The sequence below is a fragment of the Lolium perenne genome, chromosome 7 (genome assembly GCF_019359855.2).
Source record: "Lolium perenne isolate Kyuss_39 chromosome 7, Kyuss_2.0, whole genome shotgun sequence".
In the NCBI taxonomy this organism is placed as follows: Eukaryota; Viridiplantae; Streptophyta; class Magnoliopsida; order Poales; family Poaceae; genus Lolium; species Lolium perenne.
This window is the reverse complement of record NC_067250.2, coordinates 231,733,129-231,805,217: the sequence shown is the minus strand read 5'-3', so window position 1 is coordinate 231,805,217 and position 72,089 is coordinate 231,733,129. Positions and strand designations below refer to the sequence as shown.

At 43.4% G+C, this 72,089-nt stretch overlaps 2 protein-coding genes, 1 non-coding gene and 2 pseudogenes across 3 annotated transcripts; 3 read left to right on the top strand and 2 right to left on the bottom strand.

The window, feature by feature from the left end:
* Nucleotides 1–16,354: 16,354 nt before the first annotated feature.
* LOC139833867 (NAD(P)H-quinone oxidoreductase subunit 5, chloroplastic-like) lies at nt 16,355–48,530 on the top strand (annotated as a pseudogene).
* A 6,631-nt stretch (nt 48,531–55,161) lies between these two features.
* Nucleotides 55,162–65,846, bottom strand: LOC127313926 (uncharacterized). Its single transcript, XM_051344410.1, has 12 exons — nt 65,440–65,846; nt 64,556–64,836; nt 64,250–64,444; nt 63,512–63,858; nt 61,207–61,498; nt 60,300–60,458; nt 59,052–59,417; nt 58,641–58,706; nt 58,215–58,263; nt 58,006–58,129; nt 57,777–57,859; nt 55,162–55,507 (listed from the first exon to the last, which is right to left on the bottom strand). Exons 1-11 carry the CDS (start codon nt 65,780–65,782, stop codon nt 57,778–57,780), a joined length of 2,304 nt encoding a protein of 767 aa, XP_051200370.1. The 5' UTR covers nt 65,783–65,846; the 3' UTR covers nt 55,162–55,507; nt 57,777.
* LOC127315486 (uncharacterized) lies at nt 56,385–57,320 on the top strand (annotated as a pseudogene).
* A 1,710-nt stretch (nt 65,847–67,556) lies between the features above and the next one.
* On the top strand, nt 67,557–67,628 carry TRNAK-UUU (transfer RNA lysine (anticodon UUU)). The gene has a single exon. It is a non-coding gene; the product is annotated as a tRNA-Lys (tRNA).
* A 1,163-nt stretch (nt 67,629–68,791) lies between these two features.
* Nucleotides 68,792–70,972, bottom strand: LOC127313925 (arabinogalactan protein 20). Its single transcript, XM_051344409.2, has 2 exons — nt 70,650–70,972; nt 68,792–69,079 (listed from the first exon to the last, which is right to left on the bottom strand). The coding sequence occupies exons 1-2, from the start codon at nt 70,768–70,770 to the stop codon at nt 68,973–68,975; spliced, it is 228 nt and encodes a 75-aa protein (XP_051200369.1). The 5' UTR covers nt 70,771–70,972; the 3' UTR covers nt 68,792–68,972.
* Between the last annotated feature and the right edge of the window lie 1,117 nt (nt 70,973–72,089).

The window sequence follows — 72,089 nt, the reverse complement described above, 5'->3', positions numbered from 1 at the left end:
CAGGACGATGTGAGAGAAAGTTCTAAGGTTGTGTTGTGCTGTTGCCACTAGGGATAAAACATTGATGCTATGTCTAAGGATGTAGTTGTTGATTACATTACGCACCATACTTAATGCAATTGTCTGCATTGCTTTGCAACTTAATGCGGAGGGGTTCGGATGATAACTTTGAAGGTGGACTTTTTAGGCATAGATGCAGTTGGATGGCGGTCTATGTACTTTGTCGTAATGCCCAATTAAATCTCACTATACTCATCATGATATGTATGTGCATGGTCATGCTCTCTTTATTTGTCAATTGCCCAACTGTAATTTGTTCACCCAACATGCTGTTTGTTTTATGGGAGAGACACCTCTAGTGAACTGTGGACCCCGGTCCAATTCTCTTTACTGAAATACAATCTACTGCAATACTGTTCTACTGTTTTATGCAAACAATCATCTTCCACACAATACGGTTAATCCTTTGTTACAGCAAGCCGGTGAGATTGACAACCTCACTGTTTCGTTGGGGCAAAGTACTTTGGTTGTGTTGTGCAGGTTCCACGTTGGCGCCGGAATCCCTGGTGTTGTGCCGCACTACATCCCGCCGCCATCAACCTTCAACGTGCTTCTTGGCTCCTCCTGGTTCGATAAACCTTGGTTTCTTTCTGAGGGAAAACTTGCTGCTGTGCGCATCATACCTTCCTCTTGGGGTTCCCAACGAACGTGTGAGTTACACGCCATCAAGCTAAATTTACGGCGCCGTTGCCGGGTGAGATCAAGACACGCTGCAAGGGAGTCTCCACTTCTCAATCTCTTTACTTTGTTTTTGTCTTGCTTAGTTTTATTTACTACTTTGTTTGCTGCACTAAATCAAAATACAAAAAAAATTAGTTGCTAGTTTTACTTTATTTGCTATCTTGTTTGCTATATCAAAAACACAAAAAAATTAGTTACTTGCATTTACTTTATCTAATTTGCTTTATTTATTGTCTTGCACTCTATATTAAAAATACAAAAAAAAATTTAGTTACTTTTGTTACCATGTCTAGCTCTGAACCTGTTACTTCTTCGCCTGAAGAATTAGTCTTCACTTTTAAACAAGGGGATGAGGAGAGTTTTAAGGATGCTTGGTCTAGAATTTTTACTTCTTATCGTAAAACTGAACCTCAAATGACTCTAAGTTTGCTCCTTAGTAATTTTTATTTTGGTCTTATGGTTCGCTATAGATATGCTTTGGATACTTTAGTGGGAGGAGATTTCCTTCATTGCAATGGGGATCAAGCTTTTAATGCCATAAAGAAGTTGGTTGCATCACATGATTCAGCTAATAACTTTGATTCAGCCCTCATTAGCATATATAGTAGATTAAACAATCTCGAGATAAGTACATCTCGCTTGGATGATAACTATTGCCACGTTCGTAATCGTCTTGAACAAGTTTTAGTGAACTCTAAACTTTCATTGTGGGATCCTACTGTTAAAATTGTTATCGGTGATCGAACTCTCCATGCCTACTGTGATATTATGTATGAATTTTGCCTTATGCCTGAAAGTATTTATAAATCTTTGAAACTTTGGGGAGTCGATGAAGGAGGAGAAGAAATAACTCTCATTGATAACTCTACTATAATTCCTAAAGGAATAGCCGCAGGTGTGCATACAACCATTCTTGGAAGAACAATATCCATTGATTATCTTGTTGTTGAAACAGGAAAACTCATACTCGGAAGATCCCTGCTGAAACTATTGGGAGCAGTCATTGATGTTGGAGAAGGCACTCTGAAATTCACCTCTATACCAGGGGGAAATTATATATTTCCTAAACCAAAGGGAAAGAGAAACAATAAGAAAGGTAAGGGCAAAACCCAAGGTAAGGTTGACACACCATCTCTTGATAATACTTGATACACACTTTCTGCGCCTAGCTGAAAGGCGTTAAAGAAAAGCGCTTATGGGAGACAACCCATGTTTTTACCTACAGTACTTTGTTTTTATTTTGTGTCTTGGAAGTTGTTTACTACTGTAGCAACCTCTCCTTATCTTAGTTTTGTGTTTTGTTGTGCCAAGTTAAGCCGTTGATAGAAAAGTAAGTACTAGATTTGGATTACTGCGCAGTTCCAGATTTCTTTGCTGTCACGAATCTGGGTCCACCTCCCTGTAGGTAGCTCAGAAAATTAAGCCAATTTACGTGCATGATCCTCAGATATGTACGCAACTTTCATTCAATTTGAGCATTTTCATTTGAGCAAGTCTGATGCCATTTTAAAATTCGTCAATACGAACTGTTCTGTTTTGACAGATTCTGCCTTTTATTTCGCATTGCCTCTTTTGCTATGTTGGATGAATTTCTTTGATCCATTAATGTCCAGTAGCATTATGCAATGTCCAGAAGTGTTAAGAATGATTGTGTCACCTCTGAATATGTTAATTTTTATTATGCACTAACCCTCTAATGAGTTGTTTCGAGTTTGGTGTGGAGGAAGTTTTCAAGGATCAAGAGAGGAGTATGATGCAACATGATCAAGGAGAGTGAAAGCTCTAAGCTTGGGGATGCCCCGGTGGTTCACCCCTGCATATTCTAAGAAGACTCAAGCGTCTAAGCTTGGGGATGCCCAAGGCATCCCCTTCTTCATCGACAACATTATCAGGTTCCTCCCCTGAAACTATATTTTTATTCCATCACATCTTATGTGCTTTGCTTGGAGCGTCGGTTTGTTTTTGTTTTTGTTTTGTTTGAATAAAATGGATCCTAGCATTCACTTTATGGGAGAGAGACACGCTCCGCTGTAGCATATGGACAAGTATGTCCTTGGTTTCTACTCATAGTATTCATGGCGAAGTTTCTCCTTCGTTAAATTGTTATATGGTTGGAATTGGAAAATGATACATGTAGTAATTGCTATAAATGTCTTGGGTAATGTGATACTTGGCAATTTTTGTGTTCATGATTAAGCTCTTGCATCATATGCTTTGCACCTATTAATGAAGAAATACATAGAGCATGCTAAAATTTGGTTTGCATATTTGGTTTCTCTAAGGTCTAGATAATTTCTAGTATTGAGTTTGAACAACAAGGAAGACGGTGTAGAGTCTTATAATGTTTTCAATATGTCTTTTATGTGAGTTTTGCTGCACCGGTTCATCCTTGTGTTTGTTTCAAATAAGCCTTGCTAGCCTAAACCTTGTATCGAGAGGGAATACTTCTCATGCATCCAAAATACTTGAGCCAACCACTATGCCATTTGTGTCCACCATACCTACCTACTACATGGTATTTTCCGCCATTCCAAAGTAAATTGCTTGAGTGCTACCTTTAAAATTCCATCATTCACCTTTGCAATATATAGCTCATGGGACAAATAGCTTAAAAACTATTGTGGTATTGAATATGTAATTATGCACTTTATCTCTTATTAAGTTGCTTGTTGTGCGATAACCATGTTCACTGGGGACGCCATCAACTATTCATTGTTGAATTTCATGTGAGTTGCTATGCATGTCCGTCTTGTCTGAAGTAAGAGAGATCTACCACCTTATGATTAAGCATGCATATTGTTAGAGAAGAACATTGGGCCGCTAACTAAAGCCATGATCCATGGTGGAAGTTTCAGTTTTGGACATATATCCTCAATCTCAAATGAGAAAATTATTAATTGTTGTTACATGCTTATGCATAAAAGAGGAGTCCATTATCTGTTGTCTATGTTGTCCCGGTATGGATGTCTAAGTTGAAGAATAATCAATAGAGAGAAATCCAATGCGAGCTTTCTCCTTAGACCTTTGTACAGGCGGCATAGAGGTACCCCTTTGTGACACTTGGTAAAAACATGTGCATTGTGATGATCCGGTAGTCCAAGCTAATTAGGACAAGGTGCGGGCACTATTAGTATACTATGCATGAGGCTTGCAACTTGTAAGATATAATTTACATGATACATATGCTTTATTACTACCGTTGACAAAATTGTTTCATGTTTTCAAAATCAAAGCTCTAGCACAAATATAGCAATCGATGCTTTTCCTCTATGGAGGACCATTCTTTTACTTTCAATGTTGAGTCAGTTCACCTATTTCTCTCCACCTCAAGAAGCAAACACTTGTGTGAACTGTGTATTGATTCCTACATACTTGCTTATTGCACTTATTATATTACTCTATGTTGAAAATATCCATGAGATATACATGTTACAAGTTGAAAGCAACCGCTGAAACATAATCTTCTTTTGTGTTGCTTCAATGCTTTTACTTTGAATTATTGCTTTATGAGTTAACTCTTATGCAAGACTTAATTGATGCTTGTCTTGAAGTGCTATTCATGAAAAGTCTTTGCTTTATGATTCACTTGTTTACTCATGTCATATACATTGTTTTGATCGCTGCATTCACTACATATGCTTTACAAATAGTATGATCAAGATTATGATGGCATGTCACTCCGTAAATTATACGTGTTATCGTTTTACCTGCTCGGGACGAGCAGAACTAAGCTTGGGGATGCTGATACGTCTCCAACGTATCGATAATTTCTTATGTTCCATGCCACATTATTGATGTTATCTACATGTTTTATGCACACTTTATGTCATATTCGTGCATTTTCTGGAACTAACCTATTAACAAGATGCCGAAGTGTCGATTCTTTGTTTTCTGCTGTTTTTGGTTTCAGAAATCCTAGTAAGGAAATATTCTCGGAATTGGACGAAATCAACGCCCAGGGGCCTATTTTGCCACGAAGCTTCCAGAAGTCCGAAGACGAGACGAAGAGGGGCCACGAGGCAGCCAGAGCATAGGGCGGCGCGGCCCCTGCCCTGGCCGCGCGACCCTATGGTCTGGGCCCCTCGTGCCGCCTCTTGACCTACCCTTCTGCCTACTTAAAGCCTCCATGACGAAACCCCCAGTACCGAGAGCCACGATACGGAAAACCTTCCAGAGACGCCGCCAACGCCGATCCCATCTCGGGGGATCCAGGAGATCGCCTCCGGCACCCTGCCGGAGAGGGGAATCATCTCCCGGAGGACTCTACGCCGCCATGGTCGCCTCCGGTGTGATGTGTGAGTAGTCTACCCCTGGACTATGGGTCCATAGCAGTAGCTAGATGGTTGTCTTCTCCCCATTGTGCTATCATTGTCGGATCTTGTGAGTTGCCTAACATGATCAAGATCATCTATCTGTAATTCTATATGTTGCGTTTGTTGGGATCCGATGAATAGAGAATACTTGTTATGTTGATTATCAAAGTTATATCTATGTGTTGTTTATGATCTTGCATGCTTTCCGTTACTAGTAGATGCTCTGGCCAAGTAGATGCTTGTAACTCCAAGAGGGAGTATTTATGCTCGATAGTGGGTTCATGCCTGCATTGACACCTGGGACAGTGACAGAAAGTTCTAAGGTTGTGTTGTGCTGTTGCCACTAGGGATAAAACATTGATGCTATGTCTAAGGATGTAGTTGTTGATTACATTACGCACCATACTTAATGCAATTGTCTGTTGCTTTGCAACTTAATACTGGAGGGGGTTCGGATGATAACCTGAAGGTGGACTTTTTAGGCATAGATGCAGTTGGATGGCGGTCTATGTACTTTGTCGTAATGCCCAATTAAATCTCACTATACTCATCATGATATGTATGTGCATGGTCATGCTCTCTTTATTTGTCAATTGCCCAACTATAATTTGTTCACCCAACATGCTGTTTGTTTTATGGGAGAGACACCTCTAGTGAACTGTGGACCCCGGTCCAATTCTCTTTACTGAAATACAATCCCATCGCAATGTTCTCTTGTTTTCTGCAAACAATCATCTTCCACACAATACGATTAATCCTTTGTTACAGCAAGCCGGTGAGATTGACAACCTCACTGTTTCGTTGGGGCAAAGTACTTTGGTTGTGTTGTGCAGGTTCCACGTTGGCGCCGGAATCGCTGGTGTTGCGCCGCACTACATCCCGCCGCCATCAACCTTCAACGTGCTTCTTGGCTCCTCCTGGTTCGATAAACCTTGGTTTCTTTCTGAGGGAAAACTTGCTGCTGTGCGCATCATACCTTCCTCTTGGGGTTCCCAACGAATGTGTGAGTTACACGCCATCATTTATCAACTTGAATGCTTACTATATATATGACATAAGAATGCTATGTCCTTTGTTTTTTCATTCTTTTGATCTTTTTCTGAATTTTTATGCCCATTTGAATCTTTTGGTCAAATCATAGGTTTGACCAAGATTTTAACAAGTTTAAAACATGAAAATGAAAAGGGAAGCTTGTATCCTTCTTAGTCACTCTAAAATGTAGCTTTTGGGAGGTTTTTGAAATTACCATGTTTGAAACCCAAAACCACTTCTCTTCATTCTTGACTTCATAAGACAGAGTTTAGGGTTAGGGGTAGATACATGATTTTGTATGGTTTGAATATGTCTAGACCTTGTTTATCAACTTGAATGCTTACGATATGACATAAGAAGACTATATGCTTTTGTTTTTCATTTTTCTGTTTTTTTTATTTTATGCCCGTTTGAATCTTTTGGTCAAATCTTAGCTAGGTTTGACCAATATTTAAACAAGTTTAAGACATGAAAATGAAAAGGGAAGCCTGCATCATTCTTAGTCACTCTAAAATGAATTTTTTAAGAGGTTTCTGAAATTTCCATGTTTGAAACCCAAAAAATAATGTCATGTAAATGGTTTTTCATTATTTAATTTTATATTAGCAGGCCAAAATCGAACCCCGTAGTTGCATTTTCTGAAATTGATCAGTAGTACTGGGCAGAACCCTCGTAGGTCGATTATATTACGTCAATAATAGTATTACTAGGCAGCACATGTGATTGCCCGTCCATTGAAACTCTTTCATTTCATTTTTCTTTTCCGCAAGGTCGGGAGTCGGAGGAAGAGGGATCACACGGGAGGAGACGAAGGGAGAGCAGTCACGGGGCCCCACTTATTTATGGTGTCTATCCTTTTTCTGGTGATGTTGACTGTTGTGCAGGGTTGTCGGTGCGCAGGGGGTGCGAGCGAGCGAGAAAGGCCGAGAATGAGATAGATGTTTTTTTAGAGGGACAACCGAACGATCCTGAAGTATTCAGATTTCCAATACGCATCAGAGCGCAGTTTACAGCAGGACACAAAATAAACAGGAAATTACATCTAAATCCCTAAGATTTACATGGTAGACCCCAGGCTGAAAGCAAGAAATGCGATCGGGTCCTTAACAGCCACCGTCCGGATTGATCCTCATCGCAGCCGGGGACGAACCACTTGGCGCGACCAAATCGCCATGGCTACAGAGCCTCCACACCATGGCCTCCGAGCTGAGCTAGAAACGCCCTGCCAAAACCGGCAGCCAACGGAGGTGGATAATTGGAGAGATGGAGAGAGAGAGAGAGTGTGTGTTGATGCCTCTCTCTTGACAAAGAAGATGGCTGGGAGTTTGCCTACCTAGCGTACATGACTTGTGCTCACTGAAGTGTGGGACCTCACGCATGGGAACCACACATAAGTGACAGACTTGTTGCTCTAATAACTCGGGTGATTATTATATTGTAATAGTACTACATAGTTTCCTATGGATCCTTCTTAGTCACTCCAAAATGAAGCTTTTGGGAGGTTTTTGAAATTTCCATGTTTGAAACAAAAAACCACTTCTCTTCATGCATGCTTGACTTCATAAGACAGAGTTTAGCTAGGGTTAGGGGGTAGATACATGATTTTCCTGGTTTGAATATGTCTAGACCTTGTTTATCAACTTAATTGAATGCTTACTATATTACATAAGAAGACTATGTGCTTTGGTTAGCATCTAGTGCAGTATGTGTGAACATGTATGCACTATGTGTGTTATAACTTGTATGTCTTTCAAATTTGAACCAAATTTGAATAAGTTTGAAATATTTGAAATGGGGCTTTTGGCTTAAACGTTTGAAACCCAAAAGATTTCTCTTCATGCTAGATTTCATAAGACCGAGTTTAGGGTTAGGGGTAGCTAGATACATGAGTTGTCTGGTTTGAATATGTCTAAACCTTGTTTGTCAACTTGAATGCTTACTATATGACATCAGAAGACTATGTGCTTTTGTTTTTCATTTTTCTAATTTTTTTGAATTTTATGCCCATTTGAATCTTGATCAAATCCTAGGTTTGACCAAGATTTAAACAAGTTTCAAACATGAAAATTTCCATGTTTGAAACCCAAAACCACTTCTCTTCATGATTGACTTCATAAGACATAGTTTAGGGTTAGGGGTAGATATATACATGATTTTTCTGGTTTGAGTATGTCTAGACCTTGTTTATCAACTTGAATGCTTACTATATGACATAAGAAGACTATATGCTTTTGTTTTTCATTTTTTTGTTTTTTTAAATTTTATGCCCGTTTGAATCTTTTCGTCAAATCTTAGCTAGGTTTGACCAATATTTAAACAAGTTTAGGACATGAAAATGAAAAGGGAAGCCTGCATCCTTCTTAGTCACTCGATCTAAAATGAATTTTTTTAGAGGTTTTTGAAATTTCCATGTTTAAAACCAAAAACCACTTCTCTTCATGCTTGACTTCATAAGACAGAGTTCAGGGTTAGGGGTAGATACATGATTTTGTATGGTTTGAATATGTCTAGACCTTGTTTATCAACTTTAATGCTTACGATATGACATAAGAAGACTATGTACTTTGGTTTTTCATTTTTCTGATTTTTTTAATTTTCTGCCCATTTGAATCTTGGTCAAATCCTAGGGTTGAACATGATTTAAACAAGTTTATAACATGAAATGAAAAGTTAAGGATGGATCCTTCTTAGTCACTCTAAAATGAATCTTTTGGGATGTGTTCTTGAAATTTCCATGTTTGAAACCCAAAACGACTTCTCTTCATGCTAGACTTCATAAGATCGACCGAGTTTAGGGTTAGGGGGTACATACATGATTTGTATGGTTTGAATATGTCCAAACCTTGTTAATTTATCAACTTGAATGCTTACTATATATGACATAAGAAGACTATATGCTTTTTTCATTTTTCTGATTTTTTATGAATTTTATGCCCATTTGAATCTTTTGGTCAAATCCTAGGTTTGACAAAGATTTAAACAAGTTTAAAATATTAAAATGAAAAGGTAAGCATGGATCATTCTTAGTCACTCTAAAATAAAGCTTTTGGGAGGTTCTTGAAATTTCCATGTTTGAAACCCAAAACCACTTCTCTTCATGATTGACTTCATAAGACATAGTTTAGGGTTAGGGGTAGATATATACATGAGTTGTCTGGTTTGAATATGTCTCTAGACCTTGTTTATCAACTTTAATGCTTACTATGTATATGACATAAGAATGCTATGTGCATAGGTTTTTCATTCTTTTTTTTCTGAATTTGTATGCCCGTTTGAATCTTGGTCAAATCCTAGGCGGTTTGAACAAGATTTAAACAAGTTTAAAACATGAAAATGAAAAGTGAAGTCTATATACTTCTTAGTCACTCTAAAATGAAGCTTTTGGGATGTTCTTGAAATTTCCATGTTTGCAACCCAAAACGACTTCTCTTCATGCTAGACTTCATAAGATCGACAGGGGGTAGATACATGATTTGTATGGTTTGGATATATCTAGACCTTGTTTATCAACTTGAATGCTTACGATATGACATAAGAAGACTATGTGATTTGGTTTTTCATTTTTCTGTTTTTTTTGAATTTTGAGCCCACCCATTTATATCTTGGTCAAATCCTAGGTTTGATAATGATTTAAACAAGTTTAAAATATGAAATGCAAAGCTAAGCATGGATTCTTCTTAGTCACTCTAAAATGAAGCTTTTGGGAAGTTTTTGAAATTTCCATGTTTGAAACCCAAAACCACTTCTCTTCATGCTTGACTTCATAAGACAGAGTTTAAGGTTAGGGGGTAGATACATGATTTGTATGGTTTGAATATGTCCAAACCTTGTTTATTAACTTGAATATGCTTACTATATGACATAAGAAGACTATGTACTTTGGTTTTTTATTTTTCTGATTTTTAAAATTTTCTGCCCATTTGAATCTTGGTCAAATCCTAGGGTTGACCATGATTTAAACAAGTTTATAACATGAAATGAAAAGGTAAGCATGGATCCTTCTTAGTCACTCTAAAATGAAGCTTTTGGGATGTGTTCTTGAAATTTCCATGTTTGAATGCTTACTATATGACATTAGAAGACTATGTGCTTTTGTTTTTCATTTTTCTAATTTTTTTGAATTTTATGCCCATTTGAATCTTGGTCAAATCCTAGGTTTGACCAAGATTTAAACAAGTTTCAAACATGAAAATTTCCATGTTTGAAACCCAAAACCACTTCTCTTCATGATTGACTTCATAAGACATAGTTTAGGGTTAGGGGTAGATATATACATGATATTTCTGGTTTGAGTATGTATAGACCGTTTTATCAACTTGAATGCTTACTATATGAAATAAGAAGACTATATGCTTTTGTTTTTCTTTTTTTTTTGTTTTTTTAATTTTATGCCCGTTTGAATCTTTTGGTCAATTCTTAGCTAGGTGTGACCAATATTTAAACAAGTTTAAGACATGAAAATGAAAAGGGAAGCCTGCATCCTTCTTAGTCACTCGATCTAAAATGAATGTTTTAAGAGGTTTTTGAAATTTCCATGTTTGAAACCAAAAACCACTTCTCTTCATGCATGCTTGACTTCATAAGACAGAGTTTAGGGTTTTAGGGGTAGATATATACATGATTTTCTGGTTTGAATATGTCTAGACCTTGTTTATCAACTTGAATGCTTACTATATATATGACATAAGAATGCTATGTCCTTTGTTTTTTCATTCTTTTGACTTTTTTCTGAATTTTTATGCCCATTTGAATCTTTTGGTCAAATCATAGGTTTGACCAAGATTTTAACAAGTTTAAAACATGAAAATGAAAAGGGAAGCTTGTATCCTTCTTAGTCACTCTAAAATGAAGTTTTTGGGAGGTTTTTGAAATTACCATGTTTGAAACCCAAAACCACTTCTCTTCATTCTTGACTTCATAAGACAGAGTTTAGGGTTAAGGGTAGATACATGATTTTGTATGGTTTGAATATGTCTAGACCTTGTTTATCAACTTGAATGCTTACGATATGACAAAAGAAGACTATATGCTTTTGTTTTTCATTTTTCTGTTTTTTTTATTTTATGCCCGTTTGAATCTTTTGGTCAAATCTTAGCTAGGTTTGACCAATATTTAAACAAGTTTAAGACATGAAAATGAAAAGGGAAGCCTGCATCATTCTTAGTCACTCTAAAATGAATTTTTTAAGAGGTTTCTGAAATTTCCATGTTTGAAACCCAAAAAATAATGTCATGTAAATGGTTTTTCATTATTTAATTTTATATTAGCAGGCCAAAATCGAACCCTGTAGTTGCATTTTCTGAAATTGATCAGTAGTACTGGGCAAAACCCTCGTAGGTCGATTTTTTACGTTATTATTATTATTACTAGGCAGCACATGTGTTTGCCCGTCCAGTGAAACTCTTTCATTTCATTTTTCTTTTCCGCAAGGTCGGGAGTCGGAGGAAGAGGGATCACACGGGAGGAGACGAAGGGAGAGCTGTCACGGGGCCCCACTTATTTATGATGTCTATCCTTTTTCTGGTGATGTTGACTGTTGTGCAGGGTTGTCGGTGCGCAGGGGGTGCGAGCGAGCGAGAAAGGCCGAGAATGAGATAGATGTTTTTTTAGAGGGACAACCGAACGATCCTGAAGTACCCAGATTTCCAATACGCATCAGAGCGCAGTTTACAGCAGGACACAAAATAAACAGGAAATTACGTCTAAATCCCTAAGATTTACATGGTAGACCCCAGGCTGAAAGCAAGAAATGCGATCGGGTCCTTAACAGCCACCGTCCGGATTGATCCTCGTCGCAGCCGGGGACGAACCACTTGGCGCGACCAAATCGCCATGGCTATAGAGCCTCCACACCATGGCCTCCGAGCTGAGCTAGAAACGCCCTGCCAAAACCGGCAGCCACCGGAGGTGGATAATTGGAGAGATGGAGAGAGAGAGTGTGTTGATGCCTCTCAAAGAAGATGGCTGGGAGTTTGCCTACCTAGCGTACGTGACTTGTGCTCACTGAAGTGTGGGACCTCACGCATGGGAACCACACGTAAGTGACAGACTTGTTGCTCTAATAACTCGGGTGATTATTATATTGTAATAGTACTACATAGTTTCCTATGGATCCTTCTTAGTCACTCCAAAATGAAGCTTTTGGGAGGTTTTTGAAATTTCCATGTTTGAAACCAAAAACGACTTCTCTTCATGCATGCTTGACTTCATAAGACAGAGTTTAGCTAGGGTTAGGGGGTAGATACATGATTTTCCTGGTTTGAATATGTCTAGACCTTGTTTATCAACTTAATTGAATGCTTACTATATTACATAAGAAGACTATGTGCTTTGGTTAGCATCTAGTGCAGTATGTGTGAACATGTATGCACTATGTGTGTTATAACTTGTATGTCTTTCAAATTTGAACCAAATTTGAATAAGTTTGAAATATTTGAAATGGGGCTTTTGGCTTAAACGTTTGAAACCCAAAAGATTTCTCTTCATGCTAGATTTCATAAGACCGAGTTTAGGGTTAGGGGTAGCTAGATACATGAGTTGTCTGGTTTGAATATGTCTAAACCTTGTTTGTCAACTTGAATGCTTACTATATGACATCAGAAGACTATGTGCTTTTGTTTTTCATTTTTCTATTTTTTTGAATTTTATGCCCATTTGAATCTTGGTCAAATCCTAGGTTTGACCAAGATTTAAACAAGTTTCAAACATGAAAATTTCCATGTTTGAAACCCAAAACCACTTCTCTTCATGATTGACTTCATAAGACATAGTTTAGGGTTACGGGTAGATATATACATGATTTTTCTGGTTTGAGTATGTCTAGACCTTGTTTATCAACTTGAATGCTTACTATATGACATAAGAAGACTATATGCTTTTGTTTTTTAATTTTTCTGTTTTTTTAAATTTTATGCCCGTTTGAATCTTTTGGTCAAATCTTAGCTAGGTTTGACCAATATTTAAACAAGTTTAAGACATGAAAATGAAAAGGGAAGCCTGCATCCTTCTTAGTCACTCGATCTAAAATGAATTTTTTAAGAGGTTTTTGAAATTTCCATGTTTAAAACCAAAAACCACTTCTCTTCATGCTTGACTTCATAAGACAGAGTTTAGGGTTAGGGGTAGATACATGATTTTGTATGGTTTGAATATGTCTAGACCTTGTTTATCAACTTAAATGCTTACGATATGACATAAGAAGACTATGTACTTTGGTTTTCATTTTTTCTGATTTTTTTAAATTTTGTGTCCATTTGAATCTTTGTCAAATCCTAGGTTTGACCAAGATTTAAACAAGTTTAAAACCTGAAAATGAAAAGGTAATCATGGATCCTTCTTAGTCACTCTAAAATGAAGCTTTTGGGATGTTCTTGAAATTTCCATGTTTGAAACCCAAAACGACTTCTCTACATGCATGCTTGACTTCATAAGACAGAGTTTAGCTAGGGGTATGGGGTAGATACATGATTTTCCTGGTTTGAATATGTCTAGACCTTGTTTATCAACTTAATTGAATGCTTACTATATGACATAAGAAGACTATATATGTGCCTTGGTTTTTCATTTTTTGATTTTTTCTAAAATTTGTATGCCCATTTGAATCTTGGTCAAATCCTAGGTTTCACCAAGATTTGAATAAGTTTAAAACATGAATATGAAAAAGTAAGCATGTATGCTTCTTAGTCACTTCAAAATGAAGCTCTTGGGAGGGTTTTTGAAATTTCCATGTTTGAAACCAAAAACCACTTCTCTTCATGCATGCTTGACTTCATACTTCATAAGACAGAGTTTAGGGTTCGGGGTAGATATATACATGAGTTGTCTGGTTTGAATATGTCTTGACCTTGTTTATCAACTTGAATGCTTACTATATATATGACATAAGAATGCAATGTCCATTGTTTTTTCATTCTTTTTGATTTTTTTTTGATTTTTATGCCCATTTGAATCTTTTGGTCAATTCCTAGGTTTGACCAAGATTTAAACAAGTCTATAACATGAAATGAAAAGGTAAGGATGGATCCTTCTTAGTCACTCCAAAATGAAGCTTTTGGGATGTGTTCTTGAAATTTCCATGTTTGAAACCCAAAACGACTTCTCTTCATGCTAGACTTCATAAGATCGACCGAGTTTAGGGTTTGGGGTAGATACATGATTTCTATGGTTTGAATATGTCCAAACCTTGTTAATTTATCAACTTGAATGCTTACTATATATGACATAAGAAGACTATATGCTTTTGTTTTTCATTTTTCTGATTTTTATGAATTTTATGCCCATTTGAATCTTTTGGTCAAATCCTAGGTTTGACAAAGATTTAAACAAGTTTAAAATATTAAAATGAAAAGGTAAGCATGGATCCTTCTTAGTCACTCTAAAATAAAGCTTTTGGGAGGTTCTTGAAATTTCCATGTTTGAAACCCAAAACCACTTCTCTTCATGATTGACTTCATAAGACAGAGTTTAGGGTTAGGGGTAGATATATACATGAGTTGTCTGGTTTGAATATGTCTCTAGACCTTGTGTTATCAACTTTAATGCTTACTATGTATATGACATAAGAATGCTATGTGCATTGGTTTTTTATTCTGTTTTTTCTGAATTTGTATGCCCATTAGAATCTTGGTCAAATCCTAGTCGGTTTGACCAAGATTTAAACAAGTTTAAAACATGAAAATGAAAAGGGAAGTTTGTATCCTTCTTAGTCACTCTAAAATGAAGCTTTTGGGATGTTCTTGAAATTTCCATGTTTGCAACCCAAAACGACTTCTCTTCATGCTAGACTTCATAAGATCGACGGGGGGTAGATACATGATTTGTATGGTTTGGATATATCTAGACCTTGTTTATCAACTTGAATGCTTACGATATGACATAAGAAGACTATGTGATTTGGTTTTTCATTTTTCTGTTTTTTTTTTAAATTTTGTGCCCACCCATTTGTATCTTGGTCAAATCCTAGGTTTGATAATGATTTAAACAAGTTTAAAATATGAAATGCAAAGCTAAGCATGGATCCTTCTTAGTCACTCTAAAATGAAGCTTTTGGGAAGTTTTTGAAATTTCCATTTTTGAAACCCAAAACCACTTCTCTTCATGCTTGACTTCATAAGACAGAGTTTAAGGTTAGGGGGTAGATACATGATTTGTATGGTTTGAATATGTCCAAACCTTGTTTATTAACTTGAATATGCTTACTATATACATAAGAAGACTATGTACTTTGGTATTTCATTTTTCTGATTTTTTTAATTTTCTGCCCATTTGAATCTTGGTCAAATCCTAGGGTTGACCATGATTTAAACAAGTTTATAACATGAAATGAAAGGTAAGCATGGATCCTTCTTAGTCACTCTAAAATTAAGCTTTTGGGATGTGTTCTTGAAATTTCCATGTTTGAAACCCAAAACGACTTCTCTTCATGCTAGACTTCATAAGATCGACCGAGTTTAGGGTTAGGGGTAGATACATGATTTGTATGGTTTGAATATGTCCAAACCTTGTTAATTTATCAACTTGAATGCTTGCTATATGACATACGAAGAATATATGCTTTGGTTTTCATTTTTCTGATTTTTTATGAATTTTATGCCCATTTGAATCTTTTGGTTAAATCCTAGGTTTGACAAAGATTTAAACAAGTTTAAAACATGAAAATGAAAAGGTAAGCATGGATCCTTCTTAGTCACTCTAAAATAAAGCTTTTGGGAGGTTCTTGAAATTTCCTTGTTTGAAACCCAAAACCACTTCTCTTCATGATTGACTTCATATATAAGACATAGTTGCGTGGAGGTTCAAACGTAGGACTAAACTCTGTAAGATAAAATCAGATGACGGGGATAGCCAACTACTAGTTTTTATTCCAAATTGTATCCATAGTTAGTGATGTATATGTACAAAAAAAAGTAAAGTGTGCGTTTTGTGCAACAATCACAGCAATAGTGGTGTGTCGTGCAATTTCCTCGGGCCCTTACTAAGGGCCTGGTTTGCCTTTTCTTTTTTTATATCTTGAGATACTCTGAGCACTCCCTCCATCCCAAAATTACTACTCAGTACGATACATAGTACTCCCTCTACAGGAATCTGATTCCACGGAACTTTTTCAGTACATAAGTCTCCTCCTTAATTCCCATGCCGACTTTACTCCCCCAGCGAGAAAAATCTCCTCTTCGCTCTCTAGTCTCTACCAAGCCGGCCGCCTCGCTACTTCCCTAGCTTCCTCCCTACAGCACACCTCGCCCCCGTACGCGAGCTAGGTCCAGCCGGAGATGGGCACATCCGCCCCCGCTGGAAGAATGCTCAGAGGAAGTCCGGGCAGGAGGACAAGGGTGACGCCATCCCGGATGAACTTCTCAGGCTGGTGTTCCTGCGCCTCACCTCGCCTCTGGATCTCGTCCACGCCGCGTTCACCTGTAGGAGCTGGCGCAAGGTCATCGCGTCGGAGAACTTCCGTGTCGTCTCCGCTCTCCACGGCGCGCCATCATCCATAGTCACCGGCCACTACCACATCAGCTTCTCCCATTGTCACTATCGTCCGTCTGGCTTGCTGCCCCACTTTGTTCCCTCTTCCTCGTCATGTTGGGCCAGGGTCGCTGCAAATAATCTCGCGCTCGACTTCCTCCCACGGGCGCCAAACGGCGACCTCAGCTTGGAGCTCGCCGACTCTCGGGGCGGCCTCCTACTCCTTGCGGACTTCGACCACACCGAACACGGGAAGCCTTCCGAGCAGCCTTCACGTCTCGTCGTCTGCGATCCCCTGGCAGGTCAGTACGTGACGGTCCCTCCACCCCCTGCTGTTTCGAACACAACATTCGTAAGCTTGTTCCTGGGCGCCGCCCTCAATGGCGAGGACGCTGCGGCGCGCATCAGTCTGTCAAATTACAGGGTAACGTGCCTGATCTATCATGACGGCATCTGCAATACCTGTGTGTTCTCGCCTGGCCCTGGTGGCCACGCTTGGACCTCCTCCGGCGCCACCGTGCCTCTCGACGCCACGCACACAGGCCTGTCAGATATCCTCTTTGTGGGGTGCAACGCCCGTTTCTTCCAGTGGTACGTGTTCGGTGCGCTCGGAAACTTCATTCTTGCTCTCGACAGAGAATCCGGCGAGCTCTCACGCTTCGAGAGAGCTCGAGACGAGCACTGGCTTCACACCGTGCCGATTGAGATGCTGGGCGGGCCCTCGCGCGTGTTGAATTGGTACGTACTAGAGCTGCCTTGGCCACCTACCTTCCGAGCTTGCTTATCCTATGATTCTGGCTTCCTGGGTTGGATTAGTGTCGGCCATGGTGCTGTCGACACGGTCTGGAGGTTGAAGACGAAGGGCATCTCAAGGATTTTGTTGTAATTTTGTTTTTTAAGGTGTTTTGTACTATTTGATGTTTCTCTTAATGCCAGAGGGTTTATTTGCACTAGTCAAACTTGACATAGCTGTACGTTTTGAAGATTACATTTAACTTGTTCATCATGATCCCAACTTCTAATATAATATGGTATAGTACTAGAATAGGAGGAGTAATAACACTTTCGCATTTGGGCCAAATATAAAGTACTACTGTACGTCCATTTCAAGGAATAAGGCGCACGTGTACTCCAAGACGTATCTTTTGGTCAGATTACCATGACCATAGAATTGACAAGACAATACACACATCATTGGGGGCTTTGGGGCGTGCTCGATGGTGCTAGCTGCGGCTATACAGACATGTGATAGGCATCGCGGAAGCGTCGCAAATAGAAAACAAATCATATTTTGTGGGGGAGTGATGTTTTGGCTCCTGGGTGCGTATGCTCCCTTTAGTTTGAACTGCAACATCTATATATTTTGAAATGTCAAAAACTTCCAAACAAAAAATTAATCTTTTCAACTTCACATGCTAAGAGCGCATAAAGTCTTTCCATAAAAAACTAAATTGTCGTTTGGGCTGTGTAAAAAAGATAAAATTTATTGCTAAAAATAAAGTTGTTTGTAATACTTGCTTTTGTCTTCTTACATCAACCACAAAAAGTATCGGCTTTTCACGAAACTACACGAACACACATAGATTATCGAGGAGTGCATGCGAATTTTTTTGTTAGATTTTTTCGAAAATTTAAACCAGATGTTTTTTTGGGTCGAGGTAGCATATCCGCCCAAGAGCCGAATTAAATTTCCGATTTTTTTGGACTGAAAATTTCATCGGGATGACATGGATGCGCGCAGGCGGCGTGCAAGGCAAGGCATCGATTTGACCGGACGTACTTAGGGCAGGTCAGGCTGCCAGCGTACTTTTTTCGGGCAGGTGAGGTTCCAGAACTCAAAGTCCTCTTCAGCGTACGTCTCTCTCTCTGTCTTTTTTGAGTGTACTAGCGCGCGTTCATACTGCACTGTATCAAATGTTCACGTTCAACGAGAAGAGCCGCAGCCCGCTCTACCCGAAGGGGATTCTCTGGCTTGGCCTTTCCTGACTTTGGGTCATTGACAGCCGGGTCCCCCAAATTGTGGGATCTGCATTTCAGGGACTCAAAGTTAGGGAAATGTTTGAGATGCAAAGTAAGAGAATATTTACCAGTATAATTGGTTGATTAGATGATTAAGTTGTGGAATCACAACAGATGGGAGCAGTACATGGTGGAAACCTCAAAATATCCGTCCAAATGTTTTTTTTTGTGCAACATACGAAGTATGAGGTGGTGGAACTTGAGGCCAGTGACTTTACTTACTCCAAAATGCAACTTTACGTACATGAGCCATCGGATCAAGATCCAACAGACACCGTTGATCCAGAATTTGAAGTCACAATTTAAGTTGCTCGGAAAAAATCGAAAATATTACAGTAAGATATATATCTTTCCTTAAATATTCTGGTAAAGTTTTACTTCATTTCAAAATTGAGTTTAATTTTAAGTTCAAAATTTGGATCAACAATGTGCGTTAGATCTTGATCGAATGACTCACGTACAAGTCGCAAGTGAAGTCACTGGATCTCTGTCCGTGGTGGAATCTGCAATTCCCTCGCCTATATATACAAGTCGAAGACTACGACCCTCTATCCCCCTCTCCTTCCCATGCTCTAAATTCATATTCCATTTAGAATCGTTGGGCATGGAGGTTCCCCCTGGTAGCTTTAGAGCTTTTTTTGACGATGCTAAATTGAGAAGACTGCTCACCTGCGGTTTGTGCTCTCAATCCGCACAACCTCCATTTTGGCAGGTTAGTACTTTCTTCACTAGGTTCATCCAGTTGTTTTTTAATTTGGGCCAACAGTCGTGTTAATTTCCTTGTATTAAGCAGTGTTGTTCGTGCAAGAAGTTTGCATGCGACAGCTGCGCTAGGAACCTGCCCGGTGGCGCGTGCCCGGGATGCCAGGGCGTCTTCCAAGGTGAAAGTCCTCCATCTGAAAGTATGGAATTTTCCCGTGAATGTGTTATGGAAAAGAATGGGGTGAGAAGAATGTTCATCTGCGGTTTGTGCCCTCAAATCGCACGACGTCCACTATACCGGGTTAGTACTTTCTTCACTAGGTTGCACCCAGCTATATTTTTCTTTGGGCCAACAGTCATGTTAATTTTCTTGTATTAAGCAGTGCATTCGCATGGGGGAGCGAGGGCATATTGCATGCGGAAGCTGCTTAAGAAACCTGCCCAGTCTCGTGTGCCCGAACTGCAACGACATCTACGAAGAGAAAGTGTATTTAATTAGATTTGTCTCCTTGTTTAAGGTGGATTGCAGCAACGATGGTTGCGACATGAGCGGCGACTTGCTCGAATACTTGCAACACGAGGCGACGTGCCCGCATGCGCCAACAAGACGGTAGGTGGTTGATCTTGCCGGTCTCGATGGAGAAGATGATCACGCTTCGAGGCTAAGATCTGAGCTCGGTGGAGAAGGACCGGATGGAGTTTCCTTTCTAGATCTAGAGTTCTTTTTGTACTTTTAGATGTCTTGTCCGTAGTTTCCTTTTACTTGGAGGGTCCTCCTTGCAGTATGTACTCCCACCGTCATCATAATATAAAAGCAGTGTCGCCGGGTCCTTCGGGACTTTTCTGTGTTCAAAAATGTATTGATTTTAGACATGTCGTCTATTTATGTGTGCGATGTTGTATCGTCTATTACCGTGATTAGTTTGAGCGTGTCCATGTCCTAGAACAAAACTTCGGCATGATGTACTTGTATGTTTAATTGAATTCGACCAAGTATAATGTGGAACCGGTCATTGCGAGCATATGGAGATTGCGAACCGGTAATTGACAGGTGGTACATGCTCCTATATTAATCTTGTTTATCTAATGGTAATTGCGATTTATGCAGTACTGAATTAATTAGTTTTAGTTATAAACAGGGACTCTCTGGACGGGGGCTCCTTTTCGAACTAGATGGGGGAGATTTATGAAGTGCTAGAAGGGAACAAATTAGTACATGAGTGTTTTCCGTGAAATGGTAAAAATTTGTAGTGGCAGATTGCCGCCAATGCAATCTTTTCACGTGGTTGATATGGTAGGATGGACATTTCCAAGATTTCACGAATTATTTTGGTTTGTGACCATATATTAAATTAGTTTTGGGCTCATTTCCATTTAATCTAAAATTTCAACCGAAGTACACGAAGGGGAAACTATATATACATAATGTGCACTAAAGGTGTGGTACCCCCCAGAAAAATGACCAAACATATGCGTTGCATCCAAGTACGTAACACCCATATGGCAAACAAAAGCATTGAGTTGTTGTTTGTGATGTATGTAATCTACATGTATATAAAAAATACCAAACATGGCACACCAACATATTTTTTAGAAGAACTTGCCAGATTTTGGCACCATGCATGTTGGAGTTTTTTTTGACACAATCCTTCTTGGAGTTCGCATGGCTCTCTTCTGAAGTGAGAGGTGAGTTGGTTAATGCTAGAACCATGGCAAACTTCTGAATGTTAGTAATTTAGCATGGACTCATCATTTATGATGAACTACCTAGGAACAATGCCAAACATGACATACCTATGTTCTTGAGAATATTCCCTTTCACCGATTTTGGCACCATGTGTGTTTTTAAGTATGTTTGCATGCCTTCTTGATTGGTTATTGAAATACCATGTCAAACTGTCGATACATGGAAAATTCCTTTGCTACAATCAAATAAACTTCGGGCTCCTTTGATTCAAAGGAATATGGAGGGTGTAGGAATATGAAAGGTGCATGATTGGAATGTTATGCCAAGTTGAATCCTATAGGAACATGATGTGTCTTTGATTGTGGCAAAGTAACTTTTCCATGAGGTATTAGCTAATGTTTTTCCCTATAGGATTTGCACTACAAGATTTCCATAGGAATAGTTCCTATGAATCAAATGACTTGTATAAGAAATTTTCCCATAAGAACCAAATCCAACATAAATCCTATATCAATCCTATGAAATGAGCCCGATTCCCATAGGATTCAAGTAGACATGACACCCCAATTCTATGATTTTCCTTTTCCTATACTTTCCATTTCCTATGAACCAAAGGAGGCCTAACTACTTGGCCATACTGAAACAATTGCCAAATAAATTCCGTGCATCCTATGGCCCCCGTGAGTTTGACCTAAATTTGAAATCATGGTAAAAGGTGCTTAAAATAGGCAAATAAAAGCATGGAGTCAACCTTTTTGTTTGATGTACTACCTAGGGAAAATACCAAACATGCCATAATGCAAATTGTGTTTTAGTGAGAAGCCCTTCAAAAAAGTTGGCATCCACTTGTTGATTTTGCTATCGACATGACAAAATAACTGATCAGATGACCAAGTGGTGAAATTTGCAACATATTAGACCACCACATGGTGGAAACTGCTAAAAATCGTGAAAACTGCAAAGAAAAAGTTAAAGTGGTGGTTTGTGCAGCATATGGAGGATTGAGTAGTAAAAGTTGGATGTGCACTACCGTGGGCCTGTGGTAATTTTTCGATAAAGGATGCTTTATTACTTTTGATAAGCAATTACATCCAGCCTCTGCACAACCAGGGTGCACACAGCCGTTTTAATAGTCTTAGGATCACAAAAATGTCAAACTAAAGGAGAAAATAGGCGAAATACATATCGAAACGATGAATCATATAACGCCTAAAATGCGGGTGGGGCTTCAATCCGTAGACTATGCTGCCACCCATGTAGGGAAAAAGTATCCCTCGCCGTAGCCTGCAGCCGTGTACAGAAATACAACCCATGTGGGCCTGTGGTAATGTTCGCCTATTATGATGATGGCAAGAAAAAATGATGTTTTCTCTGCTGAAACTGTCCCGAGCTGATTTGACGAGACAAAATACAGCTACACGGCATGCAAGGGATAGCTATACAGTACATTAGCTTCTTCTCAGGTCACACGCCTGCACCATAGGTGCAATAAGTGCAGCAGAGACCAGAGAGAGAAGGAACGCCCGTAGTATTTTTGATTTCAATTCACATTGTTTTTTTCCTTGCCTCTCCGTCTTCTTCACCTCCATCTTCTCGGTGTTTTCAAGAGTGATTATCAAAAACTCGTGGGGAAGGGAGACGCAAACGCCGCACCGCATCATTAGTAGCAGTATACCTTTCTCTCCTCGCCCCGGCTGGCCGCCCGCCGCAAACATTCCTTCCATAGCGCTTGCCGTCTCCTCCAAAACCCCCAGCGCACTTGCATCCGCCATCCAGCTAAATCCACCGCCGAGTACCTTTCTGTCCTCACCACCGCCGCTGCGCCTATTCCCCTGTCCAGCAGATCCGCTCCGCTACCTGCTACACACTTCGAGCAGACGACTGCGGCGTTGCGTGTGTCGCCGCCGTGTCAGATGGAGGCGGAGCCGCTCAACTCCCGAAGGAGGGTCGAGCCAGATTGGGCAGAGCCTCCGTCGAGCCTCGACCTCATCAGCCGCCTCCCCGATGAGATGCTGCACATCATCATCTCCCTCATGCCCATGATATCCGCTGTAAGGACAACCTTGCTCTCCAAACGGTGGCGCCACCTCTGGCGCTCCGTCCCACTTAACCTCCTCGCCGATGACAATGACCTCATCAGCCGCCTCCCCGGCCAGATTCTCCACATCATCATCTCCCACCTGCCCACTATATCCGCTGTAAGCACAACCTTGGTCTCCAAACGGTGGCGCCACCTCTGGCACTCCGTCCCACTTAACCTCGAGATCGACGACCAACTCGCCAAGCAAAAACCACAAACGCATCGCCGCGGTCTCCAGTATCCTCGCCGCTCACCCTGGCCCCGCCAGAAGCGTATCAATTAACCCCTTCAGAAGCACTTGCAAGGTCGACACCACGCTCGACAGCTGGTTCCGGTCCAGCACCCTATCTTGCGTCGAGTACCTCAGATTCGATGGTGGAACAGTGATGCGCTCCTTCCCGCTGTCCGCGCTCCGCTGCGCGCCCACGCTGCGCATTCTCAGCATTTGTACTTGCTATTTGCCCGAGATTTATGCCAACTCCATGCTTCTTTTCCCCCAACTCAAGAAGCTCATGCTCTATGACGTCTACATCTGTAAGGCGGCGAACATCGACCGCCTGTTCACCCACTGTATTGTGCTCGAGGCACTTCACCTTGAGGGGGTCCACGGGTTCACCCACCTCAACATTCACATGCCAAATCTTCGTACAATTAGTGTGGCTAGCTATTGGAAACGCAACACCACCGAACTTATTCAGTTAGACACGGTGCAAATTATGGATGCATCTTGCCTCGAGAGATTGGTCATATGTGTTCATGATGTTCCACTACTAATCCAGGTCGCCAACGCACCAAAGTTGATGGTCTTGGGCTTTGCGTCGTACCCTGGTTGCCAACTTGTTATTGGACGCATAAACTTTTTGGTAGAACAGCCTTCTTCTTGTTGAATTAACTCACATTTTTGTTATTTTTTTTGACATATGTACCATTGTCCTGTAGAGGATGATGCCCATAAGCTTGGAACATTCTCTGTGCACAGTGAAGAACTTGGTTCTAAAATCTGACGGCCCTCGTCTGGATCAACTACTTGCATTTCTTAGATGCTTTCCCTGCACAGAGAAGCTATATATCAAGGTAAATTCGTTGTTGTTAACTGTTTACCACTATGAGCAAAAGTGTAGAGTTACATGGAGTTAACCTGTTATTAGCCTAGATCATTTGAACAATATTTTGTACTAGAAGAACATCCACAATGGAGTTATATTATGTTGGTTCAAAACTAAACTTCTTGTCATACAATGTGTTGTATCTTGTGCATCTGTGAAGTTTCATATAAACACATGATAATATGTGATCTGTGTAAAAAAGATTAGACATATGTAAATAGTGTGACTTACTATTTACACATCATTTGTTCTTTTTTGTGTAGATCACATATTATCATATTTTTGGATGAAACTTCACAGATGCACATGATAGAACACAATGTATGTCCAGACTTTTAGTTTACATTTTTTTTTTGGGAAACTTGGAAGTGTCAAAAGAAAAATGGGGTGCACCCGCAACTAGTTGCGGATTGGAATTTCCCATGTTGGTAACCTTTCCCCAACTTTACAATGACAATAACGGATGTAAAAAAAGTGCATCTATCAAATTGGAACGTGTCAGGGGATTATGTTGTTCCACGATCCTTAGTTAACACATGATTCAACTCACCTGAGATATTCATTAGTTGACAGCTATGAAGTACTTTGTTATTATACTGACTACTTAATTTGACTTCTTTGCAGTTTTATAGAACCGGCGATAAGGTTCATGTGCTGCATAATGAGCCAGCCTGTCCCATTGAATGCCTTGATCTCCATGTCAAAGAAATTTCGATTTCTAACTACCGAGGAAGGAGAAATGATGTTATTGTCTCCAGGTTCTTTATGCAGAACACTAGAATGCTCAAAGTAATGAAATTTGGTGTAACAAATTATCACAATAAGATCTGGTGGGATACCCAGTTCAAGAGCCTAGACCTGAAGAACACCGCTTCTAGAGATGTTGATTTTCAGTTTGGATATGTACCATCCTTAGATAAGTTCAGCTCGGACGGTGTTCGTAGCTGCTTGATACATGACTTGTCAGTGACTGATCCCTTTGCTAGAGAGATATATGCAAGATTTGGGCCAATTTCTGCATAGTGTTACTTTAACTCCCTATATTTTGTACTGGTCTGAACAATATACTTTATCACTTGGTTAATGTACTTCAGACTTGATGTTATTCTTGTGAACCTGGTCTAATATTCTAATGCTTTCGGGATGTATGTACTACTAGTGATATATATAGAAGCTAGCAATTGGTTGATAGAATCTACTAAAAAAAAGCCTGTAACGGATGTTCACATTCAGTTCGTCAATGCTATATCATGTATGCTTGACGAAGGCGATAATAGAACCGCCGCAGAACACCGACTGAACAAAACAAACGATGAACAATGCTTATGTTTAAATATGTTTGCCAGTAACACCCTATTTGTCCATTTCTAATGTTGCAGCAAACCTGAAGCTGCCGTTTGTAATCCCGCCACCGGTGGTGGATTATCAGCCTTACGAGTGGTTCCTCGCTCGATCTGCTGACGGCAAGCGCTTGATGATCATCCTTACAGTAAACCACATTGTGATTGCCCATGGTGAAGTACCTCATGACATTCCCTATGCTGCTAATGGCAGGGCTTCAGCTACGGCAGTATCCTCCTATTACCACCTAAGTCTTTGAGCGAGATCCCATATATACTGCACCTCCAGGGGACTTAGTTTCCAGCAGTCAGCTTAACAGCCTCGGCGACCACTCTCTTTTCCTTGGACTCAATTACCCTATCATGGACAACCTGAAGAAATGTGAAGCAAATGCTCCTGATGGCACATTGGTTCCATTCATGAGGAAAAACTGCGCATACAGGAGGTTTCTTTGTAATCAACACCCTAACATTTTGCGTTGCAACCGGCGCCTGATGGAGGTGAGACTGTGGGAGTAATCAGCCTTCCCGGAGGTGGTTGGGCTTCCGGCTAGTGTCCCACAAGCGTCAATGTAGTTTAAGCCTGGTTTAGACTTTGCCCATTCCGTGTTACCTTTGAAAAAGACTGACACACATTTTTCTTGTGCTTGAAGTGTTGAGAAGTAGTACACAGTTTTTAGTATGTACTATATTGAATCAGCTTATTTGAACACTGCCCTGCTTTTGTATAGCGTGTTGCCTTTAGAGTTTAGATTACAACCCATGTATTGCTGTTTAATGTTTGACTTTATTTCAGCACTATAATTACATTGTGTGTACATCCTTTATAATATAGCCATCTCCTGTTGATCATACTTTGAGAGGACCATTCCTATTTTTTTGCTTAGATAAGCGAACGTACATCCCTGCGGGCAGCTGTTCTTTCTCAAGAAAGTGAAGAGGGTTCACGGCTGTGACTAGGCTTGGTTCTGAATAAAGTGCTCAACAATAATGTCAACATAAGCTTTGATCTTTGCGGCTACGCTTGTGGGAGACACCATCATATGTTCTTCTCTTAGCTTATTACGGGCATCCCAAATGTGCCAACATGTAACCAACAGGACTGTAGCTTAAAGGTCACCACCTCGATCCAGATAATCGAAGATCCACATCTTGGGAGAGGCAAAATTCTTACAGATTAGGTGAATACCATAGAAGCCATTAACTTCAGACCACACCTCACGTGCATCAGCGTCCTCTTAGTTTCGAAGGCGGCAGGGGATCGAAAAAATGCAAATAGCCAGTAATTACTGTCAAAAATAAATCCAAGAAAGGAAACTTTTATTGTTCATAGAGGCTGACATGTGGGACCCATGAGCCAGCAGCGTCTCAAGGTTTCAAAGGCGCCATGTGATCGAAAGAAAATGGCAAATAGCCAGAAATTATTGGTCAAAAATAAATCCAACAAAGGAAAGGTTTATTGTTCAAAGAGGCTGACATGTGGGACACATGAGCCAGCAGCATCCTCGATGTTTTAAAGGTGGAATGAGATCGAAAGAAAAAATAAGCCAAACATCAGTTGATAAAAAAACAAGAAAAAACACATTTATCGTTCTGAGACGATGACATACGGGACCCATGAGGCAGCAGCATCCTCAACGTTTCCAAGGCGGCATGGGATCCAAAAAAAGGCAACTAGTCAGAAATTAGGGGTCAAAAATAAATCAAAAAATGAAAGGTTTATTGTTCACAGAGGCTGACATGTGGGACCCATGAGCCAGCAGAGTCCTCAACGTTTCAAAGGCGGCAGGGGATGAAAAAAAGAGGAAGTAGCCACAAATTAGGGGTAAAAAATAACTCCAAGAAAGGAAAGTATTTTTAGGACGACATGCAGCAGCGGTCCCATTTTGCAGCAGCGGTCTCAGCGTTTCAAAGGTGGCACGGGATCGAAACAAAAAGGCAAGTGACCAAATATCAGGAGCCAAAAATATCTCCAAGAAAAGAAACTTTACTGTACATAGAGAATGACATGCGGGTCCCATTTTGCAGCAGCGGTCTCAACGTTTCCAAGGTGGCACGGGATCAAAAGAAAAAGAAGTAGCCGGTTAGGGGTAAAAAATAATATATCCAAGAAAGGAAACTTTTATGCTACATAGAGGATGACTTGCGGGACCCACAAGCCAGCAGCTTCCTCAATGTTTCAGATGCAGCATGAGATCGAAAGAAAAAGGTAAGTGACTAAATATCAGGTGCCAAAAATAATCCAAAAAAACTTTTATTATACATAGAGGATGACATGCGGGTCCCATTTTGTAGCAGTGGTCTCAACGTTTCCAAAGGCGGCACGGGATCAAAAGAAAAAAGAAGTAGCATCTGGCCAAAATAATCCAAGAAAAGAAACATTTCAATTGGGCTGCATCTGGCCATCTGGGCCTACGAACTATCCTGCTCGGCCTTTTGTCTCGTACAATTTCAGCCCACTCCAAAACATGAAAGTCCTTTTTTCGATAAAAACATGAAAGTCCCATGTTTCGCAAAAACAAAAAACAAGGAGATTCAACATATAAGTTTGTTTACGTAAAAATAAAGATTTAATTTATCCGTTTACAAATCTCAGAGCGAAATACACTGTTTATTGTCTGCAAAATAATCGAGATATCACATGTTTCTTGTACGGGGAGGCTGACATCAGGGACCCATGAGCCAGCAGCGTCGTCAACGTTTTAAAGGCGGCAATAGATCGAAAGAAAAAATAAGCCATAAATCAGTTGGTAAACAAAATCCAAGAAAAGAAACATTTACCTTTCTGAGAGGATGACATGCGGGACCCATGAGGCAGCAGCATCCTCAACTATTCCAAGGCGGCAGGGGATCAAAAGAAAAAAGGAAATAGCCAGAAATTAAGTAGGGTCAAGAATAAATCCATCAAAGGAAACTTCTATTGTTCATAGAGGATGACATGTGGGACCGACCTGCCAGCTGCGTCGTCATCGTTTCAAAGGGGGCAGGGGATCAAAAGAAAAAGGCAAATAGCCAGAAATTAGGGGTAAAAAATAAATCCAACAAAGGAAACTTTTATTGTTCATAGAGGATGACATGCGGGACCCATGAGCCAGCAGGTTCCTCAACGTTTCACACTCGGCATGAGATCGAAAGAAAAAGGCAAGTGACCAAATATCAGGAGCCAAACATAATCCAAGAAAAGAAACTTTATTGTACATAGAGGATGACATGCGGGTCCCATTTAGCAGCAGCGGTCTCAACGTTTGAAATGCGGCTTGAGATCAAAAGAAAAAGAAAGTTGATTGTACATAGAGGATCACATGCGGGTCCCATGAGTCAGCAGCTTACTCAATGTTTCCAAGGCGGCAGGGGATCAAAAGAAAAAATCCAAGAAAAAAACTTTTATAGTACATAGAGGATGACATGCGGGTCCCATGAGCCAGCAGGTTCCTCCACGTTTTCAAAGGCGGCATGAGAACGAAAGAAAAAGGAAAGTGACCAAAAATCAGAGGGTGGAAAATAATCCAATAAAAGAAACTTTTATTGTACATAGAGGATGACATGCGGGACCCATTTTGCAGCAGCGGTCCCAACGATTCAAATGCGACTTGAGATCAAAAGAAAAAAAAGTAGCCAGAAATTAGGGGGTCAAAAAAATCCAAGAAAAGAAAGTTGATGGACATAGAGGATGACATGCGGGTCCCATGAGCCAGCAGGTTCCTCAACGTTTCAAACGTGGCATGAGATCGAAAGAAAAAGGCAAGTGACCAAATATCAGGATCCAAAATTAATTTAAGAAAAGAAACTTTATTGTTCATTGAGGATGACATGCGGGACCCATGAGCCAGCTGGTTCCTCAACGTTTCAAACTCGGCATGAGATCGAAAGAAAAAGGCAAGTGACCAAATATCAGGAGCCAAAAATAATCCAAGAAAAGAAACTTTATTGTACATAGAGGATGACATGCGGGTCCCATTTTGCAGCAGCGGTCTCAACGTTTCCAAGGCGGCACAGGACCAAAAGAAAAATGAAGTAACCAGAATTTAGGGGGTGAAAAAAATCCAAGAAAAGAAAGATTTCAATTGGGCTGCATCTGGACATCTGGGCCTTCGAACTATCCTGCTAGGCCTTTTGTCTCGTACAATTTCAGCCCACTCCAGAACAGGAAAGTCAGATTTATCTTAAAAAAACAGGAAAGTCCTATGCTTCGCAAAAAACAAAAAACAAGGACATTCAACACATAAGTTTCTTTATGAAAAATAAATATTTAATTTATCCGTTTGCAATAGCTCAGAGCGAAGTACACTGTTTATTGTCTGCAAAATAATCAAGATATCACATATTTCCTGTACGGGGAGGCTGACATCGGGGACCCATGAGCCAGCAGCGTCGTCAACGTTTCAAAGGCGGTAGGGGATGAAAAAAAATCAGTTGGTAAAAAAATTGAAGAACAGAAAACATTTATCGTTCTGAGAGGATGGCATGCGGGACCCATGAGGCAGCAGCATCCTCAACGTTTATTGTCTATAGAGGCTAACATGTGGGACCCGTGAGTCAGCAGCCTCTCGACAACGTTTTAAAGGTGGCAGGAGATCGAAAGGAAAAATAAGCCAAAAATCAGTTGGTAAACAAAATCCAAGTAAAGAAATATTTACCGTTCTGAGAGGATGACATGCGGGACCCATGAGGCAGCAGCATCCTCAACGATTCCAAGGCGGCAAGGGATCAAAAGGAAAAAAAGGAAATAGCCAGAAATTAATTAAGGGTCAAAAATAAATCCACTAAAGGAAACTTTTATTGTTCATAGAGGATGACATGTTGGACCGACCAGCCAACAGCGTCCTCATCGTTTCAAAGGGGGCAGGGGATCAAAAGAAAAAGGAAAATAGCCAGAAATTAGGGGTCAAAAAATAACTCCAAGAAAGGAAACTTTTATTGTTCGTAGAGGATGACATGCGGGACTCATGAGCCAGCAGCTTAGTCAACGTTTCAAAGGCGGCATGAGATCGAAAGAAAAAGGCAAGTGACCAAATATCAGGAGCCAAAAATAATCCAAGAAAAGAAACTTTATTGTACATAGAGGATGACATGCGGGTCCCATTTTGCAGCAGCGGTCCTAACGTTTCCAAGGCGGCACAGGACCAAAAGAAAAATGAAGTAGCCAGAAATCAGGGGGTGAAAAAAATCCAAAGAAAGAAAGATTTCAATTGGGCTGCATCTGGACATCTGGACCTGCGAACTATCCTGCTGGGCCTTTTGACTCGTACAATTTCAGCCCACTCCAAAACAGGAAAGTTCGGATTTTTCTAAAAAAAAATAGGAAAGTCCTATGCTTCGCAAAAACAAAAAACAAGGAGATTCAACATATAAATTTGTTTATGTAAAAATAAAGATTTAATTTATCCGTTTGAAATAGCTCAGAGCGCAATACACTGTTTATTGTCTGCAAAATAATCAAGATATCACATGTTTCTTGTACGGGGAGGCTGACATCGGGGACCCATGAGCCAGCAGCGTCGTCAACGTTTTAAAGGCGGCAGGGGATGGAAAGAAAAAATAAACCAAAAATCTGTTGGTAAAAAATCCAAGGAAAGAAACATTTTCGTTCTGAGAGGATGACATGCGGGACCCATGAGGCAGCAGCATCCTCAGCGTTTATTGTTCATAGAGGCTGACATGTGGGACCCGTGAGACAGCAGCGTCCTCAACATTTTAAAGGCGGCAGGAGATCGAAAGAAAAAATAAGCCAAAAATCATTTGTTAAAAAAATCCAAGAAAAGAAACATTTACCATTCTGAGAGGATGACATGCGGGACCCATGAGGCAGAAGCATCCTCAACGATTCCAAGGCTACAGGGGATCAAAGAAAAAAAAGGAAATATCCAGAAATTAATTAGGGGTTCAAAATAAATCCATCAAAGGAAACTTTTATTGTTCATAGAGGATGACATGTGGGACCGATCTGCCAACAGCGTCCTCATCGTTTCAAAGGGGGCAGGAGATCAAAAGAAAAAGGCAAATAGCCAGAAATTAGGGGTAAAAAATAACTCCAAGAAAGGAAACTTTTATTGATCGTAGAGGATGACATGCGGGACCCATGAGCCAGCAGCTTACTCAACGTTTCAAAGGCGGCATGAGATCGAAAGAAAAAGGCAAGTGACAAAATATCAGGAGACAAAGATAATCCAAGAAAAGAAACTTTATTGTACATAGAGAATGACATGCGGGTCCCATTTTGCAGCAGCGGTCCCAACGTTTCAAATGCGGCTTGAGATCAAAAGAAAAAAGAAAGTAGCCAGAAATTAGGAGGTAAAAAAAACTCCAAGAAAGGAAAGTTTTATCGTTCATACAGGCTGACATGTGGGACCTATGAGCCAGCAGAGTCCTCAACGTTTCAAAGGCGGCAGGGGATCAAAAGAAAAAGGAAATAGCCAAAAATCAGAGGGTGAAAAAAACCCAAGAAAATGAACTTTTATAGTACATAGAGGATGACATGCGGGTCCCATGAGCCTGCAGGTTCCTCAATGTTTCAAACGTGGCATGAGATCGAAAGAAAAAGGCAAGTGACCAAATATCAGGATCCAAAAATAATTCAAGAAAAGAAACTTGATTGTACATAGAGGATGACATGCGGGTCCCATTTAGCAGCAGCGGTATCACCGTTTGAGAGGTTGCACGGGATCGAAAGAAAAAGGCAAGTGACCAAATATCAGGATCCAAAAATAATTCAAGAAAAGAAAGTTTTATAGTACATAGAGGATGACATGCGGGTCCCATTTAGCAGCAGCGGTCTCACCGTTTGAGAGGCGGCAGAGGATCGAAAGAAAAAGGTAAGTGACCAAATATGAGGTGCCAAAAAAATCCAAGAAAAGAAAGTTTTATAGTACATAGAGGATGACATGCGGGTCCCATTTAGCAGCAGCGGTATCACCGTTTGAGAGGCGGCAGGGGATCGAAAGAAAAAGGCAAGTGACCAAATTTGAGGTGCCAAAAAAACTCCAAGAAAAAAAAGTTTTATAGTACATAGAGGATGACATGCGGGTCCCATTTAGCAGCAGCGGTATCACCGTTTGAGAGGCGGCAGGGGATCGAAAGAAAAAGGCAAGTGACCAAATTTGAGGTGCCAATAAAAACTCCAAGAAAAGAAAGTTTTAGAGTACATAGAGGATGACATGCGGGTCCCATTTAGCAGCAGCGGTCTCAACGTTTCCAAGGCGGCAAGGGATCAAAAGAAAAAGGAAGTAGCCAGAAATCAGGGGGTCAAAAAAATCCAAGAATAGAAAGAATTTTGGTTCATAGAGGATGACATGCGGGACCCATGATCCTGCATCGTAAACGGCTCAATCGGAGAGCGTTGAACGAGATGGCGCGATCGAGAAAAAAAACAATGCCAGAGAGGCTGCCATCTGGGCCCTACATCCCTCGGCGGTGCGGATTTGCGTTGACTCGGCCGGCGAACCCGAGAATTCGAGATGCACCACGTCCCGGTCCACCATACGCAACGTTTTGGCCGGTTTCGTCGGGCTAGGTGGCCTCAAAAACGAGAAAAAAAAACGTTTTGACATGCACAACGGACAGACCCAAAATCGTCGGCCATGGTACACCAGCAACCACGGCGCGACTTCAACTTCGTCGGCCATGGCAACTTTTCTTGTAGTGGGCCCAACAAGGCAACCCGAAGAAGTAGTCGACTAGGACTCTTGTAAAACCCTAGGCTGGTTGCATATATAAAGCCAGCTAGGGCACCCGATAGAGGGAGGAAAACAGATAGACAACACATAGACAGCATAGCTCCGCCTATGGCGGCACCCTGTAAACATACATATGTTCATATACTGGATTGCTAGCAGCACGTAGGGATCCTCGACCTAGGGGACCTGAAGCTGGGTACGTCTGTGCCTAATCTCGCTCCCAGAATCTCCATCGTCGCTTCTTCCCGAAACCCAAGTCTACAATACGTAGGCATTGGCGAGGTGTTCCCTCGTCACCAGGTTAGGGCCAAACACTGTTTTAAATAGTGGTTTGTGTTTTATTTGGTTTCTGCCCACCAAGTGTTCGACACAATGGCCGCAAGAAAGAAAGTTCAGAAATTTGAAATGAATTTTGGTGGAGTTGATTTGAATAATATTTGGCACACAATGGTGGTGGTGGTGTGCAAAGTTGAGTTGGTTTGTGACATTTCAAAATGTGTAAGATCTTGTTTTTGTTTCAATGTTACCACTTGGCTTGATGATAATTTGAAATTGGGAAAGAATTTGAAGGGGTGTGTTTTACCAAAGTTGTTCACCTTGATGAGGTCTTGGATGAGGTGCAAAGAATTGGGAGGTTTTAGTTTAGAAAACTCTTAAACCAGGGGCTCAAAGTGGGTAAGATGTTAAAATTGTCACATGTGACCATTATCACATGTAACTAGGTTTTTGATTTTTCTTTGATTTGGTTTTGGTTTCTTTGATGCAAAAGGTATCCTTTTGAGTTTAAAAGAGTTTCCAAACCATTGGCACAATTTTATATGGCCTAGGTTAAAGATTTCAAAAATGACCATAGGCCCATATGTGAGGGTTGTTGCAATTTCTCAAAAAAAAATCTTGCTTTCTCTTTGATCCAAAGGATCATTGTTTTGGGTTCAAATGTTGGTGGTTGGGTTGAGGGAGGGTTTCACCATTTGGGTAAAGTAAATAGGGCATAGGCCATTATTGGAGAAATAGCCATTAGCCCACATATGCCTCACCCTTATTTGGTTTTCTTTTTTTTATTTGTTCCTCTTTCGACTTGAAAAGGGTAGGGTTAGGGTTTAGATAACATTTCAAAATACTTCACACAAGCATCATGGCAAAACTCACAACAATTGGGCATGAGCACTATGCATAGCACAAGATGTAATAAAAAAAATTGTTGGTTCTCATTTTTGGAAAAAGGAAATTCATTTTCTTCTTTGTTTGAAAATTTGGGATGTTACAGTAGGAAGGCACTATTGACAGCAGCCATCAAAGCACACGGCAGCCCAAGGCATGGTCAATGTGGCCTAAATCAGGCCCGGCCGCCTGCCAGGCCTCGATCACGCCCCATTAGCCGTGCCGCCACACTGCTACGCCTAGGTCGCCGTCGCCATCCACCTGCAGCACCGTGCCAGTCCAAACCTTGCCACCATCGAACCGCCACATGCTAGCCAGACACCATGAGCGGCGTCGCCGCAACCTCACTCCTCGCAAAACGGCCTTGGCCTAGACCACGCACCGCCGCCAAGAAGCACCCCTGCCGCGACGCCCGGGGACAAAGCCGCGCCGTTGTCGACGCCGCCAAGCCGCCGGTCAAGCCGGACACTTTGTCGGCATCGAAGAACTCGCCACCGAACTCGAGCAAGAGCCTCACCTCGGCCCTCCCGCACAAAGGATGAACCGCACAGCCGTACTGTCGTGGACCGCCGGATTTGGGCCCACCTGGCCCAGGTCTGGCACTAGCGGCGGTGCAGCCTGGGAGGAGCCCCGCCGGCGCTGGCCACCTCCACGGCCCTCCTAGCCCTGGACGCGTCCCGCCTGGCCCTAACCCGGGCCGCGCCGCTAGCAGCCTCCTCTGTTGCTGCCCTCCGCCGCCGCCCGCGGCCATATGTTGCGCCAGCCCACACCTCCGCCGAGAACCGCCAAGCCTCGCCGTCGCCACCAGACCGAGCTCCACAAGCCCCTAGGAGCACCGCCGCCGACCGTGCCTGCCTCGCGCAGGGCCCTGCAAGCGGGTAAAGAAGGTCCCGCCGCCGCCAGCACCGCGCGGGCTTTGCCCGGCGGCCCTCGCCGGCGGCGGCGGAGGAGGAGGGAGGAGGAAGGGCGGGGACTCGCGCGAGTAGGGTTCACCCCTGGCGTCGCCCGCGGGAGCGACGCGCAGGAGCGGTGTGAAGCGGTCGCACGTCGTTGAAGTTGGTTTTTCACAAGATTGTATTTGACTCCCTCTGTCCCACCAGAGTTGTCTTAGATTTATCAAAACTTAAATATATCTAGACACTATCTAGTATGTAGATATATTTAAATCTAAACAAATATAAGACAAGTTTTATGGGACTTATGGAATATTTGCATTAGGCTACTCACGAGAGGCAAAGCAAACAGCTAGCTAGCAGCAGGATTCTCCCGTGTACTGAATGTAATCATATTGGTTGCGAAAATAAATTACCAAACACAAATGCCTATGAGGCTCACACGTTAGGAGCCATCCATGGATAATTGCTACTCCCATTGAGTATTATTCCGTGCTTTGGTGAGTCGTTCGAGATCTTTTCGGCACTACTAGAAAAAATCTTAGCCGTAGTTGCAGGTCGAAGATGAACCTTGCTGTTTAGTTCCGGCGTGACAAGCTGAAACGGAAACAATTTGATGCCTTAGAAAATATAAGTAAAAATTGCAATTTCTTTTCTTATGGAACATACATATCAATATGCATGGGTAAACCCTCTTCTCCCACTTGCAGTTATTATGTCCATGGGGTTTGGCGTTTTTTTATTCCGACATCAACAAGAAATCTTCATCGCACATGGGCTTTTCCTAGTGTTTTATTCTTAAGTATAGTTATGATATTCTCCATTCAACTGTCTATAAATGGAACTTCTAGCTATCAAATTATCAATATCTCTGGTCTTGGACCGTCAATAATGATTTTTCCTTGGAATTTGGATACTTGATTGACCCGCTTACTTCTATTATATTAATACTAATTACTATTGTACGAATCTTGGTTCATATTTATAGATATGGTTATATGTCTCGCAATGAAGGATATTTGAGATTTTTTTATATAAGTTTCTTCACTACTTCTATGTTGTGATTGGTTACTAGCTCCAATTTGGTACCAAAAAAATTGGGAACTCGTGGGAATGTGTTCCTATTTATTGATAGGCTTTTGGTTTACACGACCAATCGCCGCGGCTTGTCAAAAAAGCTTTTGTAACTAATCGTGTAGGGGTTTTTGGTTTATTATTATGAATTTCAGGGTTTTTTATAACAAGTAGTTTAGAGTTTTGGGATTTGTTCAAAATAGCTAATGACTAGATTTCTAATAATGGAATTAACTCTTTACTTACTACTTTGTGTGCTTTTTTTATTATTCCTTGGTACAGTTGCGAAATCCGCACAATTTCCTCTTCACATATGGTTACCAAATGCTATGGACCCACTCCCATTTCGGCTCGCTCTTATACACGCAACAACTATGGTTGCTGTCGGGTTTTTTTTTCTAGCTCAGATTTTTCTTGTTTCATGTCTCTACCTTTGATAATGACTTTAATTTCTTTAGTAGGTACAATAACACTTTTCTTAGGAGCTACTTTAGCTCTTTCTCGAAGATATATTAAAAGAAGCTTAGCTATTCTACAATGTCTCAATTGGGTTATATAATGTTAGCTCTAGGTATAGGTTGTTATCAAGCTCCTTTATTTCATTTGGTCACTCATGTTATTTAAAATCTTTATTGTTCTTGGGATCCGAATCCATTATTCATTCAATGGAACCTCTTGTTGGATATTCACTAGAAAAAAGTCAGAATATGGTTCTTATGGGTGGTTTAAGAAAATAAATTCCAATTACAAGAACCACTTTTTTATGGGGTACACTTTCTCTTTGTGGTATTCCACCTCTTGATTGCTTTTGGTCCAAAGATGAGATTCTTAGTAATAGTTGGTTATATTCGCCCTTTTTTCTAGAATAATAGCCTCCTTTACTGCAGGATTAACTACCTTTTGTATGTTTGTTATCACCAGATTTTAACCAAATCAGAAGTGGGCTGTGATTGAGATGGGCTTAGCAAATATACGTAGAAATTATTCATGAATCGGCCTTGTATGAAGAGTGTGGGCTAAATTACCCGTGTATCTGTAAATATAGTAGGATACGTGTCGGTTAGGATTAAAAGGTAGAGTTTAACTCGTACACAGTTGGGATTATTCCCACGTTAGGAAGTCTACGGACTATAAATATGTATCTAGGGTTATTGAGAAAGAAGGACGATCACGTTCACAACAAACCAATCTAGGCGCATCGCCACCCCTTGTTTCGAGGGTTTCTTCCGGGTAAGCGCTATGCTGTCTAGATCGCATCTTGCGATCTAGGCAGAATCTTGTTTATTCGTTGTTCATGTGTTGCCCGTACTGAAGCCTTTTTGATGGCGAGCAACACCGTTATCATGGATATGTTAGGGTTAGCATCGGTACTTTCTCGATGTAGTTGATTAGTTATGCTATCCCTGGATATCTAGCCACCCTTGTACCGATCTTAGGTGCAAGGGTGGCACCTTGCTTAGTCATTGTTTAGTAGATTCGATCCGTTACGATTGCTCCTTGTTCTTCAAGGATTAGTTTGATATCTACATAGTTAGGCCGTGCAAACGGGTTGAATGATCCAGTAGCACGTAAGGTATAGTTTTCTAGTCTTAGAGAGGATGTTACGGGAATCAACTCCACGTTGGTTTTTAGGCCTTGTCTAGGGTTGGTTTATTATCATCTTTCGTGTCTGCCAGGCTCAATTACGTGTAGGACGTTCCGGTTATGTGGTGAAAACCCTAGATCGTCGTAGATCGTTTTAACCTAATTTTGATCAAGAAGGACCACCATGTTATCGTAGATCTCATGCGAATCATGGGTGGATCGGCTCCTTGAGCCGATTCACAGGACAACCTGAGAGCCGATCGAGGCTCGTATTTAATATTTACGTGTATGCCATGCAGGAAACTAGCCGAAGCAATCCATCACCTTCCTGACCAGGTATAGGTCAGGTGGCACGCCCTTGCACCAGCATCGGACGTGCGTGCCGGAGCTTTGCGGGCCGTCGCCCGAGGGACCAGGACCCACCAGCAGTCCTGGGAGCCTCCCGGCTCTTCGTGTTGCCCGTCGCTACTCGTCGGTGGGTTTTGGTGGTCAACACATTCTGGCACGCCCGGTGGGACCTTCTTCTACATCAACTGCATCAACATCCGCATCAGAGATGGCGGAAGATCCAGTCACGTACGAAGACCTGTCTGAGGAGTACAAGAAGAAGTATGACGAGATCAAAGCTCTCTTCAAAACCGACCTCATCGGCTCTTTTCAGAGGACCCGCTCACACGGCATCAGGTGGAAAGGGTTCTCAGCTGAAGGCGCTCTCGATGGAGTGGATCTGTCTACTCCTTCAGAAGAATGCACCAGGTCTCTACGTCAGGAGGTTAATCACATGGTAGCGCATTTGCTACACCGCCATTCTGAGAGCCTGGTGAACGCTTTAGAGCGTGTTGCGCTGCGCGTGGTCCAGGAAATCATGAAGCATCAGTACTCTCCGTCAGGACCTGCCCTAGGGACTCACCAAGGAGAGATACCGTTCCAGACCAGACCACCGCTGTCGTTCGCGCTAGCAGCACCTGAACTGCCGAGTTCACCGGCATACGTCGTCTACAAGATCGGTGGCGATCCTAGTGATTACCAGTTCTTGTATGAACCGCCTAAGGAGATCCCGCATGGATACATGTGCACATATGTGCCAGACTGCAATAACTGGGCGCGCACGAACCAGGTTGCAACAGTAGGGGTTTCTGGAGCAGCAGGAGGGATTTCTGGATCGGATCCCGAGAAGCAGGCGTGGCTAGCTAAATATGCCACTCCAACGAATCATCAAAGCTCAACTCCTGCAGCTAGCACCATGGATCAGATCAGTGCAATCTTGAGGGACCAGTTCGGCATGGTGCCGAAAAGGAGGGCAATCAGTTATTCCAAGCCGTACCCCAACGAGTAGGATTTGATCCCACTACCACCCAAATATTGGCTCCCTGAATTCTCCAAGTTTAGTGGATCGGAAGGCTCTAGTTCAGTTGAGCATGTGAGCCGATATTTGGAGCAGTTGGGCATGATCTCAGCATCAGACCCATTATGTGTGAGGTTTTTCGCGCAATCTCTCACAGGATCGGCTTTCGGGTGGTACACCTCGCTGCCACCAGATTCAATCCGGACTTGGAAGCAAATGGAAGAACAGTTCCACATATAATATCACTCAGAAGATTCCGAGGCTGGCATTGCCGATCTAGCACAAGTACGACAGAAGCGCGGAGAAACGGTATCGGAATACATTCAGCGCTTCAGGGCCGTCAGGAACCGATGCTATTCGGCTCGTATGAATGAAAAAGAGGCAGTCGATCTGGCAGTGGTGGGTCTCGCATCGCCGATCAAGGATATGGCTTCCCAAGCAGAGTACACTTCACTGGCGCATATGGTTCAGAAACTATCATTATATGAACAGCGCCACCCAGAGTTGTACCAGGACAAGTTCAAGCGCTCGGTAGTCCTGGTTGAGACAGAAGAAGATGAAGACTCTGCAGGAGATCAGGAGGTAGCCGTGGCTGAATGGACTCGGGGGGCAAACCCCGTGTCCTGCAAATGGGTTAAACCACAAGATCCTGCAAAAGGGTTTGACTTCGACGTAAGCAAAGCTGAGCAGATTTTCGACCTCTTACTCAAGGAGAAGCAGCTGAAGTTACCAGAAGGCCATAAAATCCCTACGGTGCAAGAGATGAACGGAAGGCCATACTGCAAGTGGCATAACTCGTTCACCCATACCACCAGCGACTGCAGGGTGTGGCGTCAGCAGATCCAAGCGGCGATAGAACAAGGCCATCTAATCTTCAGCCAGTACGCCATGAAAGTTGACACGCACCCCTTCCCTGTCGTTAACATGGTGGAGTGCACTTATCCCGGGAGGTGCCAGCCAGGTTTCTCGTTCAGCATCAACATAGTAGGACCTGTGTACCACCCTGGTAAGGACAAAGGCGAGAGCAGCCGCTCTCGTGGCAAAGAAAAAGAGGAGGCCGTTTTCCACGTGACCGGCCCCAATGTAATGACAAGTGCCACATCACAGAGGAGCAAGTGAGGAATGTGCGATACCAGCGACCTCTCTCCGAGCACCTCCTCAACAAATATGAGCGTCAATACAATCAGCGCCGACGATACGATGACGACGAAAGAGATCGTCGGTCTAGTGTGGATAACAGGAGACATCGTCGGTATGATCGAGATGACGAAAGATATGAGCGCCGTGCCAAGGAAAAGTCAAGAGAGCAGGACGACGTGGACAGACACTGGGATTGTCCTTTCTTCAAGCATTGCTGGGATTCAGGGATGAGCCGATTGCCTACAATCGGCAAGCGCAGTGTAGACAGAAAAAGAGGGACGCAGGAGACGTGTCAGTGTTCAAGCGTCTAGGGCCTCTCCCATCTCGGAACAAGCAAGCTGAGTCCTCTCGGGTGGAAGATCTCGAGGAGTTAGAAGATGACGATGAAAAAGAAGATAGATACCACCGGCCAAGGTGGTGCCCTGATGGACTCAGCCATTCTCAAAAGCGTAGGGTTCAGCGACTACGTAGCGTAGAAGAAGCCGAGAGACGATACCTACATGTGTTAAGGAAAGCGCGGCCTGATCTGGCCGCGAAAATTCAGCAAACTCTGGACGAGGAGGGTCGTCCACAGAAGAAAGAGTGGCGCCCAAAGCAAAAGAAAGCCGATGATGAGACATCGGCTGGCACGAACATGGTGTTCATTCTTCCATCGGAGTTTTGTGCTCCAGGAACAGAAGAGGCACCTATAGCTCAGCTCGACTGCGGCCCACGGCCAGTGATCTTTGAGAAACCACGAGAAAGGAGCTACAGGCATCTGAGAGCCCTATACTTAAGAGGTTATATAAACGGGCAGCCTGTCAATAAGATGCTAGTCGACACGGGAGCGGCAGTCAATATAATGCCATACTCCACGCTACGTCGCTTGGGACGCTCTAGCGCGGATCTGGTCAAAACCAATGTCACTCTGAACGACTTCAACGGCCAAGCATCAGAGGCGCAAGGCGTTCTGAACGTGGACTTAACTGTAGGCCGAAACACCATCCCTACGTCATTCTTCATCGTCGACAGCAAAAGCACCTACGATGTCCTGCTAGGGAGAGATTGGATCCACGCTAATTGCTGCATTCCATCCACCATGCACCAATGCTTGATACAGTGGGATGGAGATGAAGTGGAGGTCGTCCATGCAGATGATTCAGCCAAAATCTCAACGGCTGGCATGAACATTTGGGAAGCGGGAGGCCAAGAGCCGCTCTCCGGAATCAGTTTGGACGGCTGTGAGTGCATCGAAGTGACAAAAAATGGGGTGAGGCTGGTCTTATCCACCGGCCTGACAGTATAGCAAGAGCAAAGGCAACGGACATACGTGGCAAGGCCGATCCCTGCGATCGGCCCCAAAAAATAAAAAGTGATGATCTCTTCTCAAGCATGCCACGTAGTCGTAATAAAGCACGAACAAGATGTAAACCTTCATTGAGCAATGCAATAAGAATGGGGGCCGATTCCAGCAATCGGCCCATACTATCCTCGCCATATGTTTTACCTGTGTTTAACATCGATCTAGAAGGCGATGGAAAGCTAGGGTATGGGTTTACATCGGCTGATGAGCTAGAAGAGGTTGACATTGGTCCTGGGGATAAGCCACGACCAACCTTTATCTGCAAAAAGCTAGATCCACATCTCAGGAGCCAGATGATAGCTCTACTAAAAGAATACCCAGATTGCTTTGCATGGGATTACACAGAGATGCTTGGGTTAGACAGGAGCATCATTGAGCATCGGCTCCCTCTCAAGAAAGGATTTCGGCCGTTCCAGCAACGTGCACGCCAGATGAAGGCCGATATCCTAGAAGAAGTCAAGAAGGAGGTCGAGAAAATGTTGACCGCCGGGTTCATCAGGCCGTGCAGGTACGCTGAGTGGATTTCCAATATAGTGCCTGTGCAGAAGAAGGATGGCCGATGGCGCGTTGCCATAGATTTTCGAGATCTCAATAGAGCCACTCCAAAGGATGAATATCCCATGCCGGTAGCAGAGAAATTGGTCAATGCAGCTGCTGGTCATAAGGTCTTAAGTTTTATGGATGGCAACGCCGGTTACAATCAGATTTTCATGGCTCCAGAAGATATACACAAGACTGCATTCAGAGTACCAGGTTCAGTGGGCTTGTTTGAATATGTAGTCATGACTTTTGGACTAAAGAACGCCGGTGCAACGTACCAAAGAGCCATGAATTACATCTTTCATGATCTGATCGGCAAATTGGTGGAAATCTACATTGATGATGTGGTGGTCAAGTCTGTCTCCGTAGAAGGACACTTGGAGGATTTGCGGCGCATCCTGGACCGAACCAGAAAATTCAGGCTAAGAATGATTCCAAAGAAGTGTGCCTTTGGGGTGACGGCCGGTCAGTTCTTGGGTTTCTTGGTTCATGAACGTGGAATCGAGATCGGCTTGAAAAGCCAGGAGGCAGTGCGCACCATGCAACCACCTACCACGAAGAAGGAACTCCAATGCCTCATCGGCAAAATCAACTTCGTCCGAAGATTCATCTCCAATCTGTCGGGATGAATTGAGCCGTTTATGGGATTGGTGAAAATTAAATCTGATGACGAGTTTCACTGGGGGGCAAAGCAGCAGCAAGCGTTTGACGAGATTAAAGAGTATCTATCGACACCGCCTGTGCTGGTTTCGCCTCAGCAAGACAGACCATTCTACATTTACTTATCGGTAGCTGACACTTCCATCGCGTCAGTGGTGGTGCAACTCTATGATGGTATGGAAAAGGTGGCTTTCTACCTCAGCAGAAGGATGCTGGATGCAGAGACGAGGTATCCTGAGATCGAGAAGTTGTGCCTCTGCTTGTTTTTCACCTGCACCAAGCTTCGTCATATCTTTCTGACGGCAGAAATCATCATCATATGCAAATCAGACGTCGTCAAACATATGTTGTCGGCCCCTGTTTTAAAAGGCCGACTCGGTAAATGGATGTTTGCATTATCGGAGTTTGATCTCCGGTATCAGCCTGCAAAAGCAGTCAAGGGACAAGCGTTGGCCGATCTCATTGCTGAACGAATCAATACTAATATAGCAGCACTATCTGTACGTGCATGGGCTATGTTCTTCGATGGATCGGCTTGTGACGATGGTTGTGGCATCGGCATTCTGCTCGTGTCGCCTCGGGGGGCAACATATTCCTTCTCCATCAGGTTATCTACCCCTTGTACCAACAATGCCGCTGGGTATGAGGCAATACGCAAGGGAATGGAGTTGCTTTTGGAAGCCGGAGCAGAAGCGGTGGAACTTTTTGGAGACTCTAAGTTGGTGATTTCCCAGCTCACGGACGAATACAAGTGCGAGAGTGAGTCACTCTTCCCATTATGGATGGAATGCCGCGAGCTGATGGCACAATTTCGGTACATCAACTTCAATTGGGTCCCAAGATCTCAAAATACCGAGGCCAACGATCTCGCACAGATGGCGTCAGGCTACAAGGACATACCAGACGGGTCAGAAGTTCAGGTGTAGTTCCTGGAACAGGATGACTGGAGAGCCGATATCTTCAATTACTTGAAGGATCCGGCTCGGGGGGCACCTAAACGGATAAGGTATAAGGCCATGAAATATGTCCTTATAGGAGATGATATGTTCTACAGGACGTTAGAAGGGTTACTTCTCAAATGCCTGGGACCAGCCGAGTCTAATCGGCTCTTACACGAGGTGCATGAAGGCGCCTGTGGAACTCACCAATCGGCTCATAAGATGAAGTGGCTGATTAGGCGATCAGGGTTTTACTGGCCCACCATGCTTGAGGACTGCTTTAGGTACTATAAAGGGTGTCAAGCGTGTCAGATGTTTGGGAAAATTCAGATGGTGCCTGCATCAGCAATGAACCCCATCATCAAGCCTTGGCCATTTCGAGGTTGGGGCATGGATATGATCGGTAAAATCCATCATGCATCGAGCAAAGGCCACGAGTGGATTTTGGCCATTACAGATTACTTCACTAAATGGGTGGAGGCCGTCCCTATGAAGAAGGTAAAATCGGAAGATGTTATCAATTTTGTGAAAGAACATGTCATTCATAGATTCGGGATTCCCCAGACTATCACGACCGATGGAGGATCGGTCTTTGTTTCTAAGGAATTCAGAAAGTTCTGCGATGACATGGGGATTAAGCTGATCCGATCGTTTCCATACTATGCTCAAGCCAACGGGCAAGCTGAAGCGTCCAACCAGAGCCTTATCAAGTTGATTAAGAGGAAGGTTGACGAGAACCCTAGGCGTTGGCATGAGGTATTGTTGGAAGCTTTGTGGGCCTATTCGCATGTCATGCCATGGAGCTATAAAAACTTCGCCATACCAGTTGGTCTATGGGCAGGAAGCCGTATTGCCTTGGGAAATTACGGCTGGATCGAGACGTGTTACGTTTCAGAATAATCTAACAGCTGAAGAATATGCAGCCCTGATGAGTGATACTATTGAGGATTCAACGGAACTCAGACTTTGGTCGTTGGAGAAGATTAAAGAGAACAAAGCCAAGGTAGCCCGTGCATACAATAAGAAGGTGAGACCAAAGGAGTTTCAGGTTGGTGATCTAGTATGGGAAGCTGTGTTGCCATTAGGGACTAAGGATAAAGAATATGGTAAATGGTCTCCTAATTGGCATGGTCCGTACAGAGTCGACCAGGTTTTGAAGGGTAATGCATACATGCTCGAGCAGCTGGACGGTGTTAAATTCCCAGTAGCTGTCAATGGTCAACATCTCAAGAAATATTTCCCAAGCATGTGGGATGACGGACAGTGAAATATGGGGGCCGATGCATAAAATCAGCCGGTAAAAAAAATTATATACAAATCACAGCTGATGCACAGACATCGACTTTAGAAATACGGATACCAGTACAGCCGATGCACGGACATCGACTTCAGAATATAAAAAAAGCCGATGCGTAGCCATCGACTCTAGAGGAACAAGCTCAATTGAACAGTTAACAGATTATTTTCAGGCCAGAGATTGTGGCATTGGGATGACTCTCCCATTGGATTCGCTGAGGAGTGGAATCTGTGCGTTTGAGGTTTAAGGTTGGCATGGACACGGATTGGACCTGTTTGGACGGCAATTTGGGGGATTTGATTTTATTCTCTCAAACGAAGGTTGCAGATGACCGTGTAAATAGGCAACTTAGTTGGCCTTAATCGCGTTTTATGGTAAAGGCCGATGCCCTGCCATCGGCTCTTTGCGCGTTGACTTACTTTGGCAATCGGCAAATTTGATATGAAAGCAAAATCGATGGAGGAACATTTTCTTCATTAATAGAGGGGATTTCTTACAAAGAAAGAGCCGATTGCTCAAGGGAGGAAGAACAAAAGAAAGGTCTATTGACCAATCTGCTACTACTACTAGACCTATACTAGTAGGTGCTCTACGGGCCGTCGCTGCCCTTGTCGTCGCTGTTGGAGCTGCCGTCGGCACTGCTGCCGGCGGGCTCCTCGTCGCTGCTCCCATAGCCCTCAATGGGGGCCTCCTCCTCTTCGTCGTCGTCGTCGTCGTCATCATCCGATCCGGCGCGGAAGCGCTTCGCCGGCGGATAGTCCTCGAGGGAGTCGTCGTCCTCTTCTTCTTCCTCCTCCTCGGAGGAAGTGTAGTCGTCCCAGGAGAACGAGTCATCCTCGCTCTCCGCCTCCAGTTCCCCGTCGCCGAGGAACTGGAGGTCATCGTCTCCGCTGGTCAAGGACTTGTCGTCCTCAGACCAGGCGGAGGAGCTGTGGTCCTCCTGGTCCCATTCCTCTGGGGCGCGGTGGTTGTGCGCCGCCGTCAAATCCCACTCCGGCGTGGGCTCGCGGGAGGAGGAAGATGAGGAGGAGGAGGGCTGGGAAGAAAGACCCGACGAGGCGGAGGAGGAGGAAGAGGAAGACACTGCTACAGGAGAAGGGGTTTTTTCGGTGCCGATGGCTAGAACAGAGCAAGGGGATGAAGAGGCGAACTGTTCGGCGCGGTTAAATAAAAGGGGATATAGTGGAGATTTAATGCCACAGCAGTTTCCGAGGAAGTGGTGCCAAAAAGAAAAAAAAACTGTCAGATCAAGCGGAGAAGTTGAGAGGGCAAGGCATCATGATGAAGGATACTGTGACGGTTCTGCTCTGCCACGACATGACCCGACGAAGAAAAAGCAGAGTGGTTTTGGAATTATCATTACCAAAACCAGGGGGGCATGTGTTATCACCAGATTTTAACCAAATCAGAAGTGGGCCGTGATTGAGATGGGCTTAGCAAATATACGTAGAAATTATTCATGAATCGGCCTTGTATGAAGAGTGTGGGCTAAATTGCCCGTGTATCTGTAAATATAGTAGGATACGTGTCGGTTAGGATTAAAAGGTAGAGTTTAACTCGTACACGGTTGGGATTATTCCCACGTTAGGAAGTCTATGGACTATAAATATGTATCTAGGGTTATTGAGAAAGGAGGACGATCACGTTCACAACAAACCAATCTAGGCGCATCGCCACCCCTTGTTTCGAGGGTTTCTTCCGGGTAAGCGCTATGCTTCCTAGATCGCATCTTGTGATCTGGGCAGAATCTTGTTTATTCGTTGTTCATGTGTTGCCCGTACTGAAGCCTTTTTTATGGCGAGCAACACCGTTATCATGGATATGTTAGGGTTAGCATCGGTACTTTCTCGATGTAGTTGATTAGTTATGCTATCCCTGGATATCTAGCCACCCTTGTACCGATCTTAGGTGCAAGGGTGGCACCTTGCTTAGTCATTGTTTAGTAGATTTGATCCGTTACGATTGCTCCTTGTTCTTCAAGGATTAGTTTGATATCTACATAGTTAGGCCTTGCAAACGGGTTGAAGGATCCAGTAGCACGTAAGGTATAGTTTGCTAGTCTTAGAGAGGATGTTCCGGGAATCAACTCCACGTTGGTTTTTAGGCCTTGTCTAGGGTTGGTTTATTATCATCTTTCGTGTCTGCCAGGCTCAATTACGTTTTAACCTAATTTTGATCAAGCAGGACCACCATGTTATCGTAGATCTCATGCGAATCATGGGTGGATCGGCTCCTTGAGCCGATTCACAGGACAACCTGAGAGCCGATCGATGCTCGTATTTAATGTTTACGTGTATGCCATGCAGGAAACTAGTCGAAGCAATCCATCACCTTCCTGACCAGGTATAGGTCAGGTGGCACGCCCTTGCACCAGCATCGGGCGTGTGTGCCGGAGCTTTGCGGGCCGTCGCCCGAGGGACCAGGACCCACCAGCAGTCCTGGGAGCCTCCCGGCTCTTCGTGTTGCCCGTCGCTACTCGTCGGTGGGTTTTGGTGGTCAACAATGTTTCGGATATATTTACTTACATTTGATGGGTATTTCTGTGTTCATTTTCAAAATTACAGTACCACTAAAGAGGGTTACTTGTATTCAATATCCTTATGGGGAAAAAGATACCGGAAAGAGTTGATAGGGATTCCATTTTATCAACAACAAAGAATGGAGTTGCTTTTTTCACAAAATAGACCCAAAATTAAAGGTAATACGAGAAATAGAATAGGATACTTTAGTATGTCCTTTTGGGCTAAAACATTTTTGCTTATCCGCATGAAATGGGAAATACTATGTTATTTCCTCTTCTGATATTACTGTTTTTTTTACTTTATTCATTCGATTTGTAGGAATCTCTTTTGATAATGGAACTCTGGATAATGGAATAGCGGAGTTAACAGTATTAACAAAGTGGTTAACTCCCTCTATAAACTTGACTCAAGAAAGTTCTAAATCTTCTATGAATTCAAATGAATTTATTACTAATGATATTTCTTTCTTCCGTAAGTCTAGCTATATTTGGCTTATTGATAACATTCATCTTATATGGATCCCCTTGTTCTTTTTTCAGAATTTGGATTTAATAAATTCCTTTTATAAGGAAAGTCCGAAAAATACCTTTTATTTTTAGATCAAGTAAAAAAAGATATACAGATTGTCATATAATCGCGGCTATATGGATATTATTTATACTAGGGTCTTTACCCTCGGTATAAGAGGTTTAACCAAACTAACGGAGTTTTCCTATAAGGGTATCATTGATGGAATTACAAATGGAGTGGGTCTTGTAAGTTTTTGTATAGGAGAAGAAATTAAATATGTAGGAGGAGGACGAATCTCGTCTTATTTATTCCTTTTTTATGTTATGTATCTGTTTTTTGTTTTTTATTTCTTAACTTAAGCTATTTATGAGTATCTTGTCGAAAAAACTATCCTATCATTTCCCTCTTGCCACCCTCTTCTACCGTCTTTCTTCTACATATCTTTTTATCTACTTACTCTACTATTTTCTGCGATTTTTTCGTTCCTCTGTGTAAATAGCCTAATCTGGGTTCGCAATGAATATCATCTTCACCATCGAGAGTAACGATCAGTCGAAGAACACCATGCATTGATGGGTGTTGAGGGCCCATATTGACTATCATGAGATCTTTTCTTGTAAGTGGTAGACCCATATCCTTAATTCATTATTCCATGAAAATATATTATTCCATGAATTTCTCAAAACGAGGCTCATCAAAATGCAAAATCTAAGACTACTAAAAAGGAAAAAAAAAATAGAACCATTAAATTGCTGCTCCTGAATATTCAACTGACTAATTAATTTATTATAACTTACTCTATTTTCTTTTGCCAAATAAGCCAGCAAACGTCGACGTTTTTCCAAATGTTGATTTTTTTTTTTTTGTAATTCAAAATGTGAAGCAAGTCTTCATATCTTATTGGTGAAACTAAATACTTCAAATTGTTTTCTTATTTTTCTTATAGCAAAAGTGCCCATGCGTTGCATCGGGTCTAAAATAAATGTAACACTTTAGGTTTGAATTATATCTGATTTTTTGGTTGTACCATTGTATTAGAAGCACATTTTCTTGACGATGTAGAAGCATGTTGATTTTCATCCAAATTTCAGTTCTCCTAAATGTACCACTATACAACAATGCTCACAAAGGTAATGGAAAACTCGCCGTGTGCAGACATCATGAGATCCGATGAACACCACTAATAATAGATCGAAGCCAGTGGTTTGCCTAATCTACTTAGGAAGTGAACCACTCAACTCTGTTGAGATACATATCCTTGTATTTCCGGATGTGTATCTTCTGTAGTTATGTATAGCGATACATATCTTTGTATTGATTATTGGGCCCGCCTTCTTCCTTATATAGTCGAGGACGTGGCCTATATATGTAACGCCATATGCACCCAATCAATACATTGTGAGTTGTATCCCTCTCTACATGGTATCAGACACCTACCGTTCCTAACCTAGCCGCCGCGCCCCTCTCTCCCCGCGCGCGCCGCCCCACCCTCCAACCCTAGCGCCGCCGCCCTTGTGCCGCCGCCGCATGTGCCCCTCCTCACGCCGCGCCGCCGCCGCACCTGCAGCCGCCGCCGCGCCTCCCTCCCCAACCCCGCGCCGTCGCCATCCCCCGCGCGCGCGTCATCATGTCGTCGGTCTTCAACGACAGCAACCCCTTCGCCTACAACCCATGGACGGGGCTCATCCACGCCTACAACATGCCGGTGCCGCGCCCGCCGACTCACCAGGTGCCCTTCACCGCGACACCGCCCTACGCCCCGGCCTTCACCGCCACGCCGCCGTCCTACGCCCCGGCCTACCACGCCGCGCCCGCACCTGGCTCTTACGCCGGTGACGGCAACTGGTTTATGGACACGGGCGCCTCGTCTCACATGGCCGCTCACCCGGGTAACCTTTCCCATTCCTTTCCCACTTCCACCGAGTCTCGCATCATTGTCGGTAACGGCGCCGGTCTTCCTATTTCTCACATTGGTTCTGCTAATTTTCCATCTACTTCTAAACCACTGTCTCTCAATAATGTCCTTGTGTCTCCCCATCTTATTCAGAATTTAGTCTCTGTTAAAACTCTTTCTCGTGACAACTACGTGGATTTGTTGAATTTGATGCTTTTGGTTTTTCTGTTAAGGACGCCCGCACCCGGATGGTCCTCCATCGATGTGAGAGCCCCGGCGATTTGTATCCGGTGATGTCGCCTTCCACCCCTGGCGCCGCACCTCGTGCTCTCTCTGCAGGCGTTGATCTTTGGCATGCTCGTCTTGGACATCCCAGTGCCAACACGCTTCACCAAATAATGAGGGGTTTTTCGTTTTCATCTACTAAACAGTCTTCACATAGTTGTGAAGCGTGTCGTCTTGGTAAACACGTTTGTCTTCCTTTTAGTCAGTCTTCCACTGTTGCGTCTTTTCCTTTTGAGTTAATTCATAGTGATGTATGGACCTCTCCAATCCCGAGTAATTCTGGTCTTCTTTATTACCTAGTTATTCTTGATGATTTTTCTCATTTTGTGTGGACGTTTCCCCTCCGTAAAAAGTCCGATGTCGCCACCACTCTCACAACCTTCTACGCCTATGTTTCCACCCAGTTCGGTCGCCCCATCCACGCCCTACAAACTGACAACGGAAAAGAGTTTGACAATGTCGCCGTCCGCACCCTACTCTCCTCTCACGGCACTATTTTCCGTCTAACCTGTCCATACACGTCCCAACAAAACGGCCGCGCCGAGCGTATCCTCCGCACCCTCAACGACTGTGTCCGCACACTCCTATTCCACAGCCATGTTCCCCCCACCTTTTGGCCTGACACCTTAGCCACCGCCACCCTCCTTGTCAACCTTCGTCCGTGTCGTCCCCGTTGGAACTATGCACCTCATCACCTCCTTTACGGTTCCCCTCCATCCTACGACGGTCTTCGGATTTTCGGTTGTCGTTCTTATCCTAGTATCGCCGCCACCACTCCTCATAAACTCGCCCCTCGTTCCGTTCCGTGTGTTTTCCTCGGTTACCCGGCTAACACCAAAGGCTACCGCTGCTATGATCCGGTTTCTCACCGCGTCATCACTTCCCGGCACGTGTACTTTGATGAGCATTGCTTTCCTTTTGCACAGAGACAGGTGGTTGCCACTCCTCCTTCGACTACTGATGGTCCCCGGGGTCGACCCCCTGCAGGTCCGCCGGCTGCAGTGCCCTCGAGCTCGGACTCGGGCACTGCCTCGTCGTTCTCCGCCGCGCCCTTGAGCTCTGTCTCGGGCGCTGCCTCGCCACCCTCTGGGTCACCCTCGAGCCATGTCTCGGGTAACCCCATGCCGACACCCGCGCCGACACCTGCGTCGATGCCCGCCTCGACGCCGCCTGCGTCGCCCTCGAGCCTCAGCTCGGGCGTCGCGCCGTCTTCGCCGGGCGACGCCCCTTCGCCGGGTTCATCCGCCTCGACGCCGCTTGCGTCGCCCTCGAGCCTCAGCTCAGGCGCCGCACCGTCCTCGCCGGGCGACGCCTCTCCTCCGGCTCCGCCGCCGCCTCCTCCGCCGCCGGCCACGGGGCCCCTCACGCGCGCCCGTGCAGGGATTCGCGTCCCGAGCACGCGGTACCCCTCGGATGAGTACGTCTGCACCGCGTCGACTTCCGCGCCTTCAACATCCACGCCATCGCCCCTGCCCGCCTCTGCCCGGGCTGCTCTCCGCGACCCGCAGTGGCTTGCGGCCATGCAGGACGAGTTCGACGCCCTGCAGCGGAACCAGACATGGACGCTTGTTCCCCGACCCCCTCACGCCAACATCATCACCGGGAAGTGGGTCTTCAAGCACAAGTTCCATCCGGACGGTACTCTCGACCGTCAAAAGGCGCGGTGGGTGGTTCGTGGCTTTCGCCAGCGTGCCGGCGTCGACTTCACTGACACCTTCGCCCCGGTTGTCAAGCCCGGGACGATCCGCACCGTCCTTCAGCTCGTGGTCTCCCGTGCGTGGCCCGTGCACCAGATGGACGTCTCCAACGCCTTTCTTCACGGCCATCTCGAGGAGCAGGTCTTCTGCCAGCAGCCCACGGGTTTCCTCGACAGCGCCCACCCCGACCATGTGTGCCTGCTCTCGCGCTCGTTATACGGGCTCAAGCAGGCCCCACGCGCCTGGTACCAGCGCATCGCAGCGTTTATTCACCAACTCGGCTTCCGCTCCACCCGCTCTGATGCCTCGCTGTTCGTGTACAACAATGGTGCCACCACCGCGTACCTGCTGCTCTACGTCGATGACATCATCTTGATGGCCAGCTCCACGGACCTCCTGCGACAAATCACCGAGCGTCTTCGCGCTGAGTTTGCCCTCAAGGACTTGGGGCCCCTGCACTACTTCCTCGGCATCGAGGTCGTACGTCGCACCGACGGCTTCTTACTTCATCAGCGCAAGTATGCCCACGAGCTCCTGAACCGCGCCGGTATGCTTAATTGCAAACCCGCGGCCACGCCTGTCGACACGAAGTCCAAGCTCTCCGCCACGGATGGTTCGTTGGCCACGGATGCGTCATTTTATCGCTCCATCGTCGGTGCCCTGCAGTACCTCACCTTGACCCGCCCCGAGCTGCAGTATGCTGTCCAGCAGGTGTGCCTTCACATGCATTCTCCGCGGGATCCTCATTGGGCTGCGGTCAAGCGGATCCTCCGCTACATTCGTGGCACCATGGACTTCGGCCTCTCCCTCCACGCCTCCACCGCCACGGACATCGTCGCCTACTCGGACGCCGATTGGGCAGGCTGCCCCGACACGCGTCGCTCCACGTCTGGCTACTGCGTCTACTTCGGACCTTCGCTCATCTCCTGGTCGTCTAAGCGACAACCCACGGTCTCTCGCTCCAGTGCCGAAGCGGAGTACCGGGCTGTTGCTAACGCGGTTGCCGAGGTCTCTTGGCTGCGGCAACTCCTCGTTGAGCTTTCATGTCCTATTGCCAAAGCCACCGTGGTCTATTGCGACAACGTCTCCGCCGTCTACCTCTCCGCCAACCCGGTCCACCATTGCCGCACCAAGCATATTGAGCTGGACATCCACTTTGTTCGGGAACAGGTGGCCCTCGGACACATTCGAGTACTTCATGTGCCCACCTCCCAACAATTTGCGCATATCATGACCAAGGGTCTCCCTACGGCATCATTTGAGGAGTTCCGGTCCAGTCTATGCGTTCGACCAGGCGACGCTTCGACTGCGGGGGGGTGTTGAGATACATATCCTTGTATATCCGGATGTGTATCTTCTGTAGTTATGTATAGCGATACATATCTTTGTATTGATTATTGGGCCCGTCTCCTTCCTTGTATATTCGAGGACGTGGCCTATATATGTAACGCCATATGCACCCAATCAATACATTGTGAGTTGTATCCCTCTCTACAAACTCGGCTAGAGCAAAGTCCCCCGTTTGAATAATCTCAATCAAACAATGTTGAATACATGAAGCTGTAAAAAGAAATCAGGTACATATGTTGATGGGTACTTACCACCATAACAACATTCCAAAAGGTTCCCTAATTAGACACCTAATAATCGGCTAACTAATTAATCTCAAGACTTGCAAACATAGACTACTGTAGTAATCAATGCCATTATACCAATAAGGTGCTAATTAAGGACTAACGAAGCTCTGAAAGAGTAAGTCAGTAGCCTTGTCCCTGTACTTTGTGCTCTTGAAGTTCTTCCACTCCACGCAGAAAGGAGCATGCCACCTGCCATGTGATGCATGCTGATCTCGGAGGGAATACCGGCTGATAATTTCTTCATTAAAGATAGGGATCGAATCAGGATGATTACCTAACATATGAGAGTCAGCGGTGGTACACCTCTTCCACTCGTGCGTAAGCTCGTCAGCGGCACTACACCTCATACCACGGTACGGGCTCGTCGATCGCCTCCCTCCTCCCGTCCTCCACCCCACGCCAACGCAGCGCACGCCAGGAGCCGTTGATGCTGGGGATCACCAAGATTTCGACCGGGGGATGGAGAACCAGACCAGGCCGCGGAGGGATTTTGGGAAGAATTGCGAGCGTTACGTACGAGAGGATATTTCTCTCGACACGGGGAAACAGAAAACATACCGGTTCAATGGCAATCCGCAGTACTATGTAATTTGCTGGGAGGGCAAAACGGTCCAATAAAAAATTAGACGAACGACCGAGGGAGAAACCCTTTTGCTTTTATTATTAGGTATAGATTTAATCATAAATCCCAAAAAACTCTACCTCCTTTCTTTTTCATATATTTTTCTGATCAGGAAATATAAAAGTTATGTCAGTTATTTTGAAATTATTCTAATCCCGTACACACAAAAATTTGCAATTGTTCATCTACTGCTAGAATTTGGATTTATTTTATCGATGCAAATCAGATTTGGATAGAAACCTACATTCTTTCTAATACTACCTCTATTCATAAATAGATGTCTTAGATATGTCAAATTTTGGAGTATTTTAGATGTAAGAAATGTAATTTTGCTGATTTATTTATTGTTATATCCAATTTATGGAATTGATACACCATTTAATTGATATCATTTGGCAAAATGAAACAGAACATATGCATCCATCGTTTGGCTCGAGAATTGCACGGGATAGAGATATGGTACAAGAAATAGGCTACACATTCAGTCGCCAAAGCTTTTTCCTTAACTCTGCTTTATCATGTAGCTGATCGATCAAAACATGCTCAGCGCGACCAAAAAAAATCTTGTTTTGTTATTCTTTTTCTTAGTGGGCCTCGTGGCGTTGCTCGTGAGCGGCACCAATTAGGCCTCTGAGCCTATTAAAGCCCACGAAGCACAGCCCAGGCGTGTTTATCACACGTTGGAAGTCTTCCTCCAGAATGAATATACCATACATCCGCAGCATAATTTTGGATGTACTTAACGGTCAAAGTACTCGCTATCAACCTGACAGTTGACTGGACTTTAGCAAACTTTTTCCTTGCTTCCCACACCACACTTTAATCTCACAGCATGCAAATGAAGTTGCTACCACAAAGTCGATAAGTTACTTGTGCAATGATCGATCATCACTAAAAGTACTCATGCTGTTTATCCAATTCAAATCAAGATCCACGCAACTCAAGGGCAGCCATTGCTAGAACTAATAGTACAAGGATCGCGTGTACAGTTCAACCCCTGGATTTCAACTTTGCGGGAGAGCATTATTTGTTAAAGTTTCTCTGAAATCGAAGAAGAGCTTTGCTTCATTAATGCAGTTTTGCTTTGCTACTACTCCCCTGGCAACCCTGATCTGATTTGAGTCCTGGTCTGAAGGAGCAGATTCCCGTTGCTTCGGAGTTGGGGGGCTTGCATTCCTTTCTCTACCGTAGAAAATTATTGCTCATGACCGTCTGAGAGAGGCAATCATAAGTAGATCATTAATTTACAACAAAAAGTAGATCATTACATAAGGAAATCATATATACACGTTAGTTGATACACTGAAACGAATCTTTTCTTATCAGACAAACAATTGGGTGTCGGTTATTTTTCATCTTCATAACTTTTTAGAAGAACTAATGCGCCACAATGAAACTATAATTTACAAAGGTATTAATTGGTCTTGTTGCTAGCACTTAAGTCTAAACAGAAGTATCTTTGTTATTTCTTTTTGATTTACCAAAATAATCAGTCCAATGAAGAAAAATATCATGTAAGGAGACAAACTACTTTTTCCCTTGTTCTGCATAGGCCGCAAAATTGCTACTCTGTATTATTAAGAAGGCAAAATTAACGATGTCAAACATTGAGATGTTATGTTCATAATGTTCATAAGGATGTCAGCAGCAGTAGGTGATATCTTTCCTGTAGTCTCAAGTTCCTGCTTTCCCACTTGCATGGGAAAAAAAGGCTTTGATGTTGTTGTTGTTGTTGTGAACTGGTGGAAACTCTGCAATTCCTGAAAGGCAATGCTCTACACTTCTCATCAGTGATAAATTTTTTGTATCTCCCACCACCTTTGGTATTGTTGCTCTTGGTTCAAGCATTTTAATAGCTTTATTGGTGTTAATGCTTCTGTAATTCACAACTTATAAGATACCAATGTGTGTCATGTCACTCCTAAATTATTAGTTTAACTGATGATCAAAATTGAAGATTGACTTTTGTAGTAGATCAAATTGTAAAGAAAGATGAATCTGTTTAACTAACTTGGTAGTAACACATACAACATCCAAATCCCCCTTGGTAGTAAAATATACTACTCCGTACATGATAAAAAGCGCGCGCCTGAGAGGTTTATGTGTATTTTTTTTCCAGAATACTGAGGTCGTAAAACAAATATGTTGTTCCGCCATGGCAAGGTCGGGTCCGGGATGAACGGGTGGCTGAGGTCGGTGACCGAGGCGACCACCGGCGTGGGGGTGAAAGTGGAGATGTTCTCCGGCTCCGTCCCTGTATGCTTCGAGGAGGCCATGGTATTCAGGAGGAACCTGGTCCGCATGAGCACAGAGAGGCTGCTGGCAATGTTCGACTTCATGCGGTGCAATGGTAGGCTCGGTGCGGCGGTGTGCCAAGGTCCAACAGAACAGACTCAGTGGCACTGCGCATCACCCTTCTTTTCTGCAGGGATGGTCGATCTTTCAAGGACTGGCAGCGGTCAAGCGGGTGTTCCACAAGAGTGCGTGTGCGTCGCTGGTTGCAAGCACCACCACGCAGTACAGCAACTTGACCTTCCGTGGCCAGGTTGCTTTAATTAATGGTCCATCTATATCTCAATCTATTGATATTTTTTAAAGTTTATATAATCCGTCCATACATGGCAGGCTCCTTGGATCTCATTGCATGTTTGATTGGCAGGTGCAGCTGCTAAGCAAGACGAATGTGCTCATCTCGGCGCATGGTGCGCAGATGACAAACCTGGTCTTCATGGACAGGAGCAGCAGCACCATGGAATTCTGTCCAATGGGTTGGAGGCAAAGAGCGGCAGGCGGGCAGTTTGTGTTCCGGTGGATGGCGAGCTGTGTGGGGATGCAGCACAGGGGCTCCTGGTGGGATCCTGCCGGCGACCTGTGCCCCAGCGGCAACCCAGATAAATGCAGCTGCTACAAAAACCGGCAAATCGGGATGGACCAGGCCTACTTCTCCAAGTTTGCCGCCAAAGTCTTCAACGCTACCAAGGAGCACAAGATGGGCATCACCGGCGAAGAGTCAGTGAAACCGTGAGGGCAATAAGGAACTTGTCAATGCAGCTAGCTCAGGAAATGTATGGCGAGCTGCATTGTTTGGACAATCAGATCATGTTGTGAGTTGTGACTTCAACTTGAAGGAGCCATATGTATGTGGATGCCCATTTAACTAATTAATGCATTTTTTGCTTTGGTTCATAAAAATGAATGGTATTTTGATTACAGGATTCGATTAATTTGTGCGGTCAGCATGGCACATATACACATGGTCTTTCCAAATTATTATTATTATTACGTCACAAAGTTTCAGTCAATTCATCACAACTCATAACTAATTCCAATGGTCCTTCCTTTCTTGCCCTCCCTTTTGGGCAAGAAAGGTCATAAGAAAAGACCAATCTAAACAGTTAGCGATAAGACGATAAACCAAACAAACCAAGAAAAGACGAAAATATAATAGGCAACCATTTTTTCGGGCAAGAACCAAACATACCCTAAGCCTTTGTTGGAGGAGTCATGCCCAGTGACTTGAGGATAAACGCGTAAGTGAAGGCATCTTCTCGCAGTTTCTCAAATCTGCAAGTTAAACAAGAAAAGTTAGGCCGCAAACGCAACGATATTTCTTCCTTTTGGTACGAACAGCACGGTACACCAAGGCAATACAAGCGCTGGAAACCAATCGAAGAGGACGTAAATAGCATGAAGTCCCCTCCCCTATTTACCTTCCCGACTTTGAGAAGTGCCCAGCACCGAGCTCACACTTGAATAGCAGGAGATTGCCATCTGTTTTCAATTCCCTCAGCTTCGCGACGAATTTAGCAGGCTCTGAGTACATCACGCGAGGATCTGCTTCTCATAGAGGAGTTAGCTGTGAGCATGTGGTGTAACAGCTTACTGTAGCTAACTAAAACTCAGAATTTGAGAAATATACCGTTTAAGCCAGCAGTAACGAGAATGTGGGGATACTCTTGGGCTTTTACCTGCAGCATGGACAGACACCTCAGGTGAATACCAAGTAAACATATATATAACACTATACGGACACAATCCGCACTAATATTATTCACCCATTAATAAAGTCTTGTCCCAGTAAGAATCCCAGTTAATATTCATGTACTCCCTCTGTCCACAAAAGGATGTCTCAACTTTGTCAAAATATGCAAAGGGAGTATTTGTTTTTCTTGAACTGAAAATCCGTGCATATATAACTAAGGAGTCAGGGAACTATCTGTGGTGCCACAGTGCCACTGACATACTTCAGCACTCAAATAGTAATTAGCAACCAGAAATAAACGCACTGACTGTAATCCTAATTTAGTGAAGTTCTGTAGGAATATACATAAATGTCAGCACTTACGTTATCAACAGGAGAATACGACTTCATGTAATAATAGTATTCTTCTTTTCTTGGATCACCCCACTCCTGAACCAAGGACAAAGGATGAGTTGGTGTGAGAAGAAACAAAACTGCAGGTGCAACATGATGAAAGTAGGTACCTAGAATAAATCAAATAAAAAAGGCAAACTGGACTAAATTGTGTGCATCATAATGGGCGCAAAGTATAATTTACGAATATCCTTACAGGCAATTATCGAGTTCCTACTTTTTAGTCAGAAGGACAAACTGACATAAAAACTATAGTGTTCAAAATATGTGAAAAGGAATTTGGTGATATATCTTATAAGAAGACAATCATTTCCTAGTCTTACTGGATAAAAGTTAATCTAAGTGTAACTGAAGCTAATAAATGCAACACGAGATGCATACCTCCCACTCAGCTGTAGTCAGCGGGATAGTTGGGTCAAGCATAGTTGTGAGAACATCAACAAAAGGCACCCCAGCAACAGCTGCCTTGAATAAGTCAGGCCTCATATTTAGAACAGCACCCATCAATAGGCCACCTGCACTTCTCCCGTTGATGCAAAGCTTTTCTTTGGAACAGTATTTGTTTTCTATCAAGTGCTCAGCGCAAGCAATGAAATCAGTGAAAGTGTTTTTCTTCGTCAACAGTTTCCCATCTTCATACCACTTCCGCCCCATTTCACCACCGCCACGGATATGAGCTATCACGTATATAAAACCCCTATCCACTAGAGAGAATCTTGATCCCTTGAAACTTGGATCTATGCATATCTGTTGGCATAAGGAGTGTAAACAATGAAAACGATTAGCACAACATACTTAGTGCTAAAACCTGGGTTCTGTTAATAGTCTCAGTTACATGGCAACTTTAATGGGTCAAAAGGAAACTGCTATGTTTATCAGTTGTTTGGCAGAGTTTATCAAACATGCAATAGGAAAACCCAGTATTATCAGAGAGGAAAACTTCTTCAATGTTTAGGTTCTCTTTTCTTGGATGTGTCTCCTTAATTTCAAAAGGTAGCATTTAAATTTGCCTTGGGCCTTGAGTGTTTCTGATTTCACATGTATGTAAACTATAATCAAGTTCATTATGTATCTAAGTATTCGATGAAACACTGACACTTTTCCAGATAACCCCATTCCAATGAACAGCAAGTGAGTAATGTGTCAATATGGAACAATTTTTGTTTGTTGTACACATACAGAAGAAATAAATTTACATTCCCGATTAGTGATTGGCATCCAAGATGAAGCAAAGATGTTAGCATGAACTACAGGCCACTCTTAAACATTCAACATATTCATTTGTACACTCGTTCATGTGCAGAGACTTGGTAATTGTCATACAGATAAAACTGGACTGTCCAAAGGAGTGACCCACATGACTGCGTCCAAGATGAACCAAACATGTTCACATGAGCTATATGACACTACAAAATTGCTATTTATAAAAGGTAGTACTATTTTTTCTTTTGAAAGGAAAGCCGCGGATGAGACACCCACAGCAAGTTTTTCGTTTCTAAAATAATAAGAGCCCAAATTGCGTCCGTGGGCATTTAAACCTGCGTGGCTGGGTTGTACATCCACTCCCCTAGCCAAGTAAATTAGGCTCACTTTTTTAACCAAAAAATACTAATATGGCACAGTCCATACCTCATACGAGCCATATCCATATAGCAGAACGGGGTCTGAGCCATCAAGCTTCACCATATCTTTTCTGTATAGAATGGTCATGGGAATCTGAGTTCCATCAGAAGAAGCAGCCCATTTTCTGTCTGTAACATAGTTTGACGCGTCAAATCCACCTAAAACCTACCAACATTCAAAAGCTCAAATCATCAGGGGTTCAGAGTTATTTCTACTGAAACTGATCAATAAATCAACACATGTGCTAGAATGAAACAGATACCAAAATGCACAGACTCTGCATTTACTGCAGAAAAGGATAATGCTTGCATCATGAATTAAAAATTCAAATCATTGATGGAAGCCTCATGATTATTTCCCCTTTGTTTTAAAAATGCATGTCCTTGTTGTCTTTGTACAGTCAAACTTAAACAACTTCAGCCACTGATTTAAACAAAAGAAATATGTTGTCCACATGAAGATTATATCAGTGAACTTCTCTCCAAAAGTATTTTCATAACATCAGCCCATTCATAAATTTTGCTAGCATGTTGGTATAAAGCATAATGGCCAATGACTCGATGTTGTGCCTTGGACACCATGCGAAGTAAAAAATGACTCGAATGTGGAAACATACGGAGTGTTAGGTTTGTCAGGTTACAAGCGCGAAGATTTAATGTTTGAATACTGTATACCACCAGTAACTAACTAACTATACCATACCGTCAGAATGATCTAGCAAATAATGCAAGGTAGAAGCAGTAGCCAAAGTATCAATAAAAACTACCCAAACGATTATCTACTGTTGAAATTGTGCTACGGTATAACCAGGTATGAAGGGAGATCCTAAAACAGCTGTACAGATTGTTACAATTGCACTGGTATTGTTAAAAATAGGGTACACAAAAACTAAATGGTGCAGGTGATAACTTACAGTGTCAATTTTCTTCAGCACCGATACTCCCGTATCCATGTCATAGTCAAAAATAGAAGGTGGCGTCCTCATTGAGCTATAATAAAAACGAATAACATTTGAATGGAACTGTGATGACTCAGGTTCCACTGCATATGCTGGATCAACAAAATCAATCGACTGTCCTCCCTGGAGTTGCCCAACTGCCTCTCCAGTGGCTGGTAACCGATATACAGTTGCTTTTGGTAGACCATTCTCACGCTCATATACAGCAATGTGATTCTCAAAGAGCTGGAAGTCCTGAATTTTTACACTGAAAAGAGATTCAAGTTTTATAAATAACCTGGGGTACTTAATGTTATCAATGGGCACTGCAGCAGCCGTAACACGTAATACATCCATGGATAAGAGCAAATCACAGTCCATTAAGCAAATCACAGTCCATTAAATTTGCAATGAACAAAGTAACTGATAGGTGTGTGCAGTTGTCTAATTGATGCTGATAGTACATGACTGTCCTCGAATACTCCCTCTGTTCCTTGAAGTAGGGTGTTTAGTTTTTTGAGAAAAATCTGGAATATAGGGTGTACTGCGTTTGCTGGACGATTTTAGGGTGTATTGCGCTTGAGAAATTCAGAATATAGGGTGTATTGTGTTTGAAAAAAATGTGGAATAAGTCCCACACATGACAAGATACCAAGGACGGTAGGCATGGAGCCCGATAGGCTGATTTGGAAGTGGACGGACAGCGGCACTTACACCGCCAAGTCCTGCTACCAAGCGCAATTCTATGGCTCCACCACCTCCAGCTCCTGGAAGCTTACCTGGAAGACGTGGGCACCGCCGAGGGTCAAGTTCTTCAGTTGGCTAGCCGGCATGGATCGCTGCTGGACCGCCCAGCGCCTAGCCAGACGAGGCCTACAGCACCATCCCCGCTGCCTCTTTGCGACCAGATGCCTGAGACCATGCATCATCTCATCTTCATCACGACAGGTCTGGCATGAGGTGCTGGCTCGTCTACGCATGACATGCCAGCCGCCCGACAACGATGACGCCTCCCTTGATGAGTGGTGGCGCAAGGCCAGGCAGCTGACCCCGAAGCCCATGCGCAAAGGACTGGACTCCTTCACCCTGCTGACGCCTTGGATGATCTGGAAACATCGCAATTCGTGTGTTTTTGACAGAGCCCAGCCCTCGGTGCATGACTTGGTGAATGAGATCTTCGAAGAGGCTGCTCTTTGGGCTAGGGCCGGTGCGAAAGGCATTAGGGTAGTGCTACCGACGACCTGGGATGTGCACTGAGTCATTTTTGTATCTGTACCCCGCCTCCTAGGAGGATTGTAAAACTATCTATCTTTTCAATGAAATGAAACGCAAAAGTCTTTTGCGTTTTCTCGAAAAAAAGAAAAGATACCAAGGACGGTCATGTGGTGGGCACTGGAGAAACACGAAGTTCCAACAAAGTATGTCACCCTCATCAGAGATATATACGACCGTGTTGTGACAAGTGTTCGCAAGGGTGATAGTGAGACCGATACCTTCCCAGTCACGATAGAACTACATCAGGGGTCAGCCTCGAGCCCATACATGTTTTCCTTGGTGATGGATGAGGTAACCAAGAATAACTAAATAACTGGAGTGTCATAGCATCAAGCTTCTGACATTCTTTCAAACTGTAAGAAACAAAACCTAGGAAGAAGATGTAGGTAAGTCTAGAACTTCGTATTGCCGTCATACCAACGATCTTCCCTATCTTTTCAATGAAATGAAACGAAAAATTTCTTTGCGTTTTCTCGAAAAAGCGATCTATATTTCCAGGATTACTCGTTCCTACGACAAGCGAGAAAATCAGCGGGTTCAGGTCCATTAGCTAGCCATACATCACGTGAATTATGTACACACAAGATCTTAGAAAATGTAAAAGCAATGCGTGTACAATAACACATTGTTTCCTTTTTTCTCATTAGAGAGAGACTAGGTTCATGGTGCAATAGTGAAAATCCTCATAGTTCGAGTATTTGTTTAGTAAATATGTCTCTCTTATCTGTGGATTAACAGAACTAAGACAACACCATAGTGAAGCTTGAGCATGGAGTTACAAAATGTTATGTAAGAGTACATATAAGATTAACGAACGATGATATCTATTTGGGAATCAGATGAATAATGTCAAAGTTCGGAAATAGTATGATTTACTATTACTGTTTCTATATCATCTCCAAGTTAGTATATCTGTATATGGAAAATTGGGTACTGTCTACCTGTATATGATCCATCAACCACAAACTGAATTTTCAAACACAAATGGTGGAATGAAGATGATTACCTTTCTCTATGTGGTAGCAAGACAGTGGTCTCTGCTACATTATCCAATGGGCAAGCAACCAATTCAGAGTTGTAGAATTCACCACTTCGCCTCTTAATATAGAAATGTTTTCCACGATGGCTAGCTGTTGTATCAATGCCATCTACGCGAGGTGTCAAAACTACAAGTTCCTTGCTCTGATTGGGTATGTCTAGGTAGAATATAAAGCTTGTGTTTTTGCTTCCAGATTCAACAAATAAATACTGTTTGCTTTCAGAAGCTTGAAGACCAAGTGAAAACGTGTCATCCTTTTCATGATACAGACAAGTATCATCCGACTGATCAGATCCTAACTTGTGTAGCCATACCTGCAAAAGGCCACGAGAGGTAAAGACTCAATAAAGTATTACAGAAACTAGTAAACACACATGCCAACAGACAGAATCACAGAAACTTATGATAATGTCAAAACTTAGTACAGTATTATCCAATTATAGAATATCAATGGACCAAGAATAACTGAATAATATTTTCTTCAACATTTTGTCCAGGAAAATAACGTTAAAGGAATTGGTATGTAGGCAACAAAAACACCATGCACAACACTGCAAACAGTGGCTTCAGAACAATGATCAATAGAGCAATTGCACTAAGCCGATCACAAAACATCATTATTTTGTTCTTTTGTCTAGTGTGTGTGTGCACCTTGGCTAGCACAGATCAGGATAAAATTTATGTAGGAATAAAGAGTCCACATACTTTATCGGGACGAAGAATGCTATCCATTGTTATGTAGACAAGGTTGTCATCACCAGCCCACTCAACATCCGAAGTAATTCCCTTAAGAGGTTGCCCAACATATTGTCCGCTCTCCGCGTCAATGACAAAAACGGTGTAGATTTCATCACCTTTAGTGTCTTCTGCGTAAGCAACTAGCTTCCCACTGGGACTGACCTGAAATTGTATATTTATTTCAACAAAACATATGAAATATTAAAGAGGGATATGCACGAGGATCAGGATCACACATAGACGCATGAAGCAGGGGTTGGTCCACAATTATACCTTGAAAGCCCCGATGCTGTAGTAGTCATGGCCCTCAGCCTTCACATTCTCGTCCAAGATAATGTGCTCAGCCGGCGCATCAGGTCCCGTGGGCATCACATCATGGACTGTAACAGGACCATCGATCGGTACAAGACGCCTGCAGTGCTGTGCGTACTCTTTGCCTGTCAAGGTTCTTTCGTAGTAGTAATACTGCCCTTTGCGAAGCGGCGCGTCTATATCGTCTTCCTTGATTCTTCCTCGGATTTCAGCAAATATTTCATCCTCGAGTTGTTTCGCATCTACAAGGAAGTAAACATAAGAGATAAACAAAAAAATGTGATATGTAGCGCATCCACTATGGAGGAAACACCGGTATTCATTCTACCCCTATAACATTCATATAAGCAGCGCCACTGCATAAGCGGCCAGCAGGCTGATGGTCCAGCAAATTCCGCCATAACAATGCAGCTCTATCAGGTAAGGGTGCATATTTATAGTATCATAAAAAAATTAGCATTCATATATAAGATATAACCAGCGCCACTGCATAAGCGGGCGGATTCCAGTAGCAATCAAGCTGAGCACGCTGATAGTCCGGTTAATTCCGCCATAACAATGCAGCTCGATCGGGTATTAAGCAGTGTTTAATTATAGTATCATAACAATTTACTAGGGAATATGGGTGAAACCACAACACATTAACTAAGTACGGTAATAGACACAGTTCCAAACAAAAGCGATCTACTCCACTCAGATCCCCAGTAGCATAGCACGAACCAGTGATCGATCCGGTAGAGCAGCAATTACGGTCACAGATGACGCTCCATTCACACGCAAGCAAGCGATCAAGCATGCCACATAATCAGTCTAGGGAAGACAGAGAAGAAGACTAGCGATCTCACCGGACATGAGGGCGGCGGTGTAGTCGTTCTCGGCACCGAGGTGCGCGAGCACGGCCGGGTCGGCGCGGGCGTCGTCGCGGAGCCAGTAGTAGTCGTCGACGCGGACGTCTCCGTGCTCCACCAGCTCCCGCGGCACCTTCCTGGCCACCGGCGGCACCGCGGCCATCGATTCGGCGGAGGCGGAGACGGAGGAGCGGAAGGGGCTCCGCCGGGAGGAGAGGGGGAGCGGGAAGAAGGCGCGGCGGCGGGAGGGCTGGGCTCGGACGAGCGGCGGGATCGGGAGACGAGGAAGAGGGCGGCGGGGGAGCGAGCCGACGGCGAGGCCGAGGCGGAGGAGGAGCATTACTTATGGGGGAGGATGGCGGCGGCGGGTTTCCCTCCGCCGCACGATTCTGAGAGTCGGGTGGTTTGGATTGAATTGGCTATGGCGGTTTTCAATTTGTGTAGGTAGCTCAATTTTGAACCAATGTAAATCAAACTCAACATGACATATGACAGAATATCACAATTTTATGTTTTGATTCGATGGAACAAAAGAAACACAGTTTTTTTTTAAGGAACGCTGCTAGCAAACACTGCCACATTATATCACAGGTTACCATCCCTAGCAGTTGTGCGGTGGAGATTATTGCAGAGCGCCGCATCAACATTGACTAATACCACCTCTGGTGGCGGCGGAGACCATTTACGAGGAACCAAAGTCTCATGTCTATGATCTAGGTTAGGTTTGTAACAATGTTGGACAATCATGCTAACATATGCGAGGCATCTCGCACTAGTGCCCTCTGAATTTGGCTGGATTTGTTTATCTCGCACTACCTCCACGGCTCCTCATCAGACGAAAACTAGAAGAGTAAGCAAGATTGTAAGCTTACCTAACTACTCCCCTCATCTCATGAAACTTGTCTGAGTTTTGTCTAAATTTAGACAAATCTCAAACAACTTTCATGAGACAAGGGGAGTACATAAGTACCATGTTTGGTATGTGGCCATTACACGGAACAATTCCCACCGTGTCCAAAATCATTCCATGTCAATTTGAATTTCAAAATCTTGACCGATGTCTCTAGATCAAAGAAAGCATTGACGGTTGTTGTAATGAATTTAACTAGGACAAAACAAAACAAAAACCGTGATAAAAAAATGTATAATCTTGATTGTGGTGTCAAATATTTCATTGAATCCCTCTGTTTTTTCATCAATGTCTTTTTCTATGTGCCATGTTGATGTAGGTTCCATAAAATACAGTAAGTGTGTTTATTTTTGGCAAACGACATATTGCTTTGAACCTTCAAAATGGCTATGTGTTTCTTTTACGAAAAATCGCCATAAAATTGTAATAGATATAATAGATTAGCTTCTTGACCCTCGGACTTGACCCTCGAATTCACTAAACAAGTCATGAACATTCAGTGCACTTGTCTTGTTTTCCTTCAAGTGAGAGTGAATGAGTAATGCCCTTGGGAGTCCTTTTAAGGGGCTTAGGAAAATACCAAGGGTGCCCCTTATGAGTGGTAGGTGGTAGTGTATTTAGGTAAACTATATGATCGTCTAGTCCACGGTGAACTAGAAGAGAGGGAATAGTTCATTATTATGGACCAAGGACTCTCTTCCTCTTCCAAGATGAACTTATTTTCACTTGGACTTCTCCTCGTTTGGGTCCTTCCTTTTCTTTGGGAGGTCCATTCAATTGGGTCTCTAGCCTTTATTTTCTCCATTTGTTGAGCATGCTAAGAACTTGAGCCTCTAATGACTTGATATTGATTCCGTAGTATCCCTAGAGGAATAAGCCATTTCTAATAAGATATACAATATATGTTTTTGTGAGAGATGAGGTATAATGATTTTCCTTGTTCAGCTTACAAGGTAAAGTGTCTTAAAAATCTAGTGCCGTCTAAATGGATAGGAAGGGAAAATCAGACCTCAAATTTGATCTTTAAATCTAGTTATAGAATCAAGCGTTGTGTCCACGTGTTTGCTACTAGCGCACCTCGTCTGGATGTTGGTGTCAAGTGAATTCAATATTTGGTGCTCTCCCCATCAAATACAAACCGTGTGGGAAAAGATACACGACCTAGTATTATCTTTATCCATAGTTAAAAAAATACAATATAATAGCCGTCCTAGCTCAGTGGTAGAGCGCGTGGCTTTTAACCACGTGGCCGTGGGTTCGATCCCCACGGACGGCGTAGTCTCTAGTAATTTTTGGTATATGCTTATTTTTCATACATTAGTGTGTAGCTCTACATAATTCTTGTCGTGGTTTACACATAGGCATTTCATGAGCAGGCTAGAGAAGTGAAAAAAATACTCCGTAGGAAAATACATCCATGCTTACTTCAAAAAAAAAAGGAAAAAATCCGAATACTTTTGGGAGCCAAAGATGATTAAGTATTGTACTTGTATATAAATATTTTGGCTCGAAATAATTTCCATGGTATTCTGGGAAAAAAATAGACAAAATCAAACAAGCCCCATGTTTATGATTCACGCTATATTTGTCATAAATTTATTTTTTCAGATTGTACATAACTCTTTAGCTCTACATAAATAATACTCCAGATGTAGGAAAATACATCCATGATTAGTTCAAAAAAAGGGCAAAAAATTCAAAATTATTTTGGCAGCCAAAGATGATTAAGTACTGTACTCGTATAAAAATGTTTTGGCTCGAAATAATTTACATGGTATTTTGGGGGGAAAATAGACAAAATCAAAAAGGCGAATGTTTATGTACTATTCACGCCATATTTATCATAAAGTTGCCTTTTTTGCCTAGAATGTTATGGGATCATTTCGAGCCCAAAGATTTTTATACGAGTACAATACTTAATCATCTTTTGTCAGAAGGATTCAAATATGTTTTCAATACTTGAAATTACCACGAATTTTGGACTTTATGGAATTCCAAAAAATATATACAAAGAGGAAAGGAAGAAACATAGTAAAAAAAAAAAGGACGTACCCAGTGCTGAGAGCTCCCGCACTGTGCGGGGTCTGGGGAAGGTGTTAGTGGCAAGCCTTACCCTCACGAAGTGCAATGTGAGGAGACCGCGACTCGAACCTGGGACCTCTCGGTCACAGGAAAGGAAGAAACATAGTGTGAACCATAAATGAGTCTGGAATGGACGATCTGCATAACAAGAGATCACCTTTGGGGAGTTGGACAAGCATCCACATGGTTAGTAGGAAGCATCCACAAGGAGCTATGTGCATGTCAGGGGGGCACCCCCCCTTACCCCAGCCACTGCACATGGTTAGTAGGTTTTGCAACTTGCAAAACCTGACCTACTACACATCACAGCACATCACGTGGCAAGTATCACATATATATCAGCAAAATACATGTATATACTGAATACCAAAACACTCACATAATGGCAGAATCAAGCCACCACCAAACATGTAACATGTTCATAATCATGTGACGCACGTACAGAAATAGACTACCACACCCTTTACCTAAATCCTCACCATGCCCTCGCACTCTCATAGCTAACTCTAATACTCTACTGATACAATCTGAATACAGATTAGAAGAGCCTGTATGGAGAGGAAACGTCCAATGGGTGGATGAGGTAGGTGAGCACAAGGGCCACCAGCATCAGCACGTAGGCGATCCCCTGGTCAATCGTTGTGCCTGCAACAGAACAGAGATGCAGGCATCAGTCTATTTGCATTTGATCAGCTGGTGAACCAAGAGGCATGAAAATAACAGTTTGGTCACACAAACATTTACATGGTCTTGGTGAACGATAACCCGAGAGAGGGAATGAATTTTGGAGTATGCCTGAAAAGGGAGCTGCAGCATCCTTATGGTTTGAACTCTCATGCGATTTATCAAAGGATAATATATTTGAGTTCAACTTTCATTTGCCCATTGACTGATGGCAAGAGCTCCAATCCAGTGGATTTCTAAATTTTCAGTTCTCATGATTGTCACTCCCAAGCAAGTAGAACAAAAAAAAATGTGTGCGTCAAAACCTGAAGACCTCAAATGTATGCACACATTTACTTGCAGAATTTCAAATCGCTTTCAGGAAAGAAAGCATAACACTCGACACGCTTGCAGTAGAAGTCTAAACCATGAGCTGACACCTGCCAGGTATCATGCATTTCAGTGGAAGCTACTCAAGGAAACGGACTGAGCTAAGTACGGGCGAAAGAGAAGTGCAAACCAACTCAGCTAGTACACCAGAAGGGAGGAAAGCTAGGTTCTCGACAGATGGACCAGCAGAAACCCCTCTTATGTGGTTATCAATCGTTTGAAGCATATGTGCCCATCAGTAAAATGTCGTTTCACGCACTTATATATATCTTGCAGTACGAAGGATTCCTTAAATATTCCTTCTCATAATTGTAACTCGGAATAAATTGCATCAAGCATGTGTTAGTAAACACTTGGCAAGTACAAAACAAGTCCCAAAGAACCTGATTGAGACAGCTCCCCGTCACGAGCGTACTGATAGAACTGAACTTTTCTCAGTCAAGTAAGGCATAAATCACATTGATCTTGCACAACCGAAGAAGCAACAAAATGAAGCGCAAAACAGGGCTATGACTTTGTGAACGGACGTCTACGTCTCCAACAAATTGACATGTGCAAGTACCACGGTACAAGTACAGGAGATGTGAATTGGCAAGCATGATTAGAACCGTACGAGTCCTCCGAAACCATCAAAGCTGAGATGGGCGGGTATGCAGTGCGAGGAATTTTAGGGAAGTGCTTTAGGTGGAACTTTGAAGTGGAAACATGACGAAGACAGAATAGCGCGCTCTGTGATTTAGCAGAACTTTTTTTTATCGGCGTGATACACTGATAGTGCTGCTGCTGCTGCTGCTGCTTGGCGAGATGACCCGAAACAGCCCTGCTGAAGAACAGTCGGGAGGAATTTCTGGATCGTCTACGAAATGTGTGTGATTTCGCAACCGAGGAAAAGTAAAACAGCTTTACGTTATACATACACTACCGGGGCGGGGAGGCTGCCAAGAAGGCGGACATCGATGGCTAAATCAACTGTTCCTTCTGAACTCTGAAGTCTATACTGTCAGGAACGAGACGGTTTATTCAGGGAACGAAATGAAGATGCAAAACGGGTGGCAGTGAAAGCGAGTCGCCCGGGGCCCACGCACCAGCCAACAACGGAAAAACGCAAGCCATCAATCAAGAAGACTCAAGAGAGAAAAACAGGGCGTTGTCGGTTTCTCACCGTCGCTGGAGGGCGCTGGCGCGGGCGGCTGCACGGCGGCGGCGGCGGAGGCCGGCATTGCGATGCCCACCACCAGCGCGGCCACCGCCACCAGGCCCACGGAGGTCCACGCCGCCGCCATTTCTCCCTGGCCGCTCTCCTCTGAACTTCTTCGTCCTCTGCTGCTGCCCGTAGCTCGCCTCTTGATTTCTCGCCTCCTCTCCGGCCACCGCGAAGAAGGCAAGACAAGAGCACCGCCGGAGGCGAGCAAAGCAAGGAATCGCGCGAGCCCTGCCTCTCGCTCTCTCGCTCAGATTCCGGGCTCGGGAATGCAGCCAACGCGCGCGCGGCGCCTATATACGACACGAGCACGGCAAAATGGTAACCGAGGCGAGCATTATTACTAACCGAAAAAAATAAAATAGGTGGCTCTTCGTAACTTTCAGTGACACGTGGGCCCGATCTAAGGGCATGTACAATGGTTTAGATAGGTGTGTCTGTAATAGCACTCCATATCATATATAGACAGTAGTATAGACAGTGTCTACAGTAGTCTGTCTGTAAGCTATCTATTTTTAGTCATAACCATGTGTAAGTATAAGTTATAGACACCCTCCATACAACAACAAAAATGCTGTAAGTTCGCCTGTAAGAAAGCCTACAGCTGCTCTTCAGAATTTACAGACAACCTTCCTCTCTCTCCTCATTCTCTTTCCTCCACATCACCAAAATAACCTATAACTACCCCTTACAGACAGCTGAGTCATCACCATTGTACATGCCCTAAGGTTTCGGGGCCACCTGCAGCGGAGGATCTCTGTGCGCGGGATTCGTGGGGACAGATTTGCCAGGCCCCGTCCACCCGCGGGAGGTACCCGGGCATATACCCGACACTCAATGACAGGTGGGGCACCTACAGTGAACTAGTCATCGAATAAGCGGTCACAGACAGAGAGACGTGGGCAGTATTCGCGGTGGCATGTGAAAACTGCAGCTCGTGCGAGGGGGCCATGTTTTCCTTTCGCCGGACGCTGCCCCACGCCTCGTGCCAGGCTGTGGCCGATACAGCAACTTGTTTGTTACCCCAGTACCAGTGGTGTACTGTAACTGACAGGGCCCCACGATGGCAGAGAATCCGAGGTTTTCAGACGCACAGCGTAACAGCTGCTACAACGGCAATTCGGGTACGTCAATGTTCGCGCGGTTTAAAAACGAAACTCAGCGGCCGAACAAAAAAAGCAAACCGAGCCCAAAATTGGTGTGGGTTTGCACTCGGCCAACGTGAGTATTTGTCTGTCTAGGCCAGCGAGGCAGCAGCCACACTTCTTCCTCTCCACTCTCTTCCAGCCGCCACCCGCGCTCGACGATCTAGCTGCACCCATGGAGACTGTTATAAAAGCGACAAGCAAATAACGAAGAACGAAACAAGAACACATGCAGGGGACACAAGATTTAACGTGG

What these genes read in the sequence shown, in the direction of transcription:
- LOC127313926 (XM_051344410.1), bottom strand. Translation starts at nt 65,782, where the DNA reads ATGCTCCTCCTCCGCCTCGGCCTCGCCGTCGGCTCGCTCCCCCGCCGC. An exon ending in ATGGATATGGCTCGTATGAG is followed by an intron (nt 59,418 to 60,299) that starts GTATGGACTGTG and finishes TTATGCCAACAG; the next exon opens with ATATGCATAGATCCAAGTTT. An exon ending in CGTATTCTCCTGTTGATAAC is followed by an intron (nt 58,264 to 58,640) that starts GTAAGTGCTGAC and finishes TCCATGCTGCAG; the next exon opens with GTAAAAGCCCAAGAGTATCC.
- LOC127313925 (XM_051344409.2), bottom strand. Translation starts at nt 70,770, where the DNA reads ATGGCGGCGGCGTGGACCTCCGTGGGCCTGGTGGCGGTGGCCGCGCTG. An exon ending in GCCAGCGCCCTCCAGCGACG is followed by an intron (nt 69,080 to 70,649) that starts GTGAGAAACCGA and finishes GTTCTGTTGCAG; the next exon opens with GCACAACGATTGACCAGGGG.